At 43.5% G+C, this 60,948-nt stretch overlaps 1 protein-coding gene across 1 annotated transcript; it reads left to right on the plus strand.

Annotated features, from left to right (window-relative positions):
* Positions 1–23,318: 23,318 nt before the first annotated feature.
* LOC124594297 lies at positions 23,319–59,413 on the plus strand. The gene is made up of 3 exons (XM_047132659.1): positions 23,319–24,179; positions 42,517–42,785; positions 59,305–59,413. The coding sequence occupies exons 1-3, from the start codon at positions 23,319–23,321 to the stop codon at positions 59,411–59,413; spliced, it is 1,239 nt and encodes a 412-aa protein (XP_046988615.1).
* Positions 59,414–60,948: the final 1,535 nt, after the last annotated feature.

The raw sequence follows: 60,948 nt of genomic DNA on the forward strand, positions 1-60,948 counted from the left end.
TTAAACCTAACTAACCTAAGGACATCACACACATCCATGCCCGAGGCAGGATTCGAACCTGCGACCGTAGCAGTCGCTCGGCTCCAGACTGTAGCGCCTAGAACCGCACGGCCACTCCGACCGGCAAAGTATCATAACCATTGTTAGTTGTACTTCAACAGCTCATCTGTAATGGAACATAGAATTTCGTATCGGGTACTAATATAACATCAGAGCACTGTTACATATGTATGGGTGTGTTCTTCAGCATGTATATTAGCGACCCATGGTAGCAGTTGAACGTGTATGGTTCGTGAATCGCCCTGAAGTCTCTCGTTCAGGCTTTATGGTATGCTGTTCCTCAAGAACACAGTCACAGTCTGTTCACTTCGACTCCATGACGCGTAGAAGCTGTTATCTCGCTTCAAGCCGGATTCACCTTACACGTGTTGAGGCGAGGAATACTGTTTTAGTGCTCTACACATTTAAACGCTTCTAAGTGAATTTCACATTTATACCAAATTTAGTTGTGTCCTGATGATTCCACAGTAATACTGAAATATCCACGAGCAATAATGAATGTACAGACATCAAAATAAGTTTGGGATCACCCCGGTTCCCAGAACTCCTGAATATAGACTTTGACTGTGGATTTAGTATCACAGACACAGTCCCTTTGACTGTTCAGAGATGTCACTAAACCCTTCCAAAGATGTAAAAAAACTTGCATGAGCCGCGCCTAGTAGACGGAGGGGGCCGATAGCTGATCAGTTCCAGCCATTCCACCAGGAATGAGGTACACGGCTCGTGTTGTCTGCAGTTCTACCACGCCTGGACGGTCAATACCGCGGTTCGACTGCGTCCGCAATGTTACTTTGTGAAAGGAAGGGCTTTTAACAAGGGAAGGGTCCAGGCGTCTCGGAGTGTAGCAAAGCGATTTTGTTCGGACATGGAGGAGTTACAGTAACTGTCGATGACATGCCTCGCTTAGACCGCCCAAGGGCTACTACTGCAGTGGATGACCGTTACTTACGGATTACGGCTAGTAGAAAACATGACAGCAACGCCACCAAGTTGAGTAGTTCTTTTCGTGCAGCCACGGGATGTCGTTTTACGACTCAAACTGAACATGGCGAATGGACCGGTCAGGGTTGGCATCACGTTCTCTTCACCGATGAGTGTCGCATATGACTTCATCCAGACAATCATCGGAGACGTGTTTGGAGGTAGCCCGATCAGGCTGAACGCCTTAAATACACTGTCCAGCGAGTGCAGCAAGGTGAAGGTTCCCTGTTTTTTGGAGTGGCATTATGTGGGGCCGACCTACGCCGCTAATGGTGATGGAAGGCGTCATAACGGCTGAACGATACGTGAATGCCATCCTCCGACCGATAGCGCATCAATGTCGGCAGCATACTGGCGAGGCATTCGTCTTCATGGACGAAAATTCGCGCCCCCATTGTGTACATCTTCTGAATGACTGCGTTCAGGATATCGAAATAGGCGCGACTAGAGTGGCCAGTATGTTCTCCAGACATAAACCCTATCGAACATGCCTCGGATAGATTGAAAAGGGCTGTTTAAGTACGACGTGACCCACCAGCCACTCTGAGGGATCTACGCCGGATCGCCGTTGAGTAGTGGGACAACCTGTACCAACAGTGCGTTGATGAACTTGTGTACAGTACGCCACGACGAGTACAGGCATGCATCAGGGCTCTTGCTACTAGATATTCGAGGTACCGTTGTGCACAGAAGTTTGGACTCCCACCTCTGGAGGCCTCGCTGTAGTGTGGTACAACATGCAATGTGTGGTTTTCATCAGCAATAAAAAGGGTGGAAATGATGTTTATGTTGATCTCTATTCCAATTTTGTGTACAGGTTCCGGAACTCTCGGAGCCGAGGTAATGCAAAATTGTTTTTGATGTGTGTGTATTGCTGAAAATACCAAGGTCCAGTATAAATAGGTAAGAAGAGTAAATAAAGTTGAGTGCACGTTAGTATCATTATGTTTGTTTCTCTTTCTAGAGACGTGAAAGAATCGAATAAATATTCTTCAGTTTCAATCCTCGTGCGTTTCTAAAATTTTTAAACGGTAGATGCCATTGTAAAGAATCCCCCCTTTTTTTGGTCATCAGTCTTATGACCTGTGCTAACCTCTTCATCTCAGAGTAGCACATGCAACCTACGTTCTCAATTATTTGTTGGATGTATTCCAAACTCTGTCTTCCTCTACAGTTTTTGTCCTCTACAGCTCCCTCTAGTACCATGGAAGTCGTTCCTTCATGCCTTAAGATGTACTGTCATCTTGTCTCTTCTCCTTATCAGTGTTTTCCACATATTCTTTCCTCTTATGTGTAGAACCTCCTCATTCCTTACCTTACCAGTCCACCTAATTTTCAACATTCGTCTGTAGCACCACATCTCAAATGCTGCGATTCCTTTCTGTTCCGGTTTTCCCACGGCCGAAATTTCACTACCATACAATGTTGTACTCGAGACGTACATTCTCAGAAATTTCTTCCTCAAATCAAGGTTGATGTTTGATATTAGTAGACTTCTCTTGGCTGGGAATGCCCTTTGTGCCATAGCTAGTCTGCTTTTGATGTCCTCCTTGCTTCGTCCGTCATTGGTTATTTTACTGCCTAGGTAGCAGAATTACTTAACTTTATGCACTTCGTGACCATCAATCCTGATGTTAAGTTTCTCGCAATTCTCATTTCCACTACTTCCCATTACCTTTGACTTTTTTCGATTTACTCTCAATCCGTACTCTGTACTCATTAGACTGTTCATTCCGTTCAGCAGATCAGGCAGTTTTTCTTCACGTTCACTAAGGATAGCAAAGTCGTCAGTGAATCGTTTCATTGATATCCTTTCACGTCCGGAGCTCGTGGTCGTGCGGTAGCGTTCTCGCTTCCTGCGTCCGGGTTCCCGGGTTCGATTCCCGGTGGGGTCACGGATTTTCTCTGCCTTGTGATGACTGGGTGTTGTGTTGTGATGTCTTTAGGTTAGTTAGGTTTAAGTAGTTCTACGTTCGGGGGGACTGATGACCATAGATGTTAAGTCCCATAGTGCTCAGAGCCATTTGAACCATTTTTGAACATCCTTTCACCTTGAATTTTAATTCCACTCCTGAACCTTTATTTTATTTCTATCATTGCTTCCTCGATGTACAGATTGAACAGTAGAGACGAAAGGTTACATCCTTGTCTTACACTCTTTTTAATATGAACACTTCGTTCTTAATCGTCCACTCTGATTATTCCCTCTTGGTTGTTGTATATGATGTATATGACCTGTCTGTCCCTATAGCTTACCACTACTTTTTGCAGAATTTAGAACATCTTGCACCATTTTACATTGTCGAACGCTTTCTCCAGGTCGACAAATCCTGTGAACATGTCGTTATTTTTCTTTATTCTTGCTTCCATTACTAACCGCAATGCCCTAATTGCCTCTCCCGTACCTTTACTTTTCCTAAAGCCAAACTGATCGTCACCTAGCGCATCCTCAATTTTCACATCCATTCTTCTGTTTATTATTCTTGTAAGAAACTTGAGTGTATGAGCTGTTAAGTTGATTGTACCATAATTCTCGCACTTGTCAGCTCTTTACGTCTTCGGAATTGTGTGGATGATGCTTTTTCGAAAGTCAGATGGTATGTCGCCAGACTCATACATTCTACACACCAACGTAAATAGTCGTTTTGTTGCCACTTCTCCCAATGCCTTTAGGAACTCTGATGATGGAATGTTATCCATCCATTGTGCCTTATTTGACCTTAAGCCCTCCAAGGCTCTTTTAAATTCCGAGTCTAATACTGGATCCCCTATCTCTTCTAAACCGACTCCTTTTGTTCTTATATCACATCATACAAATCTTCCCCCTCATCGAGGCTTTCACTGTATTCTTTCCACCTATCCGCTCTCTCCTCTGCATTTATCAGTGGAATTCCCGCTGCGCTCGTAATGTTACCACCCTTGCTTTTTATGTCACGGAAGGTTGTTTTGAGTTTCCTGTAGGCTGAGTCTGTCCTTCCGACAATCATTTCTTTTTCGATGTCTTCACATTTTTCCTGCAGCCATTTCGTCTTAGCTTCACTGGAATTCCTATTTATTTCAGTCCTCAGCGACTTGTATTTCTGTATTCCAGAGTTTCCCGGAATATTTTTGTATTTCCTCCTTTTATCAATCAACTGAAATATTTCTTCTGTTACCACGGTTTCTTTACAGTTTCCTTCTTTGCACCCATGTTTCCTTTCCCAGCTTCTGTGATGGCCCTTTTTAGAGATGTCCATTCCTCTTCAACTGTACTGCCTACTCAGCTATTCCTTATTGCTTTCTCTATAGCCTTAGAGAACTTCATGCGTATTTCGTCATTCCTTAGTACTTCCGCATCCCACTTCTTTGCGTATTGATTCTTCCTGAATAATGTCTTAAACTTCAGCCTACTCTTCATCACTACTATATTGTGAGCTGAGTCTGTATCTGCTCCTGGGTACGCATTACAAGCCAGTATCTGATTTCGGAATCTCTGTCTGACCATGATGTAATGTAACTTAAATCTTCCCGTACCACCTAGCCTTTTCCGAGTATACCTCCTCCTCTTTTGATTCTAGAGCAGGGTATTCACTATTACTAGCTGAAACTTGTTACAGAACTGAATTAGCCTTTCTCCTATCTAATTCCTTGTCCCAAGCCTACATTCTCCTGTAACCTTCTCTTCTACTCCTTCCCCTACAACTGCATTCCAGTCCCCCATGACTATTAAATTTTCATCCCGCTTTACATACTGTATTACCCTTTCAATACCCTAATAAACTTTCTTTATCTCTTCGTCTTCAGCTTGCGAATCGGCATGTATACCTGAACTATCGTTGTCGGTGATTGTTTGGTGTCGATTCTGATAAGAACGACCCTATCACTGAACTGTTCACAGAAACACACTCTCTGCCTTACCTTACTATTCATAACGAATCCTACTCCTGTTATAACATTTTTTGCTGCTGTTGATATTACCCTATACTGATCTGACCAGAAGTGCTTGTCTTCTTTATATTTCACCCACCCCTGCGGTATCTAGATTGAGCCTCTGCATTTCCCTTTTCAGATTCTCTAGTTTCCCTACCACGTTCAAGCTTCTGACATTCCACACCGACTCATAGAACATTATCCTTCCATTTATTATTCAACCTTTTTCTCATGGTAACCTCCCACTTGGCAGTACCCTCCCACTTGGCAGTCCCCTCTGAAGGGGGACTATTCCGGAATCTTTTGCCAATGGAGAGATCATCATGATACTTCTTCAGTTACAGGCCACATGTCCCATGGATACGCGTTATACGTCTTTAATGCAGCGGTTTCCATTGCCTTCTGCATCCTCATGCCGTTGATTATTGCCGATTCTTCCATCTTTACAGGCAGTTTCCCAACCCTGGGACAAGAGAGTGCCCTGAACCTCTGTTCCCTCCTCTTCCCTCTTTGACAAACCGTCGGCAGAATGAGGGTCATCACTTCTTATGCCGGACGTTTTCCGCCACCAATGCTGATTATTAATCAAAGTCTAAGTAGTGGCGGGATTCGAACCCAGGATCGACGACGTTTTAATTACAAACTGCAGACACTACCCCGTGACCACAGGTGCAACTGAACCGCTTACACCACTTATATTTGAATGGCTTACAGCGTCCACTCTGCAACAAAGATAAAAAAAATAAAAGTAAATATAACTGAGTTGTAGCTGGCTCATGCTATGTGTTGAATTAAATCGTGGTTGCTATTCTATGATTAGTCTCCCACGGTTATCGCGATTATGCTGTTATCCCAACTTTCTGCGGGTGGCAGCAGCGGAGTGTATCGATATTCGCACCTTGGACTATCTTTGGCCTGGCGCTTATAGTTTCTGGCTGGGCTGTATTCGGGAAGTTGGTCGGTTGGCTTAGAGCAGTGAGGAAATCTCCGTGGCGCATGTTTGGCCGGGCCTGCTGGTGGCCTCTATGCAGTGTTGGTGTGTGTGGTTCTGTTCCCATTGCTACGAGGTTCGTGGTTCACCGATCCTGGACATGAAAGCTGAGTTTTGACATAATCTACCAGCAAGACGCAACTGCTCACATTGTGTCGTTTGGAGTTCGTTGTCAGCTGTTGGGATATTCTCGCGCGCAACAACACGTGTTTTCAAGTTGGCAAATTTTAGCCACCCTAAGGTGGAGTTTAACTGTACGTGGGATTTGAACTGAAGTGCACCAGTGGAATCTTCTGCCTTGTTTAATGTTTTGGTTACCTACTCTGGCTGTTGACGTAAATTCTGGCAGTGTATTTTCCTCATCGTGTTGTCACTGTCCAGCAAGGTGTGTAGCTTGACAGCTCAATGTATAATTGGTTGTGGGCGCCAATACCGTGTACGTTGTTTCATTGAACTCCCTGTTGTGTGCTGGCCGGGTGAACCGGAAGTTATCTTGTCGGTGGGTCCGTTGACTGTCTGTCGGTTGGGTTGTCGTCGGATCGACAAAGGTTGGGCCGACTGCCCGTCTCACCTAAGCGAGCATTAGTGTTTGAATTCCAGGCCAACCCTCGGGACTTCTGAGTGCCCCTGGGTGTACTGCCTTTTCTTGTTTGCTCCTGTTGTTTGTACTTGTATGGCTTCTAGCAGATTTTTAGACTAAGGTTCTTTGGAACCTTAAGGCGTCAGATGGTTTGAGCCTTTGGCCTAATTTAAGGACTGTTTTATGTAAAGCCATTGGCATTTTTAGAATTAATGTTAATGAGTCTTAAATGTTGGGCCTTCAGCCGATTTTGGATTAAAGCTGTTCTGCTCTTAAGCTGTTAGATGGTTTGGGACTTCAGCGTAATTTAAGAACTGTTTTTCATAGTGCTTTTGGTACTTTTAAAATTAATGTTATTGAGTCTTAAGTGTTGGCCTTTTGGCCGATTTCGAATTTAAGTTGTTTGCTCTTAAAGTGTCAGGTTCTTTGGGCCTTCAGCCTAATTATGGAACTGTTTTAAGATAAGGCTTTGCCTTTTAAATTTATGATTTTGCTTGAGCTTTAAGTTACTGGCTTTCAGCCGTTTTTAAATTAAAGTGGTCTTGACCTTAAGGCAAGAGATTGTACGTGGCATTCAGCTGTTAATTAAGTTCCACAACTAAAGCTGTGTTTTTTTAAATTTCTTGGCACTTGTAATGTTAAATCAAATACAATGTTGTATGTTCGAGGGTGACTGACAGCTGCTTGTTTTGGCCCCTTTACACAACTTAAACTACCTGTCCTGTCCTGCAGGTTTAGCAGGGCGTATCACTGGTAGCAGAGCGTAGTTGCGCTTGTGCTTGCTATTCTAGTTGCTGTCAGTTTCACTCTTGTTTCGTTTGTGTTCTGTGGCACGATATTGTTTTGGCTGTTACTTGTTTCAGGTGCTTATCGTCATGGCAGTCAGACAGTTTCCAGGGATAGGCCTGCTGAGAAAGGAACACCTTGTTTATGTGTTGGCAAACCGGCCGGTGTAGCCGAGCGGTTCTACGCGCTTCAGTCTGGAAACGCGCGAGCGCTACGGTCGCCGGTTCGAATCCTGCCTCGGGCATGGATGTGTGTGATGTCATTAGGTTAGTTAGGTTTAAGTAGTTCTACGTTCTAGGGGACTGATGACCTTAGATGTTAAGTCCCAAAGTGCTCAGAGCCATTTGAACCATTTTTTGAGTTGGCAATATGGCGCCAAGCGGTTGAGAGCAGTGTTCCAGAATTGGTAAACCATTTGCTAGTTGCCGTTCTTCAGCCTGTTGACGTCACGTCAGCGGTGGTGGGTGAGACAGGAGCGGCAACTGAATTTTTGTTTGAGGCTATTAAAGGCCTTGAGGACACTATTTATCTTTTGGAGGGAACCCAACCTAGTGACAGTAAGTTGGATAGGGCGTGAGCGCAGGTAATGCATTTAATTAATCGGATAGCGGATTTAAGCACGTTAGATTTGGAAGATCATCACAAAAAATTAACCATTGAGTTGGGAACTTTGGTGAGCGCATTACAGTTTAAGCTTACGTGTTTCGAGTTGGATGGGAGGAAGGTTCAAGACAGGGTTGGTTCAAATGGCTCTGAGCACTATGGGACTCAACATCTGAGGTTATCAGTCCCATAGAACTTAGAACTACTTATACCTAACTAACCTAAGGACATCACACACATCCATGCCCGAGGCAGGATTCGAACCTGCGACCGTAACAGTCACTCGGTTCCGGACTGAAGTGCTCAAAACCGCACGGCCACCACGGCCGGCTTCAAGATAGCGACAGCGTGGGGGTGGTACTGTTGCATCCTCTGTCAAGTTAGATGCTGTGTTTGCCAAGTTTCCTAATCCTCTGGCCTATTTTTCCGTGATATTACGGAATTGGTTGTGGAGCGACTTGATGATGTACAAAAATTATTGTGGTCATTGGTTCGCCTAGAACAAAACGCGGCCGCCTTTCGTGTTCCGCACCAAGTAATTTTGTCGTTGTCTTACCCTTTAGCTAGACGCGAGTTGCAGAAACTCCTCGCGGAAGGGTTCTCCTATCAGCAATTAAGGGAGTTAGTAATTAGGCAAAAGTTGACCACCAGGGTTCAGAAACAGCTTGAGTGTCGTTACATTTGGGAAGTGCAGCGGGGTGAGGATCAGTTACATCAGTATGCCGATAGAGTTCAGACAGCCTCTTTGGCCTTGCTAATTGATTTACCTGAACAAGAATTGGTATCTATCGTACTTAGGGGAATGCGTGCGGCGGTTAAGTCGCATTTTGTCTTCCATAAGCAGCCTTCAACCTGGGAAGAGCTCCGTGACGTGGTCGTAGCAGCATCCGCATTACTACTTGAGAACCATGTACGGCACGGGGTTAAGGGGCAGGACGTCGGCGCTGATTTCGCAGTATATACATCAGCTGAAGTTATCAAAAGGGAACCCTGGCGTTGTTTCAGGTGCGGCAGCAAAGCTCATTTGGTGCGCTCTTGTGTTCAGCCTCGTGCACCAGAGCCAATAGATAACGCCGGGTTGGGCCGCGAACTCGGGTTCGAGCTTTGAGACATTGGCGTACTTGGGTGGTCGCTCCCTCATCACCACCCTTGCCTTACGTTTGTTCTCGGGTAGGTGGCGAGCCGGTTTGTGCTCTGTTGGATTCTGGTAGTCCCTTTCATTATTGAGCATCGACTGGTTTTTGGAATTTGGGCATCTCATGAAACTTCGGTCGGTCCCTTCGCCGGTGCAGAGATGTCGGTTGGCCAATGGCCAGGTGTTGCCTCTGTTTGGTTGGGTCCGGGGAGCATATCGGTCGGAGATTTTTCCTGGCTTATTTCTTTAGCCTTGGTTAAGGAACTGCAAGTTAATCTAATTTTGGGGTGTGATTTCATTAATAAAACCATGTTGGTCTTGGATTATTCCGGAAACACCCTTTTCTGTAAATTCGCTCCTGGAAAGAAGTTTGGCCTTTGCGAATGCACTAAACCTAGTGTTCATCGAACTGTTGGGGCGTTGGCCGCTCAGGCCGTAGCTAACAAGTTTGATCTGGCCCATCTCTTGCCCCATCAGGCTTCTCAGTTACGCGATTTGTTGCACAGTTTTCCCCATCTCTTTAGTGATAACCTTGGTGTTAGTAACGTTCTTGATTATCATATCCGTCTGTCCGACAATATTCCGTTTAGGCAGTCCCCATACCGCCTCTCACCACGGTGAAGGTGCTCGTGGCTAAGATAGATGCTCCAACAAGGAGTGATTAGGCCTTCAACATCTGCTTATGCTTCCCCAATATTTCTTGTACGTAAAGATCAGGGTCATGATTTCAGACCTGTGGTTGACTACCGCCGTTTAAACCCTAAGGTTGTCCCTGAATCGGTATCCCTACCTGATCTGCATAATTCTTTTACTTGGTTTGCCGGCGCTAATTGCTTTACGGTTCTTGATTTGATCAGGCCTATTACCACATTCCGTTTGCTGAAGAAAGTAAACATGTTACCGCATTTTGTCCTGTTTGGAACTTGTTTGAGATCAACAGAGTTCCTTTTGGACTAGCAACTGGAGCGGCTGTGCTTACTCGTTTCTTCGATAATATCCTTGGCGACTTAAGGTTATTCTGTGTGTATAAATATTTGGACGACTTGGTTATCTAAAGTCGTTCGTTTGAGGATCATTTGGAGCGTATTCAGCAAGTTCTTTTGAGATTACAGGGAGCTGGGCTGACGGTTAAGCCCAATATGATGACGCCTGACAAGCAGCAGGTATTTTTCTTAGGTCATATAGTGTCGGGTCAGAGTATTCGCATTGACAAAGAGCGAACTAAAGCCTTACGGACTTTGCCTCCACCTACTGATAATAGGCAAATTATTTTAGGCGTTTCGTTCCCAATTTTGGTCAGTTTGCGGCATCCTTAAATCAGTTACGCCGCAAGGACGAGCGTTTTGGATGGGGACCCGCCCAGAAGGCTGCCTTTGAGCATATTAAAGCAGCGAAAGCCAGTCCTCCGGTTCTTGGGGTACCCGGTTTTAATAAAAGATTTGTTGTTGAAACTGATACTTCTAATGCTGGTATTTCAGCTGTTCTCCTCCAGGAGTTTGAGGGGCAGAGATAGCCTTTAGCCTACGCGTCTCGCCGGTTAACTGATGCCGAACTCAAGTACTCCATCTACGAGTGCGGGGCTTTGGCCGTTTTATTTGCATTGGAGAAGTACCACTTCTACCTTGAACATCGGGTTTTCCAATTAGAAACCAACAATCAGGCTTTCAGCTGGGTGTTGGCTAGGCCGCGTAAAACTGGCCATATTGCCAGGTGGGCAGTACGGATTTTGGCATTTCAGTTTGAAGTTAAACATGTGAGGGGCTCTGAAAATATCTTTGCGGATGCCTTCAACCGGATGTTCACTGAAACTACACCTACTAACAAGGGAACCTCCCCATCGCACCCCCCTCAGATTTAGTTATAAGTTGGCACAGTGGATAGGCCTTGAAAAACTGAACACAGATCAATCGAGAAAACAGGAAGAAGTTGTGTGGAACTATGAAAAAAATAAGCAAAATATACAAACTGAGTAGTCCATGAGCAAGATAAGCAACTTCATGTACAGCATAGACTCAGGAGCGCCATGGTCCCGTGGTTAGCATGAGCAGCTGCGGAACGAGAGGTCCTTGTTTCAAGTCTTCCCTCAAGTGAAAAATTTACTTCTTTTTTTCGCAAAGTTATGATCTGTCCGTTCGTTCATTGACGTCTCTGTTCACTGTAATAAGTTTAGTGTCTGTGTTTTGCAACCGCACCGCAAAACCGTGCGATTAGTAGACGAAAGGACGTGCCTCTCCAATGGGGACCGATAACATTTGATAGCAAGGTCATAAGTCAACCGATTCCTCCACAGGAAAACACGCGTGATATATTCTATACGACACTGGTGACGGCATGTGCGTCACATAATTGTCTGAAAATAAAAAATTAAAGTTTCATTCGAGGGAGGATTTGAACCAAGGACCTTTCGGTCTGCAGTTACTCACGCTAAACACGAGACCACGGCGCTCCTGCACACAATGTGTCCTTGATGTTGCTTATGTTGCACACGGACTACTCAGTTTGTATATTTTGCTTATTTTTTTCATAGTTCCACACAACTTCTTCCTGTTTTCTAGATTGATCTGTGTTCAGTTTTTCAAGGCCTATCCACTGTGCCAACGTATAACTAAATCTGAGGGGGGTGCGATGGGGAGGTTCCCTTGTAAGAAAAACCAGCAGGTAGAGGGAGACAATCTTAATTGTATGATATTGGGTGAAATTCCCCTGTTGTTTGAAGATGTGGCCCCATTAAGCAACGTGTGTTGGTAGCAGAGCTGTTGGATGATTTTGTTGTTAAGAGTGTTACTCTCTGCAAGAGGTTGGGCGAGGCTAAGCAGTGCAAGATATGCTTGCCTGTAACTTTGGTGCGTCTGGTTTTTCGTTCTTTTCATGATTCGTTGGTGGATAGCCATTTGGGTACTTATAAGACTCTCCAAAAAATCAAGGAGCATTTAACTTGGCCCTCGATGAAACAGGATTTGAGGGAAATGATATCCCAATGCCGCTTTTGTAATGTAACCAAGAGTCCTGTCCTATGCACAAGCTCTATAATGATTATTTAGGACCGTTACCTCGTAAAAAGAAGGGTCATCGATATGTACTAGTTATTATCGATGCGTTCTCCATATTTACTTGGCTCCTCCCGAGCCATAACATTACCGCTGCCACCACTATTTATCATTTAACTAATGTCTTCAGTGTTTTTGGCCTACCCAAGCAGCTTGTTAGCGATAATACTCCTGCTTTTCTTTCGGCTCCTTTCCAGGCCTTCTGTTTTCAGAACGGTATCAGGCATATCACGACCACCCCGTACTATCCCCAGGGGTCATTTGCGGGGGGAGTTAACCGAAATCTTAAGTCCCCGTTGATTATTTATGATCAGAAAACCTCTAGTAAATGAGACTCCAGTCTTCCCTGGTTTAGTTTCGCCTTTAATACCGCCAGTCACGAAGCCTTGCGAGCTACGCTCGCCTCCTTGATCCTTTCCTATCCGGTTAATTCCCCTCTTTCGAACTTGTGGGGAATTCAAGATCTTATTCCAGCCGATATTAGTCCTCGTGTTATCAAGGAAAACTGGAACCGGGCCACGCATAATATACTCAGAGCACATAACAAACAAGATGAGTTTACAATCATTGTCAAGAAACCTTTAAAGGCAGGCCAAAGGATCAAGTTTATGGCCGCAGTTTCCCGCGGGGGCAGGTGCGTGGCGGGTATCTTAGTAAATTTACTCCTCGTTTTCTGGGGCCTTGTACTATCGTCGTATTTTAGGTCCGGTAAATCTGTTGGTCAAGGAGAACAGTTCAGGTAAGCGGTATCGGGTTCACCTTAGCCAAGTTCAGGAAGCTCAGGGGTTGAATCACCCCCTCCCTTTGTTGAGGGGGTAGACTGAGCCCTTGGCTGGCTCAAGCTATGCGTTGGATTAAACCTTGGTTGCTATTCTGTGTTTAGTCTCTCGCGGTTATCGCGATTCTGCTGTTATCCTCTCTTTCCGCGGGTGGCAACAGCTGTGTGTATCGATTTCGTACCTTGGACTATCTTTGGCCTGGCTCTTATAGTTTCTAGCTGGGCTGTGTGCGGGCAGTTGGTCGGTTGGCGTGGAGCAGCGAGGAAATCTCCTTGGCGCATAGTTTGGCCGGGCCTTCTGGCGCCATCTATGCGGTGTCGGAGTGTGTGGTGCTCTTCCCATTGCTACAAGGTTTGTGGCTCACCGATCCTGGACATGAAAGTTGATTTTCGACTTAATCTACCAGCAAGTTACGAGTGTTCACATTGTGTCGTTTGGAGTTCGTTGTCGGCTATTGGGATATTTCCGCGAGCAACAACGCGTGTTTTCAAGTTGGCAAATTTTAGCCACCCTCCGGTGGAGTTTAACTGCACTTGTTACTTTATGTTGATAATACCAGTCAAATGAGCTGTAACATTGTGAATTATGAAACATGCAACAGCAGTTGAGCTGTACTCATTTCGACTGCTTAAGTTTTTAACCGAAATTATGTAAATTAATTTCATAATTAGTTAATTGTTTTCTTCGAAGTCAGGAAGCTCATAAATACAGACAGAATGCAAGAAAATAGTTATGTTTTCTGCACGATTTTTCTTTCTCAACCTCTGTGTAATCCTTATAATTCCTGTGCCTGGTGTTTTGTACTTCATTGTAGGTATCATTCATATTCACTGCGCCACTTTAGGCATCTGATGATTAATCATCCCTTCATTTGATTCATGTATTTTTCGGATCGACTGGGGGAGAGAACCATGCCTGCATTTTCTGACCGCACGTTGCTCGATTTCGATATTTATCTCTTTTAAAAGGGAAGTACTTAACTATTACTTGTGGATTTGGAGTCGGAAGCTCAGACAATGATTCGCTACAGCACGGCCTGACGATTATTGGCTAATATCAACAGCAACAGAAAATGGTATAACAGGAGTAGGACTCGTTATGAATGGGAAGGTAGGACCGAGAGTTTGTTACTGTGAACAGCTGCGCTATAGGGTTGTTCTCATCGAATTCGACAGCAAACAAACATCGATAACAGCAGTTTTCCAGCCGGCGTAGTAAGCAGAGGACGAACATATAGAGAAAGACTGAAAGAGAAGATTGAACGGGTACTTCAGAACACAAAGGAAGACGAAAACCTGATAGTCACGGGGGTTGGAACGTGGCAGTATGGGAGAGAATAGAAGAAAGCGTTATGGGACAATATGGACTTGGTAGTAGGAATGAGAAAGGAGAAACAGTAATTGAATTCTGCAACAAGCATCAGTTATATTTTCGAAAACATTTTGGGAACTACAGCGATTAACAACTGCACTTACAAAAACAGTCTAGATCGCACAAATCACATTTATTGTTGATCAGTTTCAGTCCGTAGTCAGACTATCTTCGGACCGTAAATTAGAACGTACTCCGAACTGTGGCGACAGATCTTTTGAGCATTAACCGCAGAAGCATCTGGTCACCAATAAATTTGCTTTTTGCAATTTATTGATTCTCGGAGTACAGACATCAATTAACAAAACAAATGTTCTGTTCAAGGCTCCCAAGAAAGTGTGACATACTTGGAAAAGGCAGGAAGATACGGGATGATTCCACTTACATTGAACCACGTTCAGGAAGATGTTCCGTAATCAGATTCTGTATTTTAAGGTGCATCCAGGAGCAGATTTAGCCTCAGATCACAGTTTAGTAATGATGAAGAGTGGGATGAAGTTTCTGAGACCAATTAGGTAGAATCAATGCGTAAAGAAGTGTGTTACGGAAGTACTTAGAAATGACGACATAGGCATGAAGTTCTCTGACGCCCTAGATACTGCGATAATGAATAGCTCAGTTGGAATTTCAGCTGAAGAGGAATGGACATCTCCAGAAAGGACAATCACAGAAGATGGGAAAAAAACAAAGCTACAAGGAAGGTAACTATGAAGAAACTATGAATCACAGAGTAAATACAACAGTTGATCGACGGAAGGAAGAAAATGGAAAAAACGTGCACGGAAATTCAGTAATACCGAGGTACGGGTCACTTAAGAAAGAAATACACAAGATAGGCTCGTAAGTCAGGCGCAATGAGTGCATGAAAAGTGTGAAGACATCGAAAGAGCAATGATTTTCGGAAGGACAGACTCAGCATACAGAAAAGCCAAAAGAACCTTCGGTGAGATTAAAATCAAGGTCGGTAACATTAGGAGTGCAACAGGAACTGCACCGTTAAACGCAGAGGAGAGAGTTAATAGCTGGAAAGAGTATACTGAAGTCCTCTATGAGGGAAAGGGCTTCTCAGATGATATGATACAAGTAAAAAGATGAGTCGATATAAATGAGATAGGGAATCATGCATTACAATTTACAAGAGCTTTGGTATTAGATGACCATCAGTTTGGCTTTAGGAAAGGTAAAGGCGCCAAGGAGACAGTTCTGAAGATGCGGTTGACCACGGAAGCATTCGACAATGTGAAGTTGTGCAATGCGTTCGGAATTCCGAGACAAATAGTAGGAAACTTCGTGGAAATACTTATAATTTACAGTATGAACAAGATCTAAGGGGAACAATAAGATTGGAAGAAATGTCTGGATTGAAAAGGGTGTAATACAGGGATGTAGCATTTCGCCCCTGCTGTTCGATCTATACATCGAAGCAACGACACAAATAAAATGAATACGAAGGATAATATTCGTTGATGACATTGCTGTCCGTAGTGAATATGAAGAATTACAGGGTCTGTTGAAGAGAATGAACAGCCTAATGAGTACATAATGTGGACTGAGAGTAAATCGAAGAAAGACAAAAGTAATGAGAAGTAGCAGAAATGAGAACAGCGAGAAACTAAATATCAGCACTGACGATCAAAAGTATCTAAAGGTAAGGAATACTGCTATCTATGCGGCAAAACAAGCCATGACGTACGGAACAATGAGGACATTAAAAACCGACTAGTACTGTCGAAAAGGGCATGCTGGCCGAGGCAAGTCTATTAATATCAGTTTGAGGAAGAAATTTCTCGGAAAGTGCATTTGGAGCACAGCACTGTGTGGTAGTGAAGCATGGACTGTTAGAAAGTCGGAACAGAAGAGAAGCGAAGCAAATGAGGTGTGGTGCTACAAAAGACTGTTGAAAACTAGGTGGACTGATAAGGTAAAGAATGAAGAGGTTCTCCGCAGAATCGGTGAGGAAAGGAGTATGTGGAAAACAGTGACATTGACTGTGCGGTTGATCCCGGCGGAGGTTCGAGTCCTCCCTCGGGCATGGGTGTGTGTGTTTGTCCTTAGGATTTTTTTTTTTTTTTTTTTTTTTTTTTTTTTTTTTCAGTCTACTGACTGGTTTGATGCGGCCCGCCACGAATTCCTTTCCTGTGCTAACCTCTTCTTCTCAGAGTAGCACTTGCAACCTACGTCCTCAATTATTTGCTTGACGTATTCCAATCTCTGTCTTCCTCTACAGTTTTTGCCCTCTACATCTCCCTCTAGTACCATGGAAGTCATTCCTTCATGTCTTAGCTGATGTCCTTCCATCCTGTCCCTTCTCCTTATGAGTGTTTTCCACATATTCCTTTCCTCTCCGATTCTGCGTAGAACCTCCTCATTCCTTATCTTATCAGTCCACCTAATTTTCAACATTCGTCTATAGCACCACATCTCAAATGCTTCGATTCTCTTCTGTTCCGGTTTTCCCACAGTCCATGCTTCACTACCATACAATGCTGTACTCCAGACGTACATCCTCAGACATTTCTTCCTCAAATTAAGGCCGGTATTTGATATTAGTAGACTTCTCTTGCCCAGAAATGCCTTTTTTGCCATAGCGAATCTGCTTTTGATGTCCTCTTTGCTCCCTCCGTCATTGGTTATTTTACTGCCTAGGTAGCAGAATTCCTTAACTTCATTGACTTCGTGACTATCAATCCTGATGTTAAGTTTCTCGCTGTTCTCATTTCTACTACTTCCCATTACCTTCGTCTTTCTCCGGTTTAGTCTCAAACCATACTGTGTACTCATTAGACTGTTCATTCCGTTCAGCAGATCATTTAATTCTTCTTCACTTTCACTCAGGATAGCAATGTCATCAGCGAATCGTATCATTGATATCCTTTCACCTTGGATTTTAATTCCACTCCTGAACGTTTCTTTTATTTACATCATTGCATCCTCGATGTACAGATTGAAGAGTAGGGGCAAAAGGCTACAGCCTTGTCTTACACCCTTCTTAATACGAGCGTTCTTGATCGTCCACTCTTATTATTCCCTCTTGGTTGTTGTACATATTGTATATGACCCGTCTTTCCCTATAGCTTACCCCAACTTTTTTCAGAATCTCGAACAGCTTGCACCATTTTATATTGTCGAACGCTTTTTCCAGGTCGACAAATCCTATGAAAGTGTCTTGATTTTTCTTTAGCCTTGCTTCCATTATTAGCCGTAACGTCAGAATTGCCTCTCTCGTCCCTTTACTTTTCCTAAAGCCAAACTGATCGTCACCTAGCGCATTCTCAATTTTCTTTTCCATTCTTCTGTATGTTAATCTTGTAAGCAGCTTCGATGCGTGAGCTGTTAAGCTGATTGTGCGATAATTCTCGCACTTGTCAGCTCTTGCCGTCTTCGGAATTGTGTGGATGATGCTTTTCCGAAAGTCAGATGGTATGTCGCCGGACTCATATATTCTACACACCAACGTGAATAATCGTTTTGTTGCCACTTCCCCCAATGATTTTAGAAATTCTGATGGAATGTTATCTATCCCTTCTGCCTTATTTGACCGTAAGTCCTCCAAAGCTCTTTTAAATTCCGATTCTAATACTGGAGCCACTATCTCTTCTAAATCGACTCCTGTTTCTTCTTCTATCACATCAGACAAATCTTCACCCTCATAGGCTTTCAATGCATTCTTTCCACCTATCTGCTCTCTCCTCTGCATTTAACAGTGGAATTCCCGTTACAGTCTTAATGTTACCACCGTTGCTTTTAATGTCACCAAAGTTTGTTTTGACTTTCCTGTATGCTGAGTCTGTCCTTCCGACAATCATATCTTTTTCGATGTCTTCACATTTTTCCTGCAGCCATTTCGTCTTAGCTTCCCTGCACTTCCTATTTATTTCATTCCTCAGCGACTTGCATTTCTGTATTCCTGATTTTCCCGGAACATGTTTGTACTTCCTCCTTTCATCAATCAACTGAAGTATTTCTTCTGTTACCCATGGTTTCTTCGCAGCTACCTTCTTTGTACCTATGTTTTCCTTCCCAACTTCTGTGATGGCCCTTTTTAGAGATATCCATTCCTCTTCAACTGTACTGCCTACTGCGCTATTCCTTATTGCTGTTGTTGTGTCTAGACAAGACAGCCTAGACACAATGAGAGGAAGCTGAAAGACACGCGCTAAGCTAAAGCAGGATTGCGTGAGGTCTGAAACAGGATACGTAATGAATGCTATAAAGAAAAGTACGTAGCTTCTGGGATACTTAACTTTAATCCATCCTTTTGGTACATCTGGAGATTGTGGCGATACAAGTGAGACTCTTTAGATACATGCAATGTTACTAATGGCGCCTTGCTAGGTCGTAGCCATTGACTTAGCTGAAGGCTATTCTAACTATTGGCTCGGCTAATGACCGAGGCTTCGTCAGTGTGCATCGCTAGCTATGTCGTCCGTACAACTGGGGCGAGTGCTACTCCGTATCTCGAGACCTGCCTTGTGGTGGCGCTCGGTCTGCGATCACACAGTGGCGACACGCGGGTCCGACATGTACTAATGGACCGCGGCCGATTTAAAGCTACCACCTAGCAAGTGTGGTGTCTGGCGGTGACACCACAGCTGTATCTATAGCGTTAGAGAACTTCAAACGTATCTCGTCATTCCTTAGTACTTCCGTATCCCACTTCTTTGCGTATTGTTTTTTCCTATCTAATGTCTTGAACTTCATCCTACTCTTCATCACTACTATGTTGTGATCTGAGTCTATATCTGCTCCTGGGTATGCCTTACAATCCAGTATCTGATTTCGGAATCTCTGTCTGACCATGATGTAATCTAATTGAAATCTTCCCGTATCTCCCGGCCTTTCCCAAGTATACCTCCTCCTGTTGTGATTCTTGAGTAGGGTATTCCCTATTACTAGCTGAAACTTGTTACAGAACTCAATTAGTCTTTCTCCTCTTTCATTCCTTGTCCCAAGCCCATATTCTCCTGTAACCTTTTCTTCTACTCCTTCCCCTACAACTGCATTCCAGTCGCCCATGACTGTTAGATTTTCGTCCCCCTTTACATACTGCATTACCCTTTCAATATCCTCATACACTTTCTCTATCTGTTCATCTTCAGCTTGCGACGTCGGCATGTATACCTGAACTATCGTTGTCGGTGTTGGTCTGCTGTCGATTCTGATTAGAACAACCCGGTCACTGAACTGTTCACAGTAACACACCCTCTGCCCTACCTTCCTATTCATAACGAATCCTACACCTGTTATACCATTTTCTGCTGCTGTTGATATTACCCGATACTCATCTGACCAGAAATCCTTGTCTTCCTTCCACTTCACTTCACTGACCTCTACTATATCTAGATTGAGCCTTTCCATTTCCCTTTTCAGATTTTCTAGTTTCCCTACCACGTTCAAGCTTCTGACATTCCACGCCCCAACTCGTAGAACGTTATCCTTTCGTAGATTATTCAATCTTTTTCTCATGGTAACCTCCCCCTTGGCAGTCCCCTCCCGGAGATCCGAATGGGGGACTATTCCGGAATCTTTCGCCAATGGAGAGATCATCATGACACTTCTTCAGTTACAGGCTACATGTCCTGTGGATACACTTTACGTGTCCTTACGATAATTTAGGTTAAATAGTGTGTAAGCTTAGGGACTGATGACCTTAGCAGTTAAGTCCCATAAGATTTCGCACACATTTGAACATTTGAAAACAGTGACAAGAAGAAGGGATGGGACAGGTTGGTAGGACATCTGTTAAAACATCACAAAGTAACCTCCATAGTATCAGAGGGCGGTTAAATGAATTGGACTGTGGAAGAAGACAAAGATTGGAATATAGCCAGGAAATGACTGAGGACATAGACTGCAAGTGCTTCGCTGTATTGAAGAGGTTTTTTTTAAAAAAAAGAAGACAAATGTACTAATTTGTTTATTCATAATCTTTACAAAATACGTCTGCCTGATGAACAACAAAGATTCTGAATGTACTTGAAGAACCTTACCTTTGTACGAGTAACAACAGTGAGAGTTTATATGGAAGAATGTGTGTATAGCGGTCATAGCTACTGAATCTTCTGACGTTGCATTTTATAATGAAAGCAAGGCTGAAGAAAAAAATCAAGGCACGTTGATAGAATTTGTCAACATAGAAACATCATTGAAAATAGCGAAATGGTGGAAGATATTCGAAGACCTGAGACAAATAGGGAAAGACGGTATAAGAAGCAAGAGGGAGCAATAAGTGTGGAAGACCAACTACGAAGATCTCGAATTAAAATGGGTGTAAGATATAGATTTAGGTGTTCAGCCATACTGTCCAATTTACATATAGAGAAGCAATGACGAGTGTAAGAAAGTTTCAAGAAGGGGATTAAAATTCAAGATGAAAGGAAATCCATTATAAGATTCACTGATGACATTCCTATCGTCAGTGAACGTGAAGAAATAGGATCTGTTGAACTAAAGAACAATCTAATGCGTACAGAATATGAATTGATAGTAAATCGGAGAAAGACGACAGTAATGAGAAGTAGCAGAAATGAGGACAGTAAGAAACATAACCTCACTACTGGTGATCACGAAGTACTTGACGTTAAGGAATTCTGCTACCCAGTCAGCAAAATAACCCATGATGGACGGAGCAAGGAAGACGAAAATCAAACTAGCACAGGCAAAAATGGCATTTCTGGCCAAGAGATACCTTCTAGTATCAAGCATAGGTCTTACACTAAAGACAACGTTTCTGAAAATGTGAGTTTGGAGAAGGATGAGATGTGATGCTACAGAAGAGTGTTGAAAATTAGGTAGACTCATGAGGTAAGGAGTAAGGCAGTTCTCTGCAGGGTCAGAGGGGCAGGAATGTATGGAAAATGCTGAGAAGCGGAAGGGACAGGATGGTAGGACATTTGTTAAGACATGACGGAATAGCTTCCGTGGTTCTTGGCTGAGCTGTGAGGGTAAAAACTGTAGAAGGAGGCTGAGACTGGAATTCATCCAGCAGATAATTGAGCACGTAGTTTGCAAGTACTACTCTGAGATGAAATGATCGGCTCTGGAGTGGAGTTCGTGTCGTATCCCATCAAACTAGTCAGAAGACGATAACTGTTCGCCTGTGATGACACATCTCAAAACAATTTAGTCTTCTCCTACTCTCCCATGCAAGAGTCCTATCTTCACACCCATATGCTGCCACATTCTAAACATTTGCTTCCAGAAATCTTTTCTCGTTGTGCCATAACGTTTTCGGTTCCACTTAAAAACACGGACAACTGTCGTAATATATATATTATTACATTTATCAGTACATTATTTATTTATATGTCAAATGTGTAATATGTTAAGATTCAGTGAATATGGGGATGGCGCAATGTGAGTTGTGGGTGGATAGATATGACTGATGCACATGCTTTTATAGGTACAGTTTGTCACTGATAATCTCTGATAGGGCTGTGTTTGTCATCCTTGTCGTTTGGGTGCACAAACATGATGATATCTACCTTTCTATGGATACAGGTATTCATAAATAATCTATGGTAGCGCCATATTTAATGTCGCCCTTGACATCTGGTGCATCTCACGTGTAACATGTCCAGAAACTTACTGTACACTGTTACTATACCAACATGGAGCCACAAGAGACTTCATTATTCTCCATAATGAGTTGTATAGCGTCGTAAGGTCCAGGCTTAATGGTGGCCATTTTAATGGTATTGAAAAGCTGCAGAACCATACCGAATCCTGGTGTGTTGAAACTGTTCATAAGGAACAAGACACTTAACTACCTTATATTCGAGCTGAGCTATTAACATCTACAACATGTTCAAATAGGAATTTCTATTCACATACCTCAGTCCTAACAGATATAGTCCTGCTATCGCTGTGGAAATCACAAGGTGAGGCAGGTGTCTTTTATAGTCTTACATATAATGAGTACTTTTGAATGAGAAGTCGTCCGTTGCGGCCGAGCTGTTCTAGGCCCTTCAGTCTGCAACCGCACTGCTGCTGCGGTAGCAGGTTCGAATCCTACCTCGTGCATGGATGTGTGTGATGTCCTTAGGTTGGTTAGGTTTAAGTAGTTCTAAGTCTAGGGGACTGATGACCTCAAATGTTAAGTCCCATAGTGCTCAGAGCCATTTGAACCATTTTTGAAGGACACACAAGTTACTTTCCCCCTGTATGATCTGTCATGTATCACGGACCCATCAGAGACTAACAGACGCACTTGAAGCATGGTACCTGAAAACAATGAGTACTATCATGGCAGGCTTCAACTCGCTGCTCAAGGTCGCTGCAACGTATTTCACTCACATACATCAATACATAACACTAGTTTTAGAAATATCATCAAGTGAACATGCTCTCTCATTAATGTATGCTGACTCACTCATATAAGTGGTGATAAAATAATTTATTAGACCCATATCGGTTTTCATTATAATAGTACTTTCTGGCTCTGTACACAATACCTCTTTCTGTGTCCAACTGACATATGCACGTCACTAACTGCTCGTCAGCAGTATAATTGCGTCAGTTCACCATCACCGTTAGCCATCAGTCATAGCATCATCAAGGAATAATTATAATACTCAGTCAAAGCAATACTAACAACAACGATTTTTGCTAGTTCCATTGAGTGGTATGAATAAAACAACTATACGTTTTCCTAATTCAAGCTAGCTATATGATGTAAGTGGGGGAGAATGTGTTTTTCGTTTGTGTGTGTGTGTGTGTGTGTGTGTGTGTGTGTGTGTGTGTGTGTTTGTTTGTGTGTGTGTGTGTGTCTGAAGAGAGAAAGAGACACACACACACACACACACACACACACACACACACACACACACACACACACACACACACACACACACAGAGAGAGAGAGAGAGAGAGAGAGAGAGAGAGAGAGAGAGAGAGAGAGAGAGAGAGAGAGAGAGAGGGGGGGGGGGGGGGGCAGAGGATTAAAGAAGATAATATGTATCATTGATCGGCTCCGTTTTCAGAATCTGTGAGCTATAGTGTCATTAGCCTGTTTATGTTACGATGTGACTATTTTCTCTCTCCACAGATTTGGTTTTGAGGCAAATTAGCGTCATGGAATTATCGACTGATACACGAGTTCCGCCACCTTCATGGATAAATCACGCTTTCATAGAATCTGCTTTGAAGACTGCAGAACGTAAGAAAATTACTGTGGATTCCTTAAGTGTCCACTATGCAAATGCTGAAGGGCTTGGCTATTTAAGCTTAATTTTCAGAGTGACTGCCTGTCTGAGATATGAAGGCAATGAAGAGACACACAAGAAAACCCTAATAGTGAAAACCACCCTTGGGTCTGGCGAACTTAATGCTGTGGCAGAAAAGTCAGATGTGTTCAAGACTGAGGCAGAGATGCTGTACGATGTGATGCCACAACTCTATGAGCAGTTGGCAGCACTGGAAGGTGACGAGTTCCGGCCGTTGGCAGCCAAGTGCTACCAATGGGGGCGGCAGCCCGCGACTTTCCTCGTGATGGAGGACCTGTCAATGGCTGGCTTCAGGCTGGCTCAGGCTGGCCAACCGCTAGACCTCAAACACTGTGCAGTCGCGCTACGGGCATACGCTCGGCTGCACGCCGCTTCAGTCTATCTGCTCAGCAAACAGCCCCACTACAAGGACAACTTTTGTATGCACATATTCACAGAGAAAAACTTTCGGCAGCTAATGGCATCTACATGCACACAGTTCTTCAAAGCACTAGCGAATGAGTTGGACAAATGTCCTGGCTATGAAGAATATTCAGAAAGATACAGGACATTGGATGAATGCTTTCTCGATGTTTCATATGAAAGGATGGAACAGATCAAGACGCAAACAAAGCTTCCGGTATTGACTCATGGTGATTGCTGGAAGAACAACATGATGTTTAAATATATGAATGGAGAAGTTTCAGAAGTCCGGCTACTTGATTTTCAGGTAAGGATTAACTTTCCTTTTCCAGCAGTATCAATATTCATTCTACTAACCCCATATTGTACTTTATTCCTACAAGTATGATGGTAGAACATATCATAAAATATTTGACTTGAAATTGTGGTGAAAATACATGTTCTCTGCAGTACCTTGGTGAATTTATTCTTTTTCTACATGGGTAGAGTGGATTCAGTAGTTTTAGCTATTCGAAAAGGTTCTAATTCAATATCATGCCAACTACGGCTACTGTAAATTTATCCACATGGGAAAGTTGTCAAGGTATTCGACTGATAACAACTTTCTGAGGAGCAGAATCATTATGTCACCTTGGTGGAGACTCACTGTTGTGTAAAATTAATTTCAGGAGTTCCCTAGAGCAGAACGATAGAGAGACTGCTGTACATGTTAAATATTGATGAGTTTGCTCTTAGTGTCACTTACATTCTCAGAACGTTTGTTGAAATGTCTTTTCAGATATCAAGAAAATACAGGCCGCTCTCTTAATCTAGACAAGTGTACTTCACGAAACGTAAAAGTTTGATAGGTTTTGATTTCACGATTAATGAGATTCAACCCAATTGCACTTCTGAAGTGAACGTGATGACAACAAAAGGCTTAGTGAAACTTCCTGGCAGATTAAAACTGTGTGCCCGACCGAGACTCGAACTCGGGACCTTTGCCTTTCGCGGGCAAGTACTCTACCAACTGAGCTCCCGAAGCACGACTCACGTCCGGTACCCACAGCTTTACTTCTGCCAGTATCTCGTCTCCTACCTTCCAAACTTTACAGAAGCTCTTCTGCGAACCATTCAGAACTAGCACTCCTGAAAGAAAGGATATAGCGGAGACATGTCTTAGCCACAGCCTGGGGGATGTTTCCAGAATGAGATTTTCACTCTGCAGCGGAGTGTGCGCTGATATGAAACTTCCTGGCAGATTAAAACTGTGTGCCCGACCGAGACTCGAACTCCGCTATATCCTTTCTTTCAGGAGTGCTAGTTCTGCATGGTTCGCAGAAGAGCTTCTGTAAAGTTTGGAAGGTAAGAGACGAGATACTGGCAGAAGTAAAGCTGTGGGTACCGGACGTGAGTCGTGCTTCGGTAGCTCAGTTGGTAGAGCACTTGCCCGCGAAAGGCAAAGGTCCCGAGTTCGAGTCTCGGTCGGGCACACAGTTTTAATCTGCCAGGAAGTTTCATATCAGCGCACACTCCGCTGCAGAGTGAAAATCTCATTCTGAAAAGGCTCAGTACTTGCAAGTCATGCAGATACTGGAAATATATGGATGGGACTGGAGGAGACATTAATTTGTTTTAGGACTATAGCAAAGGATTGGCTATGTCCAATTATTTTCAAAAAGTAGCTGATAATATAGTTATTATATAGCATATTCACCCTTTCAGGAATGGAAAATGATCACCCACACACGATGTATTATTGCAGGGATAGTATCACACCTCACAGTAATCCATATCAAAGGGCTGTGTTATCCCGTTCGGTAGAAATTAATGCAGGAACCCACTGAAATTGGCACTTAGGCGCTGGCACCTACTTGTGTCTACATGAAAAAACAGTGTTTTGCGTAAGGGACAGACATTATATCCAAGAATGTGTTACACATCTTTGAAAAAATGGGGAACATGTTACACTCAGGAGCAACTGAATTACTGAAAGCCGGCCGGAGTGGCCGAGCGGTTCTAGGCGCTACAGTTGGAACCGCGCGACCGCTACAGTCGCAGGTTTGAATCCTGCCTTGGGAATGGATGTGTGTGACGTCCTTAGGTTAGTTAGGTTTAAGTATTTCTAAGTTCTAGGGGACTGATGACCTCAGAAGTTAGTTCCTATAGTGCTCAGAGCCATTTGAACCATTTTTTGAATTACTGAAAACTTCATAGCGAGGAGGTGACGCCTCGATTAACACTGATGAACGGAGACAATCCGTCGTGACGTAAACTCCACTAGCCACTGAGAGATATGGGATATCATAGAGCCACACAACCTAGTAACTGGGGCCAGCAAACCACGAATATGAGTCGCAACTGAGTCCGAAGCATTCACATCTAGCCTAATGGTCCCAAGTGAGTTCTACAGAACAGAAATTCTCATGACTTCGGGCACAAGAAAAGAATCCTCGTGTTCAAGCCGTGTTTCTGAAACCAAACAGTGCCAGGGAGCAATGCTGTGGTGTATTGTTGTATTGTGATTGGAACAAAAATTTAAGCGTGCGATTGGACAGTGGGTGCCAACATCGTTCACCTGTATGAAATGGTGGCAGAACTATCAAGGAACATAGCCACATGATGAACAATCCCCCGTAAGACATAACTTACAGTACCTCTCTGAAAAGTGGCTTGTTTCTAAGCAGTATGTTTTACCATATGTAGTTTTCCACGCACTCTAACAGGCCTGCAGGCGTATACCAACATGTACCGCGACTGATCAATTCTGACAAACGTTTTCGATATTTAGAGCGTTCAGCAGTGATATTTCTGCTCCCGTGCCTATCAATGTATTAGAGGTGCTTGTATTTGGTTTAGCAATTTCCCCCTACAGCCAATCTGTGGTTCTGGATGGGGGTGTGTTAGTCTGGTTTGAGGAATACTACTTTGAACAAAAGTGTGCTCATTTGGCTTCTCCAGTCACGTGACTATCCTTCTACACCATTGAAATGGCGATACATCGCTGCTTTGTAGCCTGTCTCTGCTGTATTTGCTGGCGATCTGTGTCAACTATAACTGACACAAGGGGTATGGGTTCCGTCGACATGTGGTTTTTGAGGTATATGCATGATATAGTCGCAAGTGAAAAGCCCAGTACTTGCACCGTTACAAAGGTGTGCTCCATCTCTCGCCATCCAACGTTATGACCCGAATGAAAAGTGATGATAACACACCGTACGGGGTGGCCGAGCGGTTCTAGGCGCTATAGTCTGGAACCGCGTGACCGCTACGGTCGCAGGTTCGAATCCTGCCTCGATCATGGGTGTGTGCGATGTCCTTAGGTTAGTTAGGTTCAAATGGTTCAAATGGCTCTGAGCACTATGGGACTCAACTGCTGTGGTCATAAGTCCCCTAGAACTTAGAACTACTTAAACCTAACTAACCTAAGCACATCACACACATCCATGCCCGAGGCAGGATTCGAACCTGCGACCGTAGCAGTCGCGCGGTTCCGGACTGCGCGCCTAGAACCGCGAGACCACCGCGGCCGGCGGGTTAGTTGGGTTTAAGTAGTTCTAAGTTCTAGGGGAATGATGACCTCAGATGTTAAATCCCATAGTTCTCAGAGCCATTTGAACCATTTTGAACCAAGTCGTACAAAAACAAAAAACAAAAATTTGCAAAGGGAATCAAAGTTCAGAGGGAAAATAAAATAACTGTGCGGTTTGCCAGTGACGTTATAGTTCTGTCAGAGACAAGAAAGGATTTGGAACAGCGGTTGAAAGGGGGGTTTAAGGTGAACATTAACAAAAACAAAGCAAAAGTAATGGATTGCAGTCGTATTTAATGCTCAAGAAATTAGGGTAGGAAATGGGCCACTAAAAGCAGTAGGGGTGTTTTGTTATCCGGGCTGGTACTACACATGTTGTACTGGTGACAAATCTGTGGATTGGCGATTGGGTTATCTCCACTCAGACTGCTGATAGAGACAATTGTCCTCTGTGGACGAGCATTGTCCTGTTGAAGTATAGCACAACGATGCTTTCGTATGAGAGGTAACAAGTGAGGACGCAGAATGTCCGTGTCATAATGTCCCTCCACACCATGACACCAGGAGCACACACCGCTTTGCTTCTCCAGAACAATGGAAGAATGAAATTTCACTCCAGGTCGCTGGCATACTCGTGGACCTCGGTCATCCAGGGTAGTGAAGAATGGTGATTAATCACTGAACACAACACGACGCTGTTGATCAGCAGTCCACACTTCCCGACCACACCATCTTTCCAAAGCTTGACGGTCGTGCTGGACGGTAATCCTCTAGTCAGGCAGCTTCTAGCCTACGATCATTAGTTTATCATGACACAGAATGTTGCAAGGAATCCATCACATGTTCTCGGATGGCGGGCGCAGATGCGAAAGGGTAACAACATGCTTGGTGCTCAATACGGAGACCCTTTCTTGTGGAGGTCAGACCTGGTCGACCAGAACCTTAATACCGAAAATGTCTGCCCTCACGTTCACACACAGTCCAACATTATGTCACTGTCACACCTCAGATGTTCCACAAAATAATTCCACCGAACAAGCAATTGGAGACCTATAATGAAGCACTTTCCAAACCCTGGAATGTGCTGATAACGCTGTCTCGCAGTAGTACACAACATCTTCGTGTCCTTCTGTGATCACACAATAACATGCACCATTATGCCCCTTGTACAGGGTGTTAAAAGAATGAACGGCACAAAAGGACACATTCCAAATAAGCAGACAGAGAAATTATGTTATATCAAAATTGGCGAGGAACAAACAAGAACTAGGCTTTGGAATCTCGGTGACGTCTACGTTCTGAATCGCCAGTGTTTTGTTTTACTTGTCACTGTTGCCATGCGACGTACGTCATCGGTTGTTTAAGGTAACATCACCATTCCAGCGATCAGTACGACTGTTGCAAGCACACGCGTTACTACGTAAAATTAATCACAGACTTGGCCCCTGCAATGGCAGTTTGCACAAATGCACAGATGGTAGATTCTGACTCGGTGTGTGGATTAGTTGACGGCAATGGAGCTCGCGCTCAGCGTTTGTACCGGGAGAGATTTCCAGGATGAAGACGCCGGGCAGGAAAAAGTTTGAAGGCACTGATAATCGACATAGGGAGCATGGAGGATTTAAGCCTGATACTCGTGACCAGCGGCAGGCGGCAACTCTTCTTGTAGTTGACGACGGCCCTAGTGTCAGTACAAAAATTAATAGGTATAGCTGGACGAACTGTCTGGCCTCCACGTTCTCCGGACCTAAGGCCACTGGACTTTTAACTGTGGAGCCGCTTGAAAGCAGATGCGTATGAAGCACAGTAAAAGATGTTCAGAGACTCCGTAGCCGTGTTATGGAGGGCTGCGAAACCACAAGCAATACTCCAGGGATACATCAGTGCATCCGAGATCACTAGGACGGCGTTTTGATGTATGTATCAAAGCCAGTGGGTGACATATTGAACACCTTCTGTGAGAAACGATTGCATGGGGTATCATGGTACGTTCTGTTCGTGGTTGTTTCCGATTATTAATTAGTTATAGAAGCTGAGTTGTAACAAAGAAACAAAGCTTATCTAGACCAATGTCCATATAACATAACTGATTCGTCTACGTATGAGGAATGTGTCCTGACATTTGTGCCGATATTTTTGTTACATCCTGTATACCGTACCAGAACTGGTAAGAATACTGAACACGAAGGACCCTAACACACTCTTGTGGCCGTTCTACCTGGCACCCAGAATGATAACTCTAATCATCTACATATTTGCAAACACGCCGATGGGGTGTACATATTGTTAGCTACACAGACATGTTTCTTGGTGCTTCAGTCTTATTTTGTCAGGCAGCGAGTTTTCTTCTATAAAAGATTGAACAGTAGGGGCGAAAGGCTACATCCTTGTCTTACACCATTTTTAAACCGACCACTTTGTTCTCAGTCTTTTAGTCTTAGTGCTCCCTCTTTGTTTTTGTTTTCCTTGCCTTTTTCTTTCTTTGATTCATCAATCTTCTGACTGGTTTGATGCTCCCCGCTGTGAAACCCCTCCGCATTTCAACATTTTCATGTCAGAGTAGCAGTTGTAACCTACATCCTCAATTATTTGCTGAACGTATTCCAATCTCTGTCTTCTGCAGGTTTTACCTTCTATAGCTACCGCTAGTACCATCTAAGTTATTCCCTGATGTATTAATAGATGTCCCTTCTTCTTATCACTATTACCCATATGTTGTTTCCCTCGCCGATTCTGCGAAGAACCCCGTTATTCCATACCTTCTCAGTACATCTAATTTTGAGCATTCTTCCATAGCACCACATCTCAAAGGCTTCGATTCTCTTCTGTTCTGGTGTTTTCATTGTCCATGTCTCACTACCAATGAATAATGTGGTCCAAATGTACATTCTCAGAAATTTCTTTCTGAAATTAAGACCTATGTTTGATCCTAGCAGGCTTGTCTTGGCCACGAAAGACTATTTTGCCAATTTCAATATCTTCAACATTTCGCGGCCCTTTCAGCAACTGTGTAAATATTAATTTTAATTTTAATAGTTAACAGCCTCAGAAACCTAGGTTTCAGTCGGGATAACCCAACGTTCTTCTGAAAAAGGTTGGGTTATCCCGACTGAAACTCAGGTAAATTCTAGGCAAACAGTGCAACTGAGGCTGTTAATTATTAAAATTAATATTAATATTTTTCCAATGCTTGCTCTGTCCGTATTGGGTTATTTTTCTGCCTAGGTAGTAGAACTCCTTTACTTCATATACTTCGTGATCACCAATTATGATGTTAAGTTTCTCTCTTTTCTCGTTTCTCCCACTTCTTATTACTTTCGTCTTTCTTCGGTTTACTCTCAGTCCACATTCCATAGTCATTAGACTGTTCATCCATTCCATGTTGTAATTCTTCACTTTCACCGAGGATAACAATGTCATCAGCGAATCTTATCACTGATGTCCTTTCACCCTGAAGCCTTAACCGTTTCTTCTTCCTTCCTTTTGTTTCCATCGTTCTGTTTTCGATGTATAGACTGAAAAAGTGTGGCGAAAGTATACCTCTCGCTTACATTCGCTTTAATCCAAGCACTTCGTTCGTCTTCCAGTCTTATTGTTACCTCTTGGGTCTTGCATATTACCCGTCTTTCCCTACAGCTTATACCTAATTTTTTCAAGATTTGGAACATCTTGCATCGTTTTACAATGTCGAACGCACTTTTCTGCATTCTTGCATCCAGTTTCACTCACAATGTTAGAACTGCCTCTCTGTTGCCTTCATCATTCCTAAAGCCAAACGTATCATTCAAGAGATTTTCTTTTCGATTCCTTTGTGTATTATTTTGGTCAGCAGCTTGTGTACATGAGCTGTGGAGCTAATTATAGGATAACTCTCGCACTTGTCGGCTTTTGCTCTCTTCGGAATTATATGGATAATGTAACTTCCGAAATTTTTCCAGCGTATTTCCTCTTATAATACACTCCTGGAAATTGAAATAAGAACACCGTGAATTCATTGTCCCAGGAAGGGGAAACTTTATTGACACAGTCCTGGGGTCAGATACATCACATGATCACACTGACAGAACCACAGGCACATAGACACAGGCAACAGAGCATGCACAATGTCGGCACTAGTACAGTGTATATCCACCTTTCGCAGCAATGCAGGCTGCTATTCTCCCATAGAGACGATCGTAGAGATGCTGGATGTAGTCCTGTGGAACGGCTTGCCATGCCATTTCCACCTGGCGCCTCAGTTGGACCAGCGTTCGTGCTGGACGTGCAGACCGCGTGAGACGACGCTTCATCCAGTCCCAAACATGCTCAATGGGGGACAGATCCGGAGATCTTGCTGGCCAGGGTAGTTGACTTACACCTTCTAGAGCACGTTCGGTGGCACGGGATACATGCGGACGTGCATTGTCCTGTTGGAACAGCAAGTTCCCTTGCCGGTCTAGGAATGGTAGAACGATGGGTTCGATGACGGTTTGGATGTACCGTGCACTATTCAGTGTCCCCTCGACGATCACCAGTGGTGTACGGCAAGTGTAGGAGATCGCTCCTCACACCATGATGCCGGGTGCTGGCCCTGTGTGCCTCGGTCGTATGCAGTCCTGATTGTGGCGCTCACCTGCACGGCGCCAAACACGCATACGACCATCATTGGCACCAAGGCAGAAGCGACTCTCATCGCTGAAGACGACACGTCTCCATTCGTCCCTCTATTCACGCCTGTCGCGACACCACTGGAGGCGGGCTGCACGATGTTGGGGCGTGAGCGGAAGACGGCCTAACGGTGTGCGGGACCGTAGCCCAGTTTCATGGAGACGGTTGCGAATGGTCATCGCCGATACCCCAGGAGCAACAGTGTCCCTAATTTGCTGGGAAGTGGCGGTGCGGTCCCCTACGGCACTGCGTAGGATCCTGCGGTCTTGGCGTGCATCCGTGCGTCGCTGCGGTCCGGTCCCAGGTCGACGGGCACGTGCACCTTCCGCCGACCACTGGCGACAACATCGATGTACTGTGGAGACCTCACGCCCCACGTGTTGAGCAATTCGGCGGTACGTCCACCCGGCCTCCCGCATGCCCACTATACACCCTCGCTCAAAGTCGATCAACTGCACATACGGTTCACGTCCACGCTGTCGCGGCATGCTACCAGTGTTAAAGACTGCGATGGAGCTCCGTATGCCACGGCAGACTGGCTGACACTGACGGCGGCGGTGCACAAATGCTGCGCAGCTAGCGCCATTCGACGGCCAACACCGCGGTTCCTGGTGTGTCCGCTGTTCCGTGCGTGTGATCATTGCTTGTACAGCCCTCTCGCAGTGTCCGGAGCAAGTATGGTGGGTCTGACACACCGGTGTCAATGTGTTCTTTTTTCCATTTCCAGGAGTGTAATTTTCGGGTGTGCAGCCTGATATCGTTGACATTCTGCGACAATATTTGGGCACAGAGACGTCCGGCCATCTTCAGATGAGTAGACAACTACTGAAGAGGCCAGGCGCATTCATTACACTTGTGCCAAATCTCGCGCATGCAAAATGTGCTGGCGTCTTTCGGCGCATGTTTCACGTGATGAAATGCGCGGGACAGCCGAGGTCTATTTGCTGTCCTCAGTGTTGGAAGTTAGAGATGATCTAATCCCTGAGTGTCGAATGACCCCGTAGAGTCCTCTGTGACAGGAAAATTTTGATTGTACGATTCCAATTTTTATCCACTAAAAAGCCGTTATCGCGATGTATAAGATAATCGACAAGACGTATTGCTACCGATTCTTTGATTACTGAATCCCAAAAGCTGGAAACTGGTGCTAAAATTTTTGTTCTGTAGTGTCCCGAGGAGTGTCCCATGGAAATACATTGTTCTGTTACTGTTGATTTTAACGGTTGACGAAGACGAGTGTATCTTGCAGGTTGGCTACATGGACTTTTAAGGTGATTGTGCGGAAATTCGCAATGGTCTCCTGTTGTTGTCTTCTTCTGATAGTATACAGCCAGTTCCATTCATCCAACATACCAACGTGAACAGTCATTCTATTGCCAGTTGCCGCAATGATGGAATGTTTGTATCCCTATAGGTTTATTTGATCTTAAGTCTTCCAAGCCTTCTTCAGACTCTGATTCTATTACTGCATCCCCTACATCTTCCCCGTCGATTCCTGTTTCTTCCTCTATTACGTCATCAGACAAGGCCTACCCGTCATAGAAGCCCTCAATTTACTCTTTCCACCAATGAGCTATATCCTCTGCATTTAACAGTGGCATCCTTATTGCACTCTTAATGTTATCACCCTTGCTTTTTATTTCACCCAAGGCTGTTTTCAGTTTTGTATATCCTGAGTATCTCCATCCGGCAATCATTTATTTTTCAGTTTCTTCACATTTTTCATGTAGGCATTTCACAATGACTTCCTTACACTTCCTATTTATTTCAGTCCTAAGTGACTTGTATTTCTGTATACTTGAATTTTCTTGAGAATTTCTGTACTTTCTTCTTTCGTCGATGAGCTGAATTGATTCTTTCGTTATCCGTTGATTTATCTTCCGTTAAAAGTGTTGGTTATCTAGACCTTTTCTTGTCCAACATTGTTCCAGTTTCCTGAAACTTCTTATTTTAGCGGAAATTTAATTTGACAGTCTCTTCGAGAAAAATCAGTAACATAAACGAGATCCTTCATGAAATCCACACTAAAAGCTATCTTTTGTGCTATTACATGTTGATTTCAGTGACATGGTGATGGGCGGCCTTCGAGTAAAAGAAACGGTGCTACTGCAGTGTCTGTGGGGGTCATAATCCCTGAGATTATGGCTGCCATGGCACTCTGCATTCTGCTACTCTAGGATATGTTTACGTCCCGTCTTAATTACACGTTGCTTTTCTTATTAACACACACATCAAAAAAAGTTTAGCATCACCTGGGTTTCGGGAGTTCCAGAACCTGTACAGAAAATTGGAATAGAGATCAACATAAACATCACTTCCACCCTTTTTACTACTTATTAAACCACAAATTGCATGTTGTACGACCATACAGCGAGACCTTCAGAGGTGATGGTCCAGGTTACTGTACACAGCGGAATCTCCAGTACCCAGTAGCACGTCCTCTTGCATTTATGCATGCCTGTATTCGTCGTTTCATAATATCCACAAGTTCATCAAGGCTCTGTGTGTCTACATTGTCCCACTCCTCAACGGCCATTCGGCATAGATCCCTCAGAGTGGTTGGTGGGTCACGTCGTCCATAAACAGCTTTTCAGTCTACCCCAGGCATCTTCGATAGGGTTCATGTTTGGAGAACATGCTGGCCATTCTAGTCGCGCGATATCGTTATGCTGAAGGAAGTCATTCACAATATGTGCTCGATTGGGGCGAGAATTGTCGTCCACAAAGACGAATGCCTCGCCAATGTGCTGCCGATATGGTTGCACTATCGGTCGGACGAAGGCATTCACGTATCGTACGGCCGTTACGGCCCATTCCGTGACCACCAGCGGCGTACGTCGGCCCCATGTAATGCCACCCCAAAAATCAGGGAACTTCCACCTTGCTGCACTCGCTGGGAAGTGTGTCTAAGGAGTTCAGCCTGATCCGGTTGCCTCCAACCACGTCTCCGCCGATTGTCTGGTTGAAGGAATAAGCGACACTCATCGGTGAAGAGAACGTCATGCCAATCCTAAGCGGTCCATTCGGCATGTTGTTGGGCCGATCTGTACTGCGCTGCATGTTGTCGTGGTTGCAAAGATGGACCTCGCCATGTGATTCGAGAGTGAATTTGCGCTTCATGCAGCCTATTGCGCAGAGTTTGAGTCGTAATACGACGTTCTGTGGTTGCACTAAAAGCATTATTCAACATGGTGGCGTTGCTGCCAGGGTTCCTCCGAGCGATAATCCGTTGGCAGCACTCAACCCCTGCAGTAGCATCCCTTGGGCGGCTTGAGCGGATCACGTCATCGACAGTTCCTATCTCTCTGTGTCTGCACCATGTCCGAACAACGTCGCTCCGAGACACCTGAAAACTTTCCTGGTTGAGAGCCCTCCCGGCACAAAGTAACGATGCGGACGCGATTGAACCGCGGTAATGATCGTCTAAGCATGGTTGAATTACAGACATCTACATCTACATCCATACTCCGCAAGCCACCTGACGGTGTGTGCCGGAGGGTACCCTGAGTACCTCTATCGGTTCTCCCTTCTATTCCAGTCTCGTATTGTTCGTGGAAAGAAGGATTGTCGGTATGCTTCTGTGTGGGCTCTAATCTCTCTGATTTTATCCTCATCGTCTCTTCGCGAGATATACGTAGGAGGGAGCAATATACCGCTTGACTCTTCGGTGAAGGTATGTTCTCGAAACTTTAACAAAAGCCCGTACCGAGCTTCTGAGCGTCTCTCCTGCAGAGTCTTCCACTGGAGTTTATCTATCATCTCGTAACGCTTTCGCGATAACTAAATGATCCTGTAACGAAGCGCGCTGCTCTCCGTTGGATCTTCTCTATCTCTTCTATCGACCCTATCTGGTACGAATCCCACACTGCTGAGCAGTATTCAAGCAGTGGGCGAACAAGCGTACTACCTACTTCCTTTGTTTCTGGATTGCATTTCCTTAGGATTCTTCCAATGAATCTCAGTCTGGCATCTGCTTTACCGACGGTCGACTTTATATGATCATTCCATTTGAAATCACTCCTAATGCGTACTCTCAGATAATTGTTGGAATTAACTGCTTCCAGTTGCTGACCTGCTATTTTGTAGCTAAATGATAAGGCAACTATCTTTCTATGTATTCGCAGCACAATACACTTGTCTACATTGAGATTCAATTGCCATTCCCTGCAGCACGCGTCAATTCGCTACAGATCCTCCTGCATTTCAGTACAATTTTCCATTGTTACAGCCTCTCGATACACCACAGCATCATCTGCAAGAAGCCTCAGTGAACTTCCGATGTCATCCACAAGGTCATTTACGTATATTGTGAATAGCAAACGGTCCTATGACACTCCCCTGCGGCACACCTGAAATCACTCTTACTTCGGAAGACTTCTCTCCATTGAGAATGACATGCTGCGTTCTGTTATCTAGGAACTCTTCAATCCAATCACACAATTGGTCTGATAGTCCATATGCTCTTACTTTGTTCATTAAATGACTGTGGGGAACTGTATCAAACGCCTTGCGGAAGTCAAGAAACACGGCATCTACCTGTGAATCCATGTCTATGGCCCTCTGAATATCGTGGACGAATAACGCGAGCTGGGTTTCACACGACCGTCTTTTTCGAAACCCATGCTGATTCCTACAGAGTAGATTTCGAGTCTCCAGAAAAGTCATTATACTCGAACATAATACGTGTTCCAAAATTCTACAACTGATCGACGTTAGAGATATCGGTCTGCACATTGCTGCATTCGTTCATTCTTCACTTCAGATCGAGCTGTCGCCCAACTTTACTGTTGTTGAAGCGTTGAGCGTGATTAAGTTGTAAGGATTCTAGCATTTACCCAGCGTTCTGAGTCGGTATTAGTTATTTTTTCCCCTACATCTGTGCATTTCGAATTTTGAGCTGCTGTATCAATATATTATTTGAATTTAGTCTTTCGATTTATCGATAGCTATTTAATTGTGTTGTTATGCACTCCATCGGTAACACCACCGTACGTGAATGACGTCATACATGTTGGTTGTGTCTTTGTACGAAACCAAGTTCTATATCGGCAGAAATTGCTCTTACAACTAAGAGCATTCTCAGGATTTCTGCAAGGGAAAGGGGATGCAAGTCATGTTAGTTTTGTGGTGTTAGTTTTGTGGTGAATGATGGAAAAGTTTTGAGATTTTATGACAAGCGGCTCGGGGTACATTTTTTGCTAGTCGGTACCAGTGACGTGTTCTGGAGTTCTTTGTCCTGATTGATACGTATGTCTGTTTCTCAACTTCACACTCCACTTCAACTACTTCCACTTGCACCTGTTTACCTATAGAGCGGCCCGCATCTCGTGGTCGTGCGGTAGCGTTCTCGCTTCCCACGCCCGGGTTCCCGGGTTCGATTCCCGGCGGGGTCAGGGATTTTCTCTGCCTCGTGATGGCTGGGTGTTGTGTGATGTCCTTAGGTTAGTTAGGTTTAAGTAGTTCTAAGTTCTAGGGGACTGATGACCATAGATGTTAAGTCCCATAGTGCTCAGAGCCATTTGAACCATTTGAACCTATAGAGCGGCCACACGCTGTTCAGTGGTCTTGCAGGGCCCATCATTAATTTATTTTTATTTATTTATTTATTGTTCCGTGGGACCACATTAAGGAGAAATCTCCATGGTCATGGAACGAGTCAATACATGAAATTATAACACGATTGTAGAAACAGATTAAATGAATTATAAGAAACATATTTAGCTGACACGTCGTTAGTTTAAATAAAGAAAATCAAGAATGTAACACTGGAATTTGCTTAATTTTTTAGCTCTTCCAGGAGCTCCTCGACAGAATAGAAGGAGTGAGCCATGAGGAAACTCTTCAGTTTAGACTTAAAAGCGTTTGGGCTACTGCTAAGATTTTTGAGTTCTTGTGGTAGCTTATTGAAAATGGATGCAGCAGAATACTGCACTCCTTTCTGCACAAGAGTCAAGGAAGTGCATTCCACATGCAGATTTGATTTCTGCCTAGTATTAACTGAGTGAAAGCTGCTAACTCTTGGGAATAAGATAATATTGCTAACAACAAACGACATTAAAGAAAATATATACTGTGAGGGCAATGTCAGAATTCCCAGACTATTGAATAGGGATCGACAAGAGGTTTTCGAACTTACACCACACATAGCTCGAACAGCCCGTTTTTGAGCCTAAAATACCCTTTTTGAATCAGAAGAATTACTCCAAAAAATAATACCATATGACATAAGCGTATGAAAATATGCGAAGTAGACTACTTTTCGTGTTGAAATGTCACTTATTTCAGATACTGTTCTAATGGTAAATAAAGCGGCATTTAGTTTCTGAACAAGATCCTGGACATGGGCTTTCCACAACAGCTTACTATCTATCCAAACACCTAGGAACTTTAACTGTTCCGTCTCGCTTATAACATGCCCATTCTGTCTGATTAAAATATCAGTTCTTGTTGAAATGTGAGTTAGAAACTGTAAAAACTGAGTCTCACTGTGATTTAGCATCAAAGTATTTTCCACAAGCCACAAACTTATTTCATGAACGACATTATTTGATAATGTTTCAATATTACACACAAGATCCTTCACTACCAAGCTGGTGTCATCAGCAAACAGAAATATTTTTGAATCACCGTAATACTAGAAGGCATATCATTTATATAAATAAGAAACAGCAGTGGCCCCAGCACTGATCCTTGGGGAACGTCCCATTTAACAGTGCCCCATTGGGACTGAACATCATTATAACTCTCAATATTGCGGAGAATTACCTTCTGCTTTCTGTTCTTAAAGTAAGAGGCGAACCAATTGTAAGCTACTCCCCTTACTCCATAATGTTTCAACTTCTGCAGTAATATTTTGTGGTCAACACAGTCAAAAGCTTTCGTTAAATCAAAGAAAACACCTAACGTTCGCGACCTTTTATTTAATCCGTCCAAAACCTCACACAGAAAAGAGACTATAGCATTTTCAGTTGTTTAGCCATTTCTAAAACCACACTGTACATTTGACAGCAAATTATGTGAATTTAAATGCTGCAGTAACCTTGTATATACAACCCTCTCGATAACTTTAGCAAACACCGATGGCATAGAAATAGGTCTATAATTATCAACATTATCCCTGTCTCCCTTTTTATAAAGTGGCTTCACTACCGAGTACTTTAATCGGTCAGGAAACCGACCACTCCTAAAGGAAAAGTTACAGATATGGCTAAGTACTGGGCTAACATACATGGAACAATACTTCAGTATTCTGCTAGATACCCCGTCATATCCATGAGAGTTCTTGGTCTTTAGTGATTTAATTATTAACTCAATCTCCCTCTTGTCAGTATCATGGAGGAGCATTTCAGGTAACAGTCTCGGAACACTTTTTTCTACGAGCGCTATATGATTCCCTGTTGGGACTAGGTTTCTATTTAGTTCACCTGCTATATTCAGAAAGTGATTATTAAACACTGTACATATATGCGACTTAACAGTAACACGGACATTCCCACTACGCGCTGATTCTATATGCTCGACCTGTCTCTGCAGACCAGCCACTTCCTTTACGGCTGACCATATGGTTTTAATTTTATCCTGAGACTTAGCTATTCTATCTGCATACCACATACTTTTTGCCTTCCTAATAACTTTTTTAAGCATCTTGCAATACTGTTTGTAATGGGCTACTGCACTTAGATTGTGACTGTTTCTAACGTTTTGATATAATTGCCACTTTGTTCTACAAGATATTCTTATACCTTTAGTCAGCCACCCAGGCTGCCTGTTTGTGCTAGTACCCTGTTTTGAACGTTCTAACGGAAAGCAACTTTCAAAGAGCATGAGAAAAGTCTTGAGGAAAGCATTATATTTATCGTCTACTGTATTAGCGCTATAAACATCTTGCCACTCTTGTTCCTTGATAAGGTTTACAAAAGTCTCTACAGCAACTGGATCAGCTTTCCTAAAAAGTTGGTAACTATATTTAACATGTGTTGCAGCACAAAAATCTTTTAGACTTAAAATTCGTGCATCATGATCTGAAAGGCCATTCACCATTTTGCTAACAGAATGCCCTTCTAGTAATGACGAATGAACAAAAATATTGTCTATGGTTGTTCTACTGTTCCCTTGCACTCTCGTTGGAAAGAATACGGTTTGCATAAGATTATATGAATTAAAGAGGTCTACCAGAATCCTCTTCCTTGCACAATCACTTATACAATTAATATTGAAGTCCACATATAACTAACTTTTTGTATTTCCTATAAAGTGAACCAAGAACCTCCTCTAGCTTTAACAAAAATGTTGTGAAATCGGAGTCTGGGGATCTATAAATAACAACAGTTAGAAGTTTAGCTCCGTTAAATTTAACCACACCGACACAACATTCAAACACCTTTTCAGTGCAGTACTTTGAAACATCAATTGACTCAAATGGGATACCGTTTTTCACATACATGGCTACTCCCCCACACCGCAAAGAGCTCCTAGAAAAGCTGCCAGCCAACCTGTATCCTGGTAAAGGAAGCCTCTGAATTATCTCCTTATTTAAGAAGTGTTCAGATATAACAATAATTTCAGAGTCAACATCTATAAGCAGTTCACTAACTTTATCTTTAATTCCTTGTATGTTTTGATGAAATATACTAATTCCTTCATTAATCGGATACCTAAGCTTGGTCGAAAGTGGTTTCTTTGTTAGAGAGACTTCCCTTAAGCAGGAATACCTGTCAGCTGACTTCAGTATAAAAAAGGTACAGCTCTAACACCCACAACTACCGGAATTTTCCCATGAGTGATCCCACCACCCCCACCTATGCTGTCACCTGTAAGCTTTGCCAACCTTCCCTTTCCATACCTGTTGAGGTGCAGGCCATGTCTAGTGAAACCCGTCCTGCTGATAGACTCCACAGACACCACTGAAATGTGACTCATGCCTTCTGTCATCAGCGCACCCCCAAGTCACATGTTATTACGCCTGACGGCTGTATTAAGATGAGGCCGATCGTGACGCTGAAACAGTTCCACGAAATGCACATTCGTGTTGCCAGTCTGAGTGGCTATCTTTTCCAGGTCACCATCTATGTCATACTCCCCATCCCTATCAATACTATTACCAGCCCCACTCACAATCACTACCTGATCCTCTTTTGTAAAATCCCTACATAACCCCCCTATGTTAAAAGTCACCTGAGCCAATCCTGCATTAGGCTTCACAATGCTGGTGACCTGGTACTCACTCCCCAAAACTTCCTGCAACTGCTGGCCTACACCTCTACCATGAGAACTACCTAACAGCAGAACCTTCTTCTTTCTCTTAGACTTGGCAACTGTCCTAGCCACCGTAACTGCTGAGGTCTGCTGCATACTTCCTACATCTACAACTACTAGAGATTCCTCTCCACTAGACACTGACAGTTGGTCATATCTATTACAAACACCAATAGTAAAACTATCTGAAAATCTCCTTCTCCTAGCAAATCTCTTGCCAACAGCCAGCTCCCATTCCCCAACCCCCTTCTCCCTCCTCATCCTATCTAGCTCTTCCTGTGCGTTTTTCAACTGCACGTGAAGGGCACAGATCTTACGCTCCTGCTCCTCTATCAACTTGCTCTTGCTACATAACCTGCAGTTCCAGGAGATGATCTCACCAGAATGCCCACTGGCCTCCCCACTGCATTCCCCCTAGTGAAAATACTTCGAACAAGTCTCACACCGCAATCCACTACTCACGAACCTACGGCAAAGCTCACACTTCTCACTCATGGTAAAATTTTACAGTTATTGAAACAAGAAAACAACTTTATCTAAGTTCCGCTACTACAATAAGAAGATGTTGAAAACTGACTACAGTAATCACAAACTTGCTCTACAAGGAAAGTAACTACTATTATTGACAGTATTAATCAACAACAAATGAGAATATAACAAAATACTAACACAGAAAGAAAATCAAACGTCTAATGACAGTAACGAAACTGAAAGCAGTTCGCTAAAATTTCTTCTGAAGTTATTTCACCGGAAAACACCAAGAACACCGGTTGAAGACTACTAAAGTTCCTAAATAAACTACTATACACAAACAATTAATTAGTACTTAGCTTTAGATGCGCCGCTACAGCTGCAACTGGTCAGCGCGGAATGTAATCACCGGTAAGAGGTCAAGTTGCTCGATACGAAACACTCACAAACATCAGGTCACAACACAAGAAAGGCAGAGGTGAATGAAGAAACCACTGATAAGTCACTTATGTAGTAAGTATTATCACAAAAACCGTTAAAATATATATCTGCAACCTAAAAATAGATGAAAACTTAGAGAGCGATCTCACACGCCGTCGCGCGCTTATGACGTCACACCAAAGACTGACCGTATACGAACGTGAAATGTAGTTATGAAAGAAACAGAAAAATAACAAGAAAGATTAGGCGCCCTTTACATCTGAGAATCTCTCAATCTCTAGAAATTTTCCTAATGGCTGAGTGTTTGGTGGAATTACAGTGTTCATCAGTAACCAGCCCGGCCTCGGATCTGCTGTACTTCCTGTACTCGAGCGCCAGCGAAGACGTCCATCGGCACCACGTGGAGGACCTGCTGCGCGAGTACCACAGCACGCTGGTGGGCCTGCTGCGGCGTCTGGGCATGGAACAGCAGGCAGAGGCCTACACCTTCGAGGAGCTGAAGAAGGACATGGATTACTGCTTAGTCATCGGTGTTTACTTCTGTATCACGAGCGGATTTGGCCTTACCTCCGAGGAACACGGCGCAGAGTATGCAAAAGCGGTCAATGATCCAGAGAAGTTTGGCAAAGTTGTCGTTAAGTCATTCAGGAATCCGTATTCATTGTCCTACATTAAATATCTGTCGCCAATTTTCGTTAGCAAAGGAATTTTATAATATTATGTATTCCTTCCGGTATATTTTTGAAAAAGCCGTAGATGCCATTTATTTTTTTACCTGAAAGATATAAAGTTTTATTGTAAGGACTAATCGTGGAATCGTTGACTTTAAAAGAGGCAAAGATTTAAATTCATCAGCCATTAACAGATATTCACAAGCATATGTGAATGTAGTTGAAATATCATTCTGTTACTAAATTGCACAAAGAAGTTTGAATGTTGTATCTTCTGTTGGTGTATTTTTGAGACAGAATCTTACTTGTAGCTCCATTTGATTGTGTCTCAGAGTTGGTAGAACAAAAATTGGACCAAGTAAACATCTTCACTTATTATTGATGAGAGTGATCCTTGCTATTTACAGTAAAATTAAAATTATTCCATGTTTACTAACATAATTAAAGTGTAATACTAACATAATTAAAGTGTAATGTAGTTATAGATACAGTAATAATACATGTTCTTTTTGTTCACGAGTAATTTGAATTCACTTTTGAGCAGATTCCCAATGGAACTGAGGCTGTAAACCAAAAAATTACCTGCCTACATGGCGTATGGCAATGCTGCTGCGAAACCGTCACAGTTTGGTGTGGGGTGGTACGATACACTGAATTCGTGGTCTCCGTTAGTCAGCAACTATCTTTCAGGAGAAACTGAAGAAGCCATCAACAAAGTTTTTCTTGAAGATACCCTTACGGTTTTTGTAGACCATAGACAATAATAATTCGTAACCTTACGACACTCCACAATTAGTAGGCATTGACGCACAATATCATCAATGGTTGAATGTCATTTGATATACAGTTTGGGCATTCGTGCACTAATCGTAATTTTCAAATTATGCAGACAATTCGGTCACACGATAAGAGCCCGAAGATAGTTTACGAAAATCTAGGGGAATCTTCTAAAGAACTGATTGCAGCCGTTGAATAAGTTAGGCAATAAAATGCGTTGTTGGAAAGTATGTTATAGTCCATCGTTCGTTGTCATGACCATGCAAGTCGACATTCTGAACAGCTGCTTTCTACAAATGCCTCCGCAGGGCAATACGACAGAAAATTCAGTATGTCTCCAAAAATATTGCAGTTCCATCGTGTGAACGTCACCTTGAATGTGGACTGATCTTAAACGTCTTTAGCCAGTTTGGTAACCCGTTCCTCTGGCCTCGTCATTACAGAGGTCTGAATGCACACAATAACTGAGTCGTTTGCTTTTGTTGATAATTTTAATTTAACGCAGCCACGGAGAGAATAAATCACTTATCCTTACATAAAATTACTCCATAATAAGACAATGGACATCGTAGGTTTCTGATGTCACTGCACAGTAGCAGCACCTGCCAGATACACCCGAAAATTTGTCTGTAGTATTGATACTAACCTTGTACATCTAAAAAGAGACAATGAATGGAATGAAACTTAATCTACTTCCTTCTGAAAAACACGGTGCTTGTTTGTTCCCAAAACGGTTGTTTTATCCATCAAGATGAATTAAACTAACATGGGTTGAGTTATAATTAATCTATGGAATATAATGACTAAAGGCTTTATACTTGGAATGGACCTGGATAGATTCTATAATGTTATCACAAAAAAACTGAACTCCCCCCGAACAGGCCATGAAAGCCCAACGTCACCGACTGGCCGCCGTGTCATCGTCAGCTCACAGGCGTCGCTGGATGTAGATATGGAGGGGCATGTGGTCAGCACACCGCTCTCCCGGCCGTATGTCAGTTTACGAGACCGGAGCCGCTACTTCTCAATCAAGTAGCTCCTCAGTTTGCCTCACAAGGGCTGAGTGCACCCCGCTTGCCAACAGCGCTGGGCACCCATCCAAGTACAAGCCCAGTCCGACAGCGTTGACCTCGGTGACCTGACGGGAACCGGAGTTACCGTTGCGGCAAGGCCGTTGGCATAATGTTAACACAGGATTTCCGAAACCAGATCATAAACAGTAATACATTTTCTGAGGCTGCAGTAGCCTCTGACAGTATTTTATTCGTTATGAATGGCAGATTAAAACTGAAGAAATGTCAGAAAGCTAAAAAATTAAGGAGATGAGATGTGGATAAATTGAAAGAACAGGATTTTCAGATTACAAAAATAGTATCAGGCAACGTTTGACTGAAAAAGGGGAACGAATTGTATAGAGGATGAATGGATAGCTTTGAGAGATGAGCTAGTGTACGCAGCGGAGGATCTAACCGGTAAAAAGACAAGGCCTGCAAGAAATCATTGGCCAACACGTATGTTGAATATATTTGACGAAAGGAGGAAATATAAAAATGCAATAAAGGAAGGCAACACAAAGGGAATACAGACAATCAAAACATGAAATTTACAGAAATTGTAAAATGTCTAAACAGAAACTGTAAGAACACAAATGCTACGCTGTGGAAGCATCATTGATTAGGGGATATTTAGATGCCATCTGTAGGAAATGTAAAGGGATCCTTTGAAAAAAGAGAAACTACGATAGGAGGAATATATACTGTGACAATGTCATGGGTCAGCGATATGCACATATACAGATGGTGGTAGTATCGCGTATAAAACGGTAGGGTATGGCGGACCTACCATTTCTACTTGATTCGTGTAAACAGTTTTTCTACGTGATTATGACCGAACGACATGAGTCAGTAGACACTGAACGCGGAATGGTAGTTTAACTAGAAGCATCGGGTATTCCATTTCGGAAATCGTTATGTAGTTTAATATTTAGAGATGCACAGTGTAAAGAGTTTGCCGAGAGCACCACACATTTCAGGCAATACCTGTCACCACGGACAACGCCGTGGTCGACGACGTTCACCTAGCGGCCGAGAGCAGTGGCGTTTGCGTAGTGTTGTCAGTGCTAAGGGCCAACCAAGACGGCTTGAAATAACCACAAAAGTCAATGTATGAGTTAGAACGGTACATCGAAACTTGGCGTTAGTGGGCCATGACATCAGATGACTGAGAAGAGTGCGACATTGCCTGCAGCGCCTCTGCGGTCTCGTGACCATATTTGTAGAACCTTTACCGACTGGATGGTGGTGGTTAGTGTTTAACGTCCCGTCGACAACGAGGTCATTAGAGACGGAGCGCAAGCTCGGCTTAGGGAAGGATTGGGAAGGAAATCGGCCGTGCCCTTTCAAAGGAACCATCTCGGCATTTGCCTGAAACGATTTAGGGAAATCACGGAAAACCTAAATCAGGATGGCTGGAGACGGGATTGAACCGTCGTCCTCCCGAATGCGAGTCCAGTGTGCTAACCACTGCGCCACCTCGCTCGGTCTTTACCGACTGGAAAACTGTGATCTGTCCCGACGAGTCCCGACTTCCGGTGGTAAAACTGACTGTAGGGTTCGAGTGTGGCGCAGACCCCAAAGAAGCCACGGACCCACGTTGTCAACGAGGCACTGTGCAAGCTGGTGGCGGCTCCACAATAGTGTGGGCTGTGTTTACATGGACTGGACCCGATACTCTGGTCCATCTGAACCGATCACTGAATGGAAATGTTTATATTCGGCTACCTGGAGATCATTTCCAGCCATTCATGTGATTCATAATCCCAAACATGTCACCAAACCAAAACTGGTAGCGATTGGTTTGAAGAACATTCTGGACAGACCGAGCGAATAATTTGGCCACACAAAATCCTGCACCAGCAACACTTAGGCAATTATGGACTGCTGTAGAGAAAGCGTGGCTAAGTATTTTTGCAGGGGACTTCCAACGACCTGTTGAGTCCATGCGACGTCGAGTTGCTGCATTACGACGGTCAAAAGTAGGTCCGACGTGACATTAGTAAGTATCCTATGACTTCTGTCACTTCAGTATCTATAAGGTATACAAAGGTAACAATATCATAGAAAGCGAAGAGGAAGTAGATGATATGGGAGTGAGAGAGGAATTTGACAGAGCACTGGAGGACCTTAGTCGAAACAACTCCTCTGGAATTTCCATTTCGTGGGAATGACTGAGAACTTGAGTCACCCCTGACGAAATTATTCCACCTGGTGTGCGAGGTGTACGAGATAGGTGATATATCCTCTTACTTCAGGGATAAAGTAATTCTCCCAATTTCAATAAGGGTCGGGTGCTAAAACCTGTCAAGAAGTATTTATAGGAAAATGGAAAAACTGATGAAAGCCTACTTCGGCGAAGATCAGTTTGTGTTGCAGATATGAGCAGAAAATCGCGAGGCAGTACTGTGCGTACTACGAACCATAAAAGAGAGACTGAGGAGTGGTAAACTTACCTCTACAACATTTGTAGATTTAGACAGTGAAGGTGCAATGTACTGTTTCGGATGGTGGAAAGGAAGAGATGGAAAAACGTAGAGTTGCCAACAATATGTTCAGAAAACGGATTGTAGTTTTAAGAGTCGAAGGGCATGAAACGGAAGCAGTAGTGGATAAGGAAATGAGAGAGGTTTTCTCGTCTATCTGCTATGTTATCCAGCCTGTAGATTGAGCAGACTGTGTGGGAAGCGAAAGAGGTATGAGAGAAGTAATTACAACTGAATGTGAAAAAATGTAAACTTTGAGGTTTGCCGATGACATTGTATTTTTCTATGTTTGTTTGTAAGACAAAATTTGATGGTCCCAGTTTTTTAGTCATTTGGTCCTGAGAGGGGCACTGCGCTAGTGTTCGGTTATCTAAGCTAGTCCACATGTTCATAGTCAGGACGTCCAACAAAGGTGTGGCTTCAGTACGCTATCTTATAGAAAACGTCTGGGAGACCCATCAGCCAAGATAAAAACTCGCGGAAAACATCATCAAGGAGCTGTGTGGCATCACCTGGGGGAAGGGGGGCGGGGGAATTTCAGTTGTGACTTTGAGGACATCGGCTCTTGCAGCGGATTTTTCGGACGCAGAGTAATGTGCTCCGCTGTGGTATAATAGTTGTCATACCATCCTCATCGATGAGCAGCTCAACAAGAGGATGCGCATGACTACTGGTACAAACAGACTAACTTCTATCTACTGACTTCCTCTGCTAAGCAGGATCTACCCACCACAGATACTCAGAACTAAGACCTTGTTAGAGATTACCACAATATAGAAGAGAATAAGGAGGAGGAGGATATTAGTGTTTAACGTCCCGTCGACAACGAGGTCATTAGAGACGGAGCGCAAGCTCGGCTTAGGGAAGGATGGGGAAGGAAATCGGCCGTGCCCTTTCAAAGGAACCATCCCGGCATTTGCCTGAAGCGATTTAGGGAAATCACGGAAAACCTAAATCAGGATGGCCGGAGACGGGATTGAACCGTCGTCCTCCCGAATGCGAGTCCAGTGTGCTAACCATTGCGCCACCTCGCTCGGTGAAGAGAATAAGGAAATATCTATTCATCACGACATAATTGTCTCGTATGAAAAGAGGAAATAGGCCATACTGTGTGCTGAACATGTAGCTTCCAGTAATTCGAAAGTATGATATCATTGTAGCAATAGCTACTGACACACTAGAAATGAAAAAGAACTGAAATGGTTCGAGAAAAACAATTGTAATGATATCGCTAAAGAACTTTACAGGAAAGTGTGTATCAAATGAACTAGAATCCACTCTTGATGTAATCGGTGCTCTTACGCACCCTATAAATGAGATATTGTGAATCTCCGAGTTGTGACTGTGATACATTGTTTCTGCGAGACATACAAGAGAGGAATATTGAGAGTATTCAGCCCAGTTGTAAGTCATGTGATTATTGCCACATCATGTTTCGGGGCAACACTATCTCATTTTCAAGTGCTACAAACAAGAATACCAGATAAAAAAAATCCTTCTTATTCCGGCAGACGTGTGAGAATTACAGACGTCCTGATTTAAAACCCACCTTAAAATATTTTTATGCCATTAAGCCTCGTCACAATTTTAAAAGAAGCTGCACAAGTGCAATGTCAAATCAAACCATAAAACATAAATGATAAGCTGGTGCATCCATTACGTAAGAGAGGATTGCTCCTCCGATGCTGTAAGGGCAAGTGGTATGATTTTATAAATGCCAATGCCACAGCGGTGGAATGGATTAGAAACCTTGGTATTATTTAGTCAATATATTTTTGTTTTATACAATGACAGTCATTACGTATTACACGCTGAGGAGCCAAAGCAACTGGTACATCTGCCTAATATCGTGAAGGGGACCCGAGAGCACCCAGAAGTGTAGCAACACGGCGCGGCATGGAGTCGACTAATGTCTGAAGTAGTGCCGGAGGGAAGTGACACCACGAATTCTGCAGGGCTGTCCACAAATCCGTAAGAGTATGAGGGGGCAACAGCATGTTGCAAGGCATCCCTGATATGCGTCTGGGGAGTCTGGTGGCCAGCGGAAGTGTTTAAAATCAGAATTGTGTTCCTGGACCCACTCTGTAGCAATTATGAAGTGTTGGGTTTCATTGTCCTGCTGGAATTGCCCAAGTCCGTCGGAATGCACAATCGACATTAACCAATGCAGGTGATCAGAGAGGATGCTTATGCATGTGTCACCTGTCAGAGTCGTACCTAGATCCATCAGAGGTCCCATATCACTCCAACTGCACACGCCCCGCAACTTTACATTGCCTCCACCAGCTTCAACAGACCCCTGCCTACATGCAGGTTCCATGGATTCGTAAGGTTGTCTCCATACCCGTACACGTCCATCCACTCGATACAATTTCAAACGAGCGTCCGGCCATCCTGATTTAGGTTTTCCGTGATTTCCCTAAATCATTTCAGGCAAATGCCGGGATGGTTCCTCTGAAAGGGCACGGCCGACTTCCTTCTCAATCCTTCCCTAATCCGATGAGGCCGATGACCACGCTGTCTGGTCTCCTTCCCCAAAACCAACCAACCAACCAATTTCAAACGAGACTCGTCCAACCAGGCAACATGTTTCTAATCATCAACAGCCCAAAGTCGGTGTTGACGGACCCAGGCGAGGCGTAAAGCTATGTGTCATGCAGTCATCAAGGGTACACGAGTGGGCCTTCTGCTCTGAAAGCTCGTATCGAGAATGTTTCGTTGAAATGTTCGCAAGCCGACACTTGTTGATAGCCCAGCATTGAAATCTGCAGTAATCTGCGGAAGGGTTACACTCCTGGCACGTTGAACGATTCTCTTCAATCGATGTTTGTTTCCTTCTTGCAGGATCTTTTTCCTGCCGTAGTAATGTCGGAGACTTGATGATTTATCCGGTTCCTGATATTCACAGAACACTAGTGAAATGGTCTACGGGAAATTCCCCACTTTATCGGAACATTGAAGATATTGTTCCCATCGCCCGTGCGACGACTATAACATCAGGTTCAAAATCCCTTAAATCTTGATAACCTGCCATTGTACCAGCAGTAACCAATCTAACAACTGCGCCAGACACTTGTTGCCATATGTAGGCGACGGCGACCACAGCGCCGTACACTGCCTACCCGCATGTCTCTGTATTTGAATACGCATGCCTATACCAGTTTCTTTGGCCCTTCTGTGTAAATATACTGCACGTGTGCGCCATACCGATGACGATGATGGTTGTAATTTTGTCAGAGAAGACAATAAACTTGGAGGATCAACTGAACGGAATGGATATTAGCTTCAAAAGAGGTTATGAAATGAAGAGAGAATAACTGAAAGTTTTTTTGTTAAAGCTGAATATAAATTTAGTGTTAGACAGTATTTTTAAAGATTTTTTGTGGAATGTGGTCTTCCACTGAAGAGATGAGTGGACCATCAAAAGTTCAACAAGAAGAGAACAGGAGCTTGCTAAATGTAGTGTTACAGATGGATGTTGAAGGTTAGATGTGGCGCCTGGTTAACTAATTAAAATTAGTTAATCAGAATACCACAACATGATACGTAAAAAGGGAGGAATCAGTTGATAGAACACTTTCCGAGGCGCTGAGGAAACTTCAATTTGGTAATACAGAGATGTGTGAGGGCAAAATGGTTCAAATGGCTCTGATCACTATGGGACTCAACTTCTGAGGTCATTAGTCCCCCAGAACTTAGAACTAGTTAAACCTAACTAACCTAAGGACATCACACACGTCCGTGCCCGAGGCAGGATTCGAATCTGCGACCGTAGCGGTCTCGCGGTTCCAAACTGCAGCGCCCAGAACCGCACGGCCACTTCGGCCGGCATGAGGGCAAAAATTACAGAGAGAGACTAAGGATTGAGTACAGTAAACTCATTCAAATGAATGTAGGCTGCAGTAGTTACTCAGAGATGAAGTTTCCTTCGTATTAGAGACTAGACGGGTTTGTTGCATAAAACTAAAGGGAAGATTGAAGACCGCAGCAGCAACAGAAGACACCTTAAACAGGAAACGAATTTAGCGAAATCTGTTATTACGTTGTCAGAATGAAAGCGATATCTACATCAAAGTGAAAAAAGATTCGAAAATAGAAGTTTCATGTCCCAGATTGCAGTTGGTTTCGTCAAAGTTATATTGCCATTTTCAGACCGTCGGATACTTGAATTATAAAGCCAGTCCGTGTGCACATTGCCATCTGGAAATTGAAAGCATGGAGGCAAATTTACAGGAAAGATACTCCCACGTAACACTAAGTACACTCAAGTAAAAGGCATAACTATATCAGTAAGGCATGGTGCCTGTTTTTGACATACACACATCTGACAGCAGTGTGTGTATGCTCGATCTGATGTACTTGAGATCTCTTTGCATTGCTGATAGGCCTTTCTTTTAGTGTATTAAGTGTTGCACTGGAGCATCTTTTCTGTGTGTGTAGCTCGATATTTTCAATGGCCAGACGGCAGTGTGCCACACAAGCTGGCTTTATAATTCAGATATCCGATAATCTGAAGGTCGCAGTATAACATTGCGGAAACTAATTATCAGGATATGAATCAACTGCGGTCTGGGCAATAAAACTTCAATTTGGAGCTCTTTTACTTAGGTAAATTTACTGGAACGTAATAACCTGGTCTACTACAATGCCATATCACTTAATTACTGTTAGAGACTCAACATCATCCAAAACTTTTTCTGAATTTAACACACGTTACACCTTTTATAAATCAGTTGCTTCTTCGAAGCCTTATTTTGACAAGTTGTTTATTTTACACGCTCGTGCTTTTGCCATCCGAAAACTGCTCCAGATCAGTCGCATCTGTCGACGAATCCTGTTGGGCAGCACACGCTGAGAAGATAGCCTGGTGCCCTTCCTGGGGCACTGCAGCCATATTGTGTTGCAGCCGCAGTAAACAGTTCTACAAGGTCTGCGCTCATTGGTGCTGTCATCATCAAGGCTGCTGACGTCAACCGCACCTCTCACTTGCGCTGCCACTAATTGCAGTGTTTATGTGTCATTGTCTTTACTGCTCACGCCAGCATTCACAGCTTCACTACACAACTCAGATACGTCGAGAAGTACAATTGTTTAGGTACACTGCGTGCGTGGACAAGTGTTGTTGACGCTATTACGATCACCAGGTTTCCGCGCAATGCATTAACGGCACGCTACAACCAGAATTTTTACAGTTTTGGTTTTTGCCTTGTGTCAAATGTGCACCCGCGTAAAGCTACATACTATTAAATGCATATACCCCTTAAAATTAAATATTATGTGCTTGAAGATGGTACTACTAAATTAGAAATTATAAAATTGGGCTTTCTGGAGGATTACTATTAATGTCGGGTTAGTGCTCGCGTGGAGTTCTTTGTCTGACAAGGTGAAAGGAGTCTACTGGGGCACACTTGTATCTAGCACCCGTATACGATAGTAATATTAATGTAAATTAAACTGAAATTATGATATTATAAACGATGTATTTCTCTCATAGGCTTTATAAATCGGATTACTGACTGTGTACGACCGTAGAGCCAAATATAATCTTTCTCGGCTGAGATATTAGTACTGCAGTAAGAGAGCGGTGGGCGCATAGTTGTAGGTAGCTATCTGTCAGCGAAAGAGGACGGAGCAGGCAGTTTTTGTGGTGTGCTGCGTGAAGTTACCAAGTGTTAGATTAATGTAGGTGTGTCAATAATGTTGAACATGCAAGAAGAAGTCTTCATGCAAGTAAGGTAAATATCTTAAATAATTATGATTTCTGTTTTGCCAGCGCGTTAGTATACATGAACTGACTGATAATTTGTAGTTGCTGAGGAACCCCAGAATGTACGTATACTCATTTGATAAAAAGGCTAGTTAGATTTTTCACTTTTGTAATGTTTCTAAGATGTGTTAACGGAGCTATATGTAATTTGATGATATGCATTTATACTGGTTTAGTGAGGGTAAATAATACTACCTGTATAAATCTCATTGTTCATGAATCAGTCAGTAAATATGACGTGTTGTTTTGTCCAAATTCAGTTGTCAAAAGACAAACTTAACTTGCAATATAATTTTTTAAAAGGAAAACCAGTGTTAGTAATTCACCACAATCAGTACAGTCTCCCTGTCCAGGTTATATGCCTTCTAAAGAGATGGATTTTTCTCAGATGTTTTCATTTATCAGCCAAAAGAATTTCATGTACATTTCAAAGTGTTACGGCCAGCATTGTGCACCGCTGAGCCTGTAGCTAGCATATTTTGTTCATGAGAGACCATAATATATCGCGTTCCACCGTTGTTGCTTTAGGGGTAAGAGAATTTAATCTGTTTGTTATGTGTACAGGGACCAAAGTTATCAGTTTATAACAGGGCCAGAGGACTCAGTGCCCAAGGAGATAAATATATTGTGAAGTGACTGTATTTCTTTATTGGTATTGGGAGTTGTATTGCCCAATCAATTCGTTTTATGTTTTTGCTAACAGTAATACAGATAGGCACACCACTTGCAGTTACATTCATTCAATGTAATCGTAAAGTTTTTTTCTTATTTAATTAAAGAATGTTGCAGAAGTGTTCATCGGTTCCTGATAAACTTAACGGACGTTACTGTACCCTTCTTCGCCTTAGTGTTACAAATCCAGAAAACTTGAGAACAAGTGATGTTCTCTGTTGGAAAAACCCATTTACCCTTTTGTTGCTCAAGACATGTATGTTCAATCACTCTTGATTTAAACAGCTTTCTCCGGACGCCCAGATTGTACAATGCTGCACGTCAGATATTTGCTATGGGACTCTTATCCTATGACTGTGCTTGGTCATGAAATTCCTTTGTCTGTAGTGTAATATGAATTCCCTGTAAATTGAGGTGTTTGGCCCAGCAGGAAAAGACAATCTAATGCGATGCGGATTACTAGCTACCACTCTCCTTGTGGGAACCTTTGTTAAAATCTAAAGCACAAGTCCTGCCTGCTGTAAACTGTGTGAATACTGAGCTATTCCAATACGCAGTGAAAGTCAAGCCCTGAAGCTGTAAGCCATGCTGTAAGTATGAATCCCTATACTTCAGAAAATAATTTCGCAAAGTCAGTCTGGCCTAGCATGTTTAACAGACTAAACACAGACATACACAGTCTTACGTAAGAAAGATAATAATGAGTTTTGTGTAGCTTCTATTCAAAAACATCCATTGAAAACTGATTAATCAGGAAACTGAATAACGTGTTTCCTTTCAGCCTCCAGGACGACCGCTTAGGCATGTAACCATTGAGCCTAAAACGGAAAGATCATTACACATGCTACGAACATGATTTCCACATGATTTCCATTGCCGGATCACTCGACAGTACGTTGAGAAAGTAGAGATAGTCCATGACGGAGGACGTCGACTTTCGCATTGGAAAGCTACTTTCATGTAAAGAGAGAATGCTTAATTCAGTGAACTGTCTCTGATACATCACGACCGACAGTTGGCATCAACGAATTACAGCAATATGCCGGCGTGGCAGCATGTTGCTGCATCACGCTCAAATGAAAAAAATACTTCGTTTGGAAGGACATAACCCAGAAAAGAATCTTTTTAATAGACAGATATACTGTAACCAAAAGAATGCAGTTAATTTACAAGCCAACATGGAACTTCTCAGCGGTAAGAAAAGAAGCAAATCTCACAAAGTACGAGGGGTGAAGTAATGCAACACTTCTTTTTCTGGCCAATTTCTTTTGAAAAAAAGCGACATTTATTGTGAGACATTGTGGAATATTCCTGCTTCAGGCTATACAGTTTCATGAAGTTCCGCTGGGTGAACGGCGCTATCCGGTACCCATCAACGTGACGTCTGTAACGGAAACACATTCCAAGCAGAGGGATGTCATCGGGTATCTTTTGGCTGAAAACCAAAGTATCGCAGACATTCATAGGCACCTGCAGAATGTATACGAAGACCTGGCAATGAACAAAACCTCACTGAGTCGTTGGGTGAATCGTCTGTCATCGTCGCAAAAAGGTGGTGCAAACCTGTCCTACCTCCCGCGAGCCAGTGAGCCATACACGGATGTGACTCCTGTAATACTGGAACGTGCGGACACTATCATTCGAGGTGGTCGACAGGTAACAATCAACTAAATCACTGCTCAACTCGACGTCCGTGCTGATGCACTTGTCCACCAGTTGGAGTACACAAAAGTTGTGTGCCCTGTGGACTCATCGCTGCCTCACAGAAGACCATAAAGAGTAACGAAGTACCATCTGTGTGGAGTTGAATGCGGGAGGCGGTACGTGGCTGACGCTTCCAGAAAAATGTGTCGTACTAATAACAGAACGCCCTTCATACACTACCATTCATTAAAATTGCTACACCATGAAGATGAGGTGCTACGGACGCGAAATTCAACCGACAGGAAGAAAATGCTGTGATATGCAAATGATTTGCTTTTCAGAGCATTCACACCAGCTTGGCGCCGGTGGCGACACCTACAACGAGCTGACATGAGGAAAGTTTCCTACCGATTTCTCATACACAAACAGCAGTTGAGCGGCGTTGCCTGGTGAAACGTTCTTGTGATGCCTCGTGTAAGGAGGAGAAATGCGTAGCATCACGTTTCCGACTTCGATAAAGGTCGGATTGTAGTCTATCGCGATTGCGGTTTATCGTATCGCGACATTGCTGTTCGCGTTGGTCGAGATCCAATGGCTGTTAGTAGAATATGGAATCGGTGGGTTCAGGAGGGTAATACGGAACGCCGTGCTGGATTTCAATGGCCTCGTATCACTAGCAGTCGAGATGACAGGCATCTTATCCGCATGGCTGTAACGGATCGTGCAGCCACGTCTTGCTCCCTGAGTCAACAGATGGGGACGTTTGCAAGACAACAACCATCTGCACGAACAGTTCGACGATGTTTGCAGCAGCATGGACTATCAGCTCGGAGACCATAGCTGCGGTTACCCTTGACGCTGCATCACAGACAGGAGCGCCTGCGATAGTGTACTCAACGACGAACCTGAGTGCACGAATGGCAAAACGTCATTTTTTGGGATCAATCCAGGTTCTGTTTACAGTATCATGATGGTCGCATCCGTGTTTGGCGACATTGTGGTGAACGCACATTGGAAGCGTGTATTCGTCATCGCCATACTGGCGTATCACCGGGCGTGTTGGTATGGGGTTACGCGTCTCGGTCACCTCTTGTTCGCATTGACGGCACTTTGAACAATGGACGCTACATTTCAGATGTGGTACGACCCGTGACTCTAGCCTTCATTCGATCCCTGCGAAACCCTACATTTCAGCAGGATAATGCACGACTGCATGTTGCAGGTCCTTTACGGGCCTTTCTCGATACAGAAAATGTTCGACTGCTACCCTGGCCAGTACATTGCCCAGATCTTTAACCAATTGGAAACGTATGGTCAACGGTGGGCGAGCAACTGGCTCGTCACAATACGCCAGTCACTACTCTTGATGAACTGTGGTATCGTGTTGAAGCTGCATGGGCAGCTGTACCTGTACACGCCATCCAAGCTCTGTTTGACTCAATGCCCAGGCGTGTTAAGGCCGTTATTACGGCCAGAAGTGGTTGTTCTGGGTACTGATTTCTCAGGATCTGCACCCAAATTGCGTGAAAATGTAATCACATGTCTGTTGTATAATATATTTGTCCAATGAATACCCATTTGTCATCTGCATTTCTTCTTGGTGTAGCAATTTTAATGGCCAGTAGTGTATAATCGGTAGGAAATGTTCTCATCACAGAACTGTAAACAAGGCAAGAGAGGAGGAAAACTTTTAACCTACAGCACGACGGATTGAGGAGCTATGATTTTTTCCCATAACCGGCTTCCACTCCATAAAAATGCGCCACCTCAAAGGTTGCATTTTGTCGTTCGTAATAATTTTCCACAAGCCTGAAAGCGGTGTAATCGCGAATTAACCCGTGCAGAAATTTAAACTGCACTCCAGAAATAAGTCACCAGTTGCTCAATGTCCACCAAAGCAAGTAACTGAACTGATCTTAGCCGATGTCGTCATCATTGTAGATACTCCGATGCAGCTCACACCAACCAAACAAAGTCCGACCTCATTCTGACACAAACAGAACTGTACTTAACGGCAAGTACGACGAGAATGGCGAATACCCCTTGAAACAAAGAACACGTCGTTTCTTACAAACCGCGAAAGTTTCACAGTGGCGCTGACAAACAATTCCGTTTTCGAAAGGTGCGAAAACGCCTCACAAGGGAAGTCCATCCGATTCATCTCATATTTGACAGCGACTGGAATACACCCAGCAAATAATTGAGGACGTAGGTTGCAAGTGCTACTCTGAGATGAAGAGATTAGCACAGGAGAGAAATTCGTGGCGGGCCGCATCAAACCAGTCAGAAGACTGATAAAAAAAGTGTACAACCTAAAATGATAAGGTACATGATATTTTGACTCACCGGCCACCCTGTTTTGAGAAATCCACCCCCTGAGTGGTAGCCGAGGCCACGGACGCTCGCTGATATAACGGTACGTGGTGGGCAGGACGGCGTTCGAGCTCTGATTGTGGGACAAAAGCTCTTCACCAGTTAAGCTACAAAGTGTAGGAGAAGTAATAGCTGAAATATCCGAGGATCAGACTGCAGTAATGTCTGGAGTTAAATGGTACTTAACATAAAGACCTCAAGGTGCCACTAAAGAACACTGCACTGACTCCAAACACGAAAATTTCATTCCACATTCATCTATAACCATACAAAAAGGTTATACAGCACAGCACTCATCAAACCGAGTGCGATGCATATTCGCTCTTGGCACGCTCAGCAAAAGAAACTCAAAGAACATTATTTGGGTATTTCCACAGGTCACGAAAACTCGTGAAACTCTTCTCAACATTCCCAGTTCAGAATAATGATTACTCAGGAAAGTTGAAACCTGATCCAGTTACTGAAGCCACAATCTTTCGAAAGCTTGGTTAATGTTTTAATAAAATTAGTCGATTCTACGCCTCAAAACAACTGCAGCGTATCCTCCGGATATTAAAGAATGCTGCTTGTCACCGTATTACCACCTAACTTTTTTCGTTGCTTATGAATACAGAGAAAAGACGATATGAACCATTTACTTTGGTCATTAATGAGAAAATAACGAAAAATATACTTCCACCCTTTTGTTTAGTCTCCTCTGAGTAACGTAAACAATTCAGGCTGAGTACCGGAGAACGTGCATGTTACTCTTCGTTGTTACGTACTGATGTTTGTGAAAATTGCAGCGTCACTAATGAATCATCAAAGACGTATGGAACGTAATTAAGTCATCAAGTAAATGCGAACAAAAAGTTGTGAATGTCTGTATACCCAAAATTAACTGAAAAAACTTTTCTACGTCGGCAGTCCTTCAACACATCACCTAAATATTTAGATTCTAAAATGAAAACTCATGTTGACGTTAAGGCAAGTATCGATTTTCACCGCAGCCAGCCCGAATGAATCAGGTAGGAATGAAACATAGTTCCATGTTCACGTGGAAGATTGGTCTGTGGACAGCCGAGAACGAAGAAACTGTGAATCTCTACAGGTTCAAACGTACACTGTACGCTGTTAAGCCAATATTCATGCAAATTATCTGAGATGTTTTTGTGATTATGAAACTTACGTTAACTGCGCGGCTAGCAACAATGTCAACTGAAAACCGGTATCGAGACTTGCAGCACGTAGATGAGTATAGTTCTAGAAGAACTTTTCACTCAGCAGCGGAATGTGCTCCAATTTGAAACTATCTTTTCGATTTAAATCTGTGCTCGCTAAAAGCTGAAGTCGCAGTTTCGAGTCCCGGTCCGGCACTTTTTCAATATGCTTGGAGATTCCAACTGTATACTTGTCTCACAAGTGCATTCTTCCAGTTTAAGATGAAACCCTTCGATCTGGATCACATTTTAATCAGTAGCACGTTAGTAAGAAACTGGTGTTCTAGTCTCACAAAGATTGTAGGAAACATAGCTCTTCTCTCTCTGCAAACCGTATGCGACAGCTTAACAAGCACTGAGGCCATTAGCATTACGAAAACATTATCATTAACTAACATCCAGCTAGTGTCCACCTTTTTGAAGTTGCTTTGTCTACATATATGTAAATTACTTGAATTTGTTTCAGGTTCGTCCGACAAAAGGGCTTTGAGTGCTTACTTAAAGCATTTGAGACCCGAATAGTTCCCCGACATATAGATATATGTCTGTTCCTTGTAATAGGTCAAAATGGATAGCAAGAACATAATGGATCCAACTGAATCACAAAATATGGGTCTTTTAACATTTAACAGGCTGCTCTTCTTTGGATCTTACCTGTTACCTCTGTCGCCCTATCTGGTAAGAAGCCTAAATTGAAGAGCAATCATTCGGATTAGTGTTTTGATGCTATCTTTTTCGTGGACAGATTACACTTTCTGAGGATCCTGTTTATCTCATTCTGTGGTCTGCCTTTTCTGCGACCGTCTTCATGTAATGCCCCCACATTACTCGTAACACCCAATTAGAGATATTTAATGGGTGTGTCTGCTTTTAAAGATGACTCGTCAATCGTGTGGTCATATAATAAAGGGCATTTCCGCGTACTTGCACGTAAAACGTCACATTAACTATAGTGAGGGTCAACTTCCAGCCCTGCACTAAGTCCTGTTGGTCTTCATGCGTCTCGCTACGGTTTTGTGGTGTTCCTACTTCTCTACACAGTACAGCATTTTCATCCGAGTCGACTAAATCAAAACGCTGTGACGAAACCCAGTATAATCTAACGCTGGGAAATTTCGAGTATCCTGTAATTATATGAAGATGTAGGAAAGCCTTAACGGCTGCGGTATTTTATATGCCCGATATTCTTCACATATAGGAACGAACGAGATTAATATGAAAATAGAAGTAAAAAACTTCAAGCAGCCCAGATCGCTATTTCTCAATGATTATTTAATTACCGCCAACGGCCTCGCTGCAGTGGTAACACCGCTTCTCGTCAGATCGTCTGGATGGGTCGCCGTCCTGGTCTTCCGAGTGCTGGTGCCAAGCAGGCTGTTCTCAGCCCTTGAGAGGCCGATGGAGGAGCTACTTGGTGGAGTAGTAGCGGCTCTGGTCACGTAAACGGACAGTGACGGGGAGAGTGGCGTGCTGACCACATGAACCTCCATATCGGCTTCTAGTGAGACCTGTCGGCTGAAGATGACACGGAGGTCGGTCGGTACCGTTCGTCCTTCCGAGGCCCCTTCAGATGGAATCCTTAGATTACCATTCTCAGCGATCGGAGTTGGCACATTCGGATCCGCAAAGCATAGAAAGAAGTTACAAGCACAATAGCCGCTTATATTACGGGATCTGACACATAAAAAAAATGGCTCTGAACACTATGGGACTCAACTTCTCAGGTCATTAGTCCCCTAGAACTTAGAACTAGTTAAACCTAACTAACCTAGGGACATCACACACATCCATGCCCGAGGCAGGATTCGAACCTGCGACCGTAGCGGTCTCGCGGTTCCAGACTGCAGCGCCTAGAACCGCACGGCCACTTCGGCCGGCTCTGACACATCATACTTCACACAATACAATTCAGTGAATCTCGATCAAATGCACATGATGCCGCGTCACATCACAAAAAGATATTTCAAGAACGTGAAGACCATCGTATATGGGCTTGTTAAGCACAAAAAAAAACAATTTATAAAATACCATGCACATTGCACGTACTGCACGTGCCCATCCTCACGTAATAGCTGAATGAAGACTGACTGGGAGATTCTAAAGTAAACAG

This window comes from Schistocerca americana, chromosome 2 (genome assembly GCF_021461395.2).
Source record: "Schistocerca americana isolate TAMUIC-IGC-003095 chromosome 2, iqSchAmer2.1, whole genome shotgun sequence".
NCBI lineage: Eukaryota > Metazoa > Arthropoda > Insecta > Orthoptera > Acrididae > Schistocerca > Schistocerca americana.

Bases quoted from the DNA above. Each gene is read 5' to 3' on its own strand.
- LOC124594297 (XM_047132659.1), top strand. From the start codon at position 23,319: ATGGAATTATCGACTGATACACGAGTTCCGCCACCTTCATGGATAAAT. The intron at 24,180-42,516 runs GTAAGGATTAAC...GTGGAATTACAG, and splicing joins TCCGGCTACTTGATTTTCAG to TGTTCATCAGTAACCAGCCC. The intron at 42,786-59,304 runs GTATGCAAAAGC...AATTTGTTTCAG, and splicing joins TCCGAGGAACACGGCGCAGA to GTTCGTCCGACAAAAGGGCT.